The sequence below is a fragment of the Pseudochaenichthys georgianus genome, chromosome 15 (assembly GCF_902827115.2).
Source record: "Pseudochaenichthys georgianus chromosome 15, fPseGeo1.2, whole genome shotgun sequence".
Classification (NCBI taxonomy): Eukaryota; Metazoa; Chordata; class Actinopteri; order Perciformes; family Channichthyidae; genus Pseudochaenichthys; species Pseudochaenichthys georgianus.
In genome coordinates this window covers 15,704,972-15,777,060 of record NC_047517.1, presented here as the reverse complement: position 1 = coordinate 15,777,060, position 72,089 = coordinate 15,704,972, and the positions used below count along the sequence as shown (strand labels likewise).

Here is a 72,089-nt window from a genome sequence, read left to right as displayed (position 1 = left end):
ATTCACTCAGCACTTTAGTGAACAGTTTTGCACTTTATTAGCGGGATTTGCACAGTACAGTTAAACATTGCCTATTTGCACATGTTATACTATTTATTGATGTAGTGTGTATTAAATGATTCAATCGTGATGTCGTCTGGCAGACGCTGGTCAGGCTCTCAGCTCCACCTGGAAAGAAAGGGGAGTTATAGCAAGAGCGCCAAAGTGTTGGTTTGTGTAGATTGACAGCGGTTGAGATTATGTGCAAAGGATATGTTTAGCGTGTAAAAGTCATGATATAAGGTGCATTAATGGTACAAGTTACTCCTATAACAGTCAACATCATAACACTCACCTCCGCCTGCTCTCCCGTCTCCGGTCCCAAGGTCCGTCATCGTAAAGGGTCCCCGGGGAAACAGCGGATCCTTTTTATTGTTACGGCTGGTGAACCAAGGGACAGGTTTGAGGAACTGTCTGAGATGATGAAAGCACTCATGCAGTCTCAGACGCAGCAGGAGACAAACTGGCAAAGGCTTCAAGCCCAGGTATCTGAGATGAGAGCGGGGCCGCCAACAGAGCAAGGCAGTGATGAGGAGTGGCCCAGAAGAAGAGGGGACTTCGGTGATGATCTGGAGCAGACGTCTTCATCCAGGCGAAGGTCGCCAAGACGTCAGAGAGAACCACCGCTTCACCGCGAGCCAAAGTTGTGGCCACTGGGGCCAGATGACGACATTGAACAGTTCCTCACCACCTTCGAACGCATGGCCCAGGTCTGTCGTTGGGACCAAGAAGAGTGGGCTGTCCGATTGGTTCCCCTGCTGACTGGTAAAGCATGCAGTGCGTACGTGCTAAAGGACATTAGAGACTCTGAGGACTACGAGCAAGTCAAAGCAGCAATCCTGGCCAAATACGAGATCACCGCTGACACCTATAGGCGGAGGTTTCGTGCCCTCGACATCCAACAGGACGAGACCCCACATGAGCTCTACGTCCGACTGAAGGACCTCTTCTGCAAGTGGGTTAGGTTTGAGATGTCCAGCATCAAAGACATTTGTGAGATACTCATCCTTGAACAGTTCCTCGGCATGGTAAACCCAGAGATGGACGTTTGGATCCGGGAACATGATCCTAAGTCTGCGGAGGAAGCGTCCCGCCTCGCTGAAGTATTTCATTCAGCAAGGAAAGAAAGCAAAAGCTTTGCGAACTGCCAGAACCGATACCCGTCGGGCAAAAGTAATGCTGATGGGGGTGAAAAGGGTAGTGGTTACACCTATGGTAGCAATAGCAGCGGCAAGCAAACCACGCCAAGTTGAATGACCTATGCTAAGAGGCAAGTTCAGCCAGAAGTAAGGTGCTGCCATTGTAATGAGTTTGGCCACACACGACCCACATGCCCAGTGGCTAGGCAGAGTAAGCCCTCTCTTCTTTGCACTGTTCCCAGACCCACCAGGCAACCAGTAGTTAGGCAGGAAAAAGCACGTATAGTTCCAGTACTCATCAATGGTCAGCGTGAGGAAGCACTGGTGGATAGTGGCAGTTTCCAGACAGATGTGAGGTCAAGTCTTGTTGGCAAGGATCAGTGGGCCCCTGATAAAGCTACCATCAGTTGCATCCACGGAGATGAAAAGCCTTACCCCACCACCGAGGTCTTTTTGACTGTCGGGGGGCAGACTTTCCTTCTTCCTGTGGCACTAGCACCCAAGCTGCCTTATTCAGTCATTTTAGGCCTGGATGTTCCAACGTTGCTAGATCTTGTGCAAGAACAGCCATCACCAAGTGCCCTATCAGTTCCTCCACCAGTCATTCCCTTAGAGTGTAGAAGTGCCCGGGAAGCCCGATCCCTTCGATGGGGAGTTCAAGGTAAACTCAGACACCCAGATTAGGATGTGTAATGTCGCCACAAGGGCGCAGATGGCAAAGGCGACCCTTGGTGAGCTACCATTTTATAATTCTGAGCTAAAGGCAGGTACAAACAAGCAGCGCCTGTCCAAAGCGCAGAAACGCAGGGACACATTTTTGGCTGCCCCTAAGGAAAGCATTGAGCTCCCTGTACCTAGTCACCCTCTAGACATTCAGTTTCCCCCCGATGTAGGTGAGCTTCAGAGGAAGGACCCTTCCCTTACCCAGTGGTTTGAGAAAGTGTCAGAGGTTGATGGTGTAAAAACAGCAGATGCAGGATTTAAGGAGGAGCAGTTTTTCCCCACGGACCTACCTGAACCAGGTCTATTGGATGTAACACATCTCCCATCGGTCCAGCAAGAGGAAATCAACGAGCTATTGGATCCAGAGCTTTTCACAGAGCAGCCTGGTTTCACCAATCTGGTCCAGCACAACATCTACCTCAAGGAGACTGCTCCCAGCCGAAAGAAAAGCTACCGTATCCCTGAGCGGTTGGTGCTGGCCCTGAAGAAGGAGATAAAGCTGATGTTAGAGCTGGGGATCATCGAAGTGTCAACCAGTGAGTGGTGCAGTCCAGTGGTGCTTGTACAAAAGAAAGATGGCTCCTTACGATTTTGCATTGACTTCAGATATCTTAACAGCATCTCAAAGTTTGACCCATACCCCATGCCAAGAATCGACGAGTTGTTAGAGAGGGTGGGACGAGCAAAGTTCATCACCACATTGGACCTCACCAAGGGGTACTGGCAGGTGGCACTGGCACCTGAGGCCAGGGGCGGACTGGGGGGAAAATGTGGCCCGGGGATTAATTGACAGACAGGCCCACTTAATGCGCGGCATGTATCGGCCGGCCGGCGACGAAAGTATGTCACTTAACAAAAAAACCCTATGCATTTTATGTTATTTTGGACAATTATTCATATAGTAATCACATTACCTGAGTTGCCTAGAGCAAAAATAGTTACAGCATATATTTAGTGATTTTAATGTTAACAGATCATTGATGCAATAACATTTTGACCCAATTTGCCTGACTTGACACATGGAATAAAACATGGGCGTAGGAAGCATCCTCAATGTGGGTGAGACAATTTAACAGGGGGTGTGGGCAGGTGGTGGACCTCACCTAGGGGGGTCCGGGGGCAAGCTCCCCTGGGAAGATTTTTTTTTAAATGTTGAAGTTAAATGCATCAATCTGGTCCATTTTGAGAGCAAAATTAGGGACTAAATCTATGGCAGTCAGTAGGGGCTTGGACTGTGAGCCGTAGGGTCGCCGGTTCAAGTCCCCGACTAGACCTATTTGGAGTGTGGACTTCTACTTGGAGAGGTCCCAGTTCACCTCCTGCCGTGGTGCCCTTGAGCAAGGCACCAGACATCCCCCTTCCCCCCTCACTCCCATTGCTCCGCGGGCGCTGTACAATAGCTGCCCACTGCTCCTAGTACTAGACTCCTGGTGCTAGGATGGGTTAAAAGCAGAGAACACATTTCACTGTGTGTGCTGTGTGCTCTGCATGTGTCACCATTAAAGAGGGTTTCATCTAGTGCTGAGTACCTGGACTCACATTCAGGTTCAGGTCCGGACTCAAGTCCAGAGGTTCAGGTTCAGGTCCGGACTTATAAGTCCGGACCTGAACCCATGGCTTGTGTCAAGTTGTATGAGTAACTAAAGTGAACTTATTGTGAGCTAATTATCAATTGAAAATTAACTCATAATAAACTCAAATTCAAACTCATCCGGTTTATTGCGCTCCCTTGCAACTTGTGTCTACATTTCTCTACAAAGTACAAATGTAAAAAAAAACACTTTTTGCCACTTAGTCTACAAATGACTTATGACCGCAACTACAGTGAACTACTACAAAGTTCAAACATGTATTTCATTTACCAAACTAAAGTAACCAAACAGTCCCTGAGCTGACTGAGCCTACATCCCTAAAACGTTGCTGAAAGGTAGAGTGTAGAGTAGACTATACGCATTACACTGTTACACACCTACTATACAGTATAGGCTACACTGTAGTGGCTGTACAGTCAGAGTTGCTTCCTTCTTCATTCTTCTTTCTTCTTCTTCTTCTTCTTCTTCTTCTTCTTCTTCTTCTTCTTCTTCTTCTTCTTCTTCCATATAAAACAGAACTGTAAACAGATTAACTTTTTCTTTCAACATTTATTTGAACAGCAAGTGGAGGCAAAAGTGACTGCACCCAAAACATTAAACCTGCTAGCTAACTAGCCTAAACTCAGTAACAGAATGTGGGCAACACGTTCTTCTCCACAGCCGCGCGACCTCTGAGTCAGACATCACTTCCCCCTTTTCTATCCTACGGGTACAGCCGTACAGCCACTCCCCCTGAACCCTGATGTAACAACATAATAAACTTTTTGGAGATGCAGCTTGGGATGTGAGGACATGGCTTAGAAAGGGCGTGTCGCCTTCTGTCCTGCCAGTGTTGGCAGGACATTAATTCAAATGTCGAACTCAGACTTCATTTTAAGGACATTTCGGCCAGGGGTGTATAGAGCTATATTTGAAACAGGAGTGTGTGCACCAGTCTGCCTTGATCTATGTATTCATGTCTGTGACTCTCACAGTATCTGCTGCCCGCAGCTGTTTTATAGAAGGAAAACCTCCTTCACTTCATGAAATCTCTGCAGCACCAGGAGGCAGCGGGAGGGTTAACTCAGCCTCTGAGAAGAGGAGCGCGCAGCGCCTTTCACGCAGCGCCTTTCACGCAGCGCCTTTCACTACCTTCAGAATCATTAGAAAGGCTAAAGAGCGGTCTGGCTGATGTGTTTTAACCACACACACACACACACACACACACACACACACACACACACACACACACACACACACACACACACACACACACACACACACACACACACACACACACACACACACACACACACACACACACACACACACACACACACACACACACACACACACACACCACACACACACACACACACCACACACACACACACACACACACACACACACACACACACACACACACCGCAGGCTTTTGTTCCTCCATGTTACGTTGTTATTGTTTCACTGAGCGGACCCGCACATTTTTTTCAAACGCTCCCCTTTTTGGTCCATCTGCGCGGTTTTGTGTGCTGTGATGAATTGGCTGTACCTTTTAGTAATGAATATTAAATGTTGTGAGGAAATCTTTCCACCAATAAGTAATCCAAAATGTATTCACTTCAGGTTTACGAAAGTAACTCTAATCAGATTACTCGTTTTTCAAATGTAACGCGAGCTGAATACAGTTACTTGATTTTTGTATTCTGATTACGTAACACCGTTACATGTATTCCGTTACAACCCAACCCTGCCCACACCCCACTAGGCTGGGCCGGAACACTTACAAATGTGGGCCAGTAGGATTTAGGAAAAAAAAAAAGATTTTTTTTTTTTGTTTATATAATATTTTTTTTTTTTTTGGCCCTCCGGCCCACACACAGCACCGGCCCACCGGGGAAACTCCCGGTATTCCCAATGGCCAGTCCGCCCCTGCCTGAGGCCAAGCTGCTGACGGCCTTTACTACCCCGTTTGGACTGTTCCAGTTCCGGGTAATGCCCTTTGGACTGCATGGTGCCCCTGTGACCTTCCAGAGGCTCATGGACCAAGTACTGCGGGAGTTTGCAACATTTTCCGCAGCTTACTTGGACGATGTTGTGATCTTCAGCCAAACCTGGGAAGAACACAGGGATCACCTACAACAGGTCCTCCATGCGATCCAAGCTGCTGGACTGACCATCAACCCCCGTAAATGCGCCTTTGCCAAGGAAGAGGCGGAGTACCTGGGCTACGTCATTGGGGGAGGTGTCATCCGCCCACAGCTGAGTAAGATCGAAGCAATTACCTCCTACCCCGTGCCAACCACAAAGAAGAAGGTAAAGTCCTTCTTGGGGTTAGTCAATTGGTATCGGAAGTTCATCCCTCAGCTGTCAGAAAGAGCAGTTGTGTTGACCAACCTCACCAAGGCCTCGGTGCCAGCCAAAGTCCGCTGGAACGAGGACTGACAGAGCTTTCAAGGACCTGAAGCAAGCCATTACCACTGAGTCAGTCCTTCACTCACCAGACTTTAATCAGCTATTCACCGTTCAGACAGATGCCTCAGGGGTAGGCCTTGGAGCGGTATTGCTGCAGTGAGTGGATGGGGAGCTGAAACCGGTGGTTTTCCTCAGTCGGAAGCTGTTGGACAGGGAGACAAGGTACTCGACCATTGAAAAGGAGTGCCTGGCGATGAAGTGGGCCATCGACTCCCTGAGGTACTACCTTCTCGGACGGCAGTTCATACTGGAGACAGACCATCATGCACTTCAATGGCTTCACAAGATGAAGGACGCAAACATGCTTATCGCGGGGTGGTACCTTGCCTTGCAGCTGTATAACTTTACGGTCAGGTACCGGCCGGGGAAGTCAAACCTGGTAGCTGACTGGTTGTCCCGAAGCCAAAACGGTTAGGACACTGTGCTTCCTGGGAAGAGGGGGAAGGAAATGTGATGAAGGTAACTTCGTCACTATGGACTGACGGCTTCGGGCCGGGTAATCTTGCACATGTGGGTTTGCACAGGACAAATGTCACTCAGCACTTTAGTGAACAGTTTTGCACTTTATTAGCGGGATTTGCACAGTACAGTTAAACATTGCCTATTTGCACATGTTATACTATTTATTGATGTAGTGTGTATTAAATGATTCAACCGTATTAAATTGTGATGTCGTCTGGCAGACGCTGGTCAGGCTCTCGGCTCCACCTGGAAAGAAAGGGGAGTTATAGCGAGAGCGCCAAAGTGTTGGTTTGTGTAGATTGACAGCGGTTGAGATTATGTGCAAAGGATATGTTTAGCGTGTAAAAGTCATGATATAAGATGCATTAATGGTACAAGTTACTCCTATAACAGTCAACATCATAACACTCACCTCCGCCTGCTCTCCCGTCTCCGGTCCCAAGGTCCGTCATCGTAAAGGGTCCCCGGGGAAACAGCGGATCCTTTTTATCGTTCCGGATGGGGTTAAAGGAGCAGGTTGGAGGCAGGGGTGATTTGTTATGTACATTTGGCTTGTTAGTTTATAACGGTTTTTCTTTGCATACAGTAATTAAATATAATGTAAGTAAAGGATGTTTGTCATTCTCCACTAAATGTTTATTGTGAATAACTACGGTCCTTATCTGAGCTGACCATCTCTGCACATGCCACCCCTTTGGGATGGTACGGTCCAATGGGTGGGGCTATAAAGGGTGGCATGTTGGGCTCATTTGAAAAAGAATAGTGTGGGAGACAGTCATTGGGGGATATTGATGTGGTCAACCATGTACAAAAGATGAATAAATACCCACACCGGGTTGTATCAAGACGTTCTGCCTCTGTCTCCTTACTTGGTCGGGCCGCTCACTTGTCAGCATCACACAGCCCCTAGTAGACCCTCCCCCACACACACAACAACACAGACTATAACACCCCTTGCTGTTAAATACCAACCAACTATGTGCAATATATATATATATATATATATCCCGTTAATAACTATGCAATATATACCTGGCTGCTAAATCCTAAGAACTGTTACAGGATGTGTATTTTGTAAATTGTGTAACTTTTTTTAATTATATTTTATACTATATCATAACTTTTTTTTTTTTTACTTTAATACTTTTTAATGCATGTAACACAAGTAACATTATGTAACATTAAGATGTCTGGCTATTTTTCTGTTGTAACAATGTAAATGTCCCCTCTGTGGGACTAATAAAGATATTCTGATTCTGAAATGTAGATATCACAGGCACTAGGTGAAATAATATAACTGAACTTATGAGGCTCATAAAACAAGGAGTGGTTTACGATATTCTATTGACATGTGAAAACACTCTTCTTCGGAAAATTCTCTTCACACTTTAAGGCCAAAGCAGCATCTCCAAGAGGAGATTTTGCTGCAAGAGTTTGTTTTCAGTCCAATATTACTATGCCATGACACATATTTTATCGTTTTAAAGAGAAGGCCTTGGATTGTTCTTGCTCTTTTCTGTCAACCTGTATCCTTGTCCAAAAAGCAACTCAAAAACAACTATTTGAATTCAGGATGCACACCTTCTTCTCTCTCCAGGATTTTTCATTTGAGTTTCTTGCTGGTTGCAAAATAATCTTCTACTGGAAGTAGAGAAGTCTATACAATAAATCCATTCTCGGTGTTTTTGAAAATGTCCACATCTTACTTTTATTAATTTCATTATTTAGCATGATTGGCTTAACTATTTTAATTGACTGACAGCCCTACTTATAATACATAATTATATTTTTGTATGAATAAAAATGTGTGCTTACAAAGAGGCTTGTGACCTTTGACTCATAAAATTAAATATTGGCATTGTGTAACTGTAAAGACCTTAAAGCACAACATTTGTTATGCTTATAAAGTCATAAAGTGGGACAAGTTAATCGCATTTTACGACAAAATCACATGTGACCTTAACGGAATCACATGTGAACTTAACGGAATCACATGTGACCCTAATGGAATCACATGTGACCTTAACAGAATCACATGTGACCCTAACATAATCACATATGACCCTAATGGAATGACATCTTCACAGTTGAAAGTAGAATCGGTGACATCATCACGTGACATCACAGGTGGCTTAGATCTTGGCATAGCAAGAGCTTTGGGTTCCAGTCAACTCATTCAGTTGTTCAGTTCAGAGTGGTGAGTGGTACATATTCAGTCAGAGCAAACAAGCTTTACAGTTTTCTAGACCAAACACGTATCACGTAAACACACAGACTTTTATCCCTACGCACAACACAAGTCCACAGACAGTGCCATGGAGGGAACAAAGTCAGACCAGAGCAACATGGAGACATCCGACAGCCAGAGCGATGAGAGTCTCCTGCAGTTTGACGCAGAGACCGTCAAACTGCTGGTGATGAGAGGAGATGAACTCCTTGATTGTGTGACAATCTGGGAGGAAAGATACGGCACTCTGGAGGAGGAGATGGAAACTAAAGAGGCTCAACACAAGCAGCAGCTGCAGGAGAACCTGGTGACCATAAACCTGCTGAAGAGAAGAGAGGAAGAACTCCTTCAGAGCCAGGACAAGTCCACCAAGGACCTGGCTGAGATACAACAGAGCTGGGAGAGTGAGAAACAAGGCATGAAGCATGTAGTGGACGAGAAGAACTACCAGGCCGCGAGAAACCACACCTTGGAGACGGAAAAACAAAAGATGGAGTTGAAATTGAAACAGGTGATGAAGCACAACACTAACCAGACCTGTAAGATCAAAGCCATGGAGAAGGAAGTCCAAAAGTTGGTGGACCGGTTGGAAAAGCAGGGAGAAAAGATCTCCGAAGAGCAACAATTGATGGAGAGCAAACTAAAAGAGGTGACTCAGGAAAAGGACGACCTGGCCAAGAAGAACCTGAGCTGTGAGACGGAGCTCAAACAGGTGGAGGCCAAACTAAAACAGGTGGAGGAGGAGAACGAGCATCTGGCAAAGAGCAACAAAAGCTGGGAGACGGATGTCAAACAGCTGAAAGAGCAGATGAGAGAGAAGGAGGACAAGTTCTCCAAAGACCTGGCAGAAGAACACCTGAGCTGCGAAACCAAGGTTCATTTCATGGAAACCAAATTTCAAGAGGAAGAGAAGAAGAAGGACAACCTGGTTCTGAAAATGCTGATCGAGAAGACAGTGGTTCAGGCAAAATTTGAAAAGGCCAAGGAATCCATCCATACCCTGATCGAGGAAAACAAGAGCTGGGAGATCGATGTGAAACAGAAGGACATGAGAGTCCAGCAGCTGGAGAACGACCTGGATGAGCAAGAGAAAAAGTTCTCTGAAGATTTGGCCGAAAAACACCAGAGCTGGGCGACTCAGCTGGAACAGGTGGAGGCTAAATGCAAACGGGTGCAGAAGCAAAAGAATCATTTGGCCAAGATCAAAAAAAGCCGGGAGACGGATGTCAAGCAGCTCGAAGACCAGATGAGAGAGAAGGAGCAACAGTTCTCCGAAGACCTGGCCGAAGAACACCTGAGCTGCGAAACCAAGGTTCATTTCATGGAAACCAAATTTCAAGAGGAAGAGAAGAAGAAGGACAACCTGGTTCTGAAAATGCTGATCGAGAAGACAGTGGTTCAGGCAAAATTTGAAAAGGCCAAGGAATCCATCCATACCCTGATCGAGGAAAACAAGAGCTGGGAGATCGATGTGAAACAGAAGGACATGAGAGTCCAGCAGCTGGAGAACGACCTGGATGAGCAAGAGAAAAAGTTCTCTGAAGATTTGGCCGAAAAACACCAGAGCTGGGCGACTCAGCTGGAACAGGTGGAGGCTAAATGCAAACGGGTGCAGAAGCAAAAGAATCATTTGGCCAAGATCAAAAAAAGCCGGGAGACGGATGTCAAGCACCTCGAAGACCAGATGAGAGAGAAGGAGCAACAGTTCTCCGAAGACCTGGCCGAAAAACACCAGAGCTGCGAAACCAAGGTTCATTTCATGGAAACCAAATTTCAAGAGGAAGAGAAGAAGATGGAGGACGAAAAGACACTTCTGGAGGACCTGTGTCTTCACATGAAGAATAAGAGCAGAGGATTCTTCGCTCACAGGAGGGCGACTGAGGAAAAGGACGTCATTTTGCAGAAAATGCTACGCAAGATGCAAGAGAAGGAGAAAGCAAAGCGGGAGAAAGAGGAGAAGGAGGAGGCTGGACGTCAGTAGCTGCCTTTTCCTCTCTTCTTTCTCTCCTCAATTTCCCCTCACCTCCTTCCTCCTACCTCACCCCTTACTGCCTTCCCCTTTTCATACTCAGGGTTTTCTCCTGGAGCTCAGGTTTTCCTACAATCTGTATAATAGATGTAAAAAAACTCACTATTAAGTCCCCCCCCCATTTCCCTCACCTCTTTCTTCCTACCTCACCCCCTCCCTTCCTTCCTTCCCATTTTCATATTTAGTGTTTTTTAGTTGTGTTTAGACTTGATTTTAAAATAAAATGTTAATTAAATGTATTATTTGTATGCCTCACTGTGTAAACATATACAGTATATATTCATTACTTTATGACATTTAGGTTACTAAAGTACCGGTATCTGTTCTATTTGTGATTTAAACAACTTTGAATTGAATAAATACAACAACAACAATAGAATACTTTGTGTACAGATTGTTCTTGGTGTTTCTACTTTTGGGTTCAATTACATTGTTTTGTTTTTGTTGTTTTTCAAAAATGTGAGGATTTCATAAGTATATTCAAAGCTCAGGGTTTAAATGTGAACGTTATTTAATGTAGTGGTTCTCAAAATTTTCAATAATGTACCCCCTTTGAAAAAGATATTCCGCCAAGTCCCCCTGATCAGCGCAAACACAATGTGTTAGGGACAACAAGCCTATAAAGAGGTCCAGCACAGCGCTGCACCATCGTGTCTGATTTATTAAAACAACAACAGTAACTGAGAAACACTTAAATGCTACATTTCAAATGTTTACAATCCGTCACTAAATTCATGGCAAACCAATTTTAACATCATGCAATAACACTAAGACGACATTAGTTGCTTTGAACTGATCTTTTTAATAAGTTGTTCTAACAACGTAGTGAAACATGGGCTTGAGTTTCACTGAGGAGCTTTGTCATTCTGACAGCGAGGCACTTGCAGCTATTACACTTTGCGTTTTGAAATATGTGTAACTCTGCTCAAACTTCCTTACTTTTCCTAAAATGTGTATATTTATTTATTTTGGGGCGTGGGGAATGAAGAGAGAAAAAGATATGAGCATGTTATGAGCATGGGATTTTGACCCCTCATATAAACATATGCATAATGCTGCGCTATACTTTTGCGGCCACACGCCGTTGCCAAGCAACGCTTATTGTTTAGGTCCTTTGATAAGCAGGCAGTCATATCATTAGCTAGAACTAGCTAGATCTGATAGATTTGGACATAAATGGACCGTTGAGCGGAGCAAAATACACTAATGCTGCGTTCACACCGGACGCGATGCGAATATTCGCTTCGCTCTAAACGCTCCTATCGCATCGCTCTAGTTTCACCGCAGCTGCCAACTGTGTTTACTCGCATCATTCAAACAAGACGCGCTGGCTCGGGAGCTACAACTACAACAAGATGAACATATTTGACCGTGATTAAATTGTAATACACGTTTCTAAATGATGCCGAAGTAACAACATACTGATACCGGTTAGTAAAAACCATGAATTAATGCTTTGACAAGTCTGCAGAGAGTCTACTGAAGATAAAAACATGGACGAGTTTTTCCAAATCCTGCTGTGACATTAGTCTTTTAATCCTAGATATGTTCTTTAGGTGATAGTAGGCTGATTTAGTAACTGTTTTAATGTGACTGTTGAAACTCAGGTCAGAGTCCATGACTACACCTAGATTTCTGGCTCTATCTGTTGTTTTGAACATTGCACACTGAAGCTCAGCGCTAACTTTTATACGTTCTGACTTGGCTCCAAAAACCATTACCTCAGTTTTATCTTTGTTTAATTGGAGAAAGTTCTGACACATCCAGTCATTGATTTGTTCAATGCACTTACTCAGTGTTTGAATTGTAGCATAGTCTCCTGGTGAAATGGTTACGTAAATGTGTGTGTCATCTGCATAGCTATGGTAACTTATTTTGTTGTTCTTCATTATCTGAGCCAGTGGTAGCATGTAGACGTTAAAGAGAAGAGGCCCCAAGATTACAAATATTACACACCAGAAAACACAGAAATATCCATGAAATAAACATACAGTAGGCTATAAACAATTAAAGGGATAATTATATATTAAAACAATCCCACCACCACAGGTATCTACAGGAGAAGAGGGAATTCTCTCCACAAAATGTGAATGCCCACGTGGAGAATGGAAATGCAGTCATGCGGCTGCATTAGCCATCTTTGCCATCCACAATTTCAGCTGCACTGACACCCCGTCAGTGGAAGAAGCCAAAGGCAGCTAAACGTACGCATTCAGTGGAGGAGCTATTTCCTCCAACCAATAAGTCATTCAACCCGCTGACAAGAGAGCCCACCTCCGAAGATCGTGACTGGCTGAGGGACAGACTCGGGGCAGGTTCTCAGGAATGTCTTGGCTTCTCTCCCCCGAGCCATGAAGAGGAACACTACAGCTTGGAAACACTTACTGTTCCTGAAATTCTCAAATCTGTTGGGCATCAGGGACCTGAGGCAATTGTGGCAAGCATGGCACTGTCTGAGGAGCAACAGAGGGCAATTCAGGTGGCTACCACTGGTCAGCGAACCAACCCAAACTGGCATTTGTTCAGGAAAGGAAGGTTGACTGCCAGCAACTTTGGAGCTGTCCTGAGGTCAAAGCGTGTGACTGCTTCCCTTAGTGCCAGGGTGCTAGGGCAACAACAGGCCCTTGATGGTGTTTTGTCTGTACAGTGGGGGACTATGAATGAATGTGAGGGCGTCAGGGCATTCACCACTGCAACCCAGATGCAGGTCCATGAGTCAGGTTTGTGGCTCTCCCAATCAGGAGTGTTGGGGGCATCTCCAGATGGTCTGGTAGGGTCTTCTGCTGTGCTGGAGGTAAAGTGTCCCTACGGAGCCAGGGAAATAACAATTAGTGAAGCATTGCAAATCAAGGGCTTCTGTGTCAGTAAGGAAGGAGTAACATTCAGCCTGCGTGAGGAGCATCCTTACTGGCACCAAGTGCAAGGTCAGCTTCACCTCACTGCAAGAAAGAAGAAGAAATAAAAAAAATTGTGAATCATTTTAATTTTAATTTACTCGCCTTTGCAATGTTGTGGTTGTTAGAGTGTTAGGTTTCCTGTCAGCTTGTCTGTTGGGAAGATAGAAAATATTAGTTTCATGGAAGTCACACCGTCACATATAAGAGCATTAAGACATACAGTACATAGGTTAAAACAAAAATATCTAAAGATATAACCTTGCACTTTGTCTCGTGAACATTTTCACTATTTTGACATTTTTATCGATGAAAATTAAACTAAAGAAATAAATGGTAGATTAATCCATATTGAAAATAGGTGTCAGCTGCTACAGTAATTATAATAGTTATATTTCTTAATTAATTAAGATATTACTGTATTGATCCCAATTTGGGAAATGTTTGTGTTGCAGCAGCATAACAAGAAAAACAAAATATAAGTTATTATATATACAAAAGTATGTTAGGGATGGAATATTAAATTGAATATAAATGTAAAATGTACATGTGATTTTACGTCCAAGAGAAGCTATGGAGCAGAGTTCTCTGCCAGCCAGAGGTGATTTGTTATTAGTTCAATATGTCAAACTGATTTCCCTGACTACAATCTTTAGTTACATGGTGAAACGTTATCCTGCTTGTACTAATTAGACTTATCATATAAGCCACACAGGTTTTAATAGGATGTCTTTTCAGCAGCGCCATCTCTAAAACGGCGATACAGTCACTACCCATCATTTACATTTCACCGTGACATGGACACAAATGTAACGTCAGCTTACCTCATGGCACGAATCCAGACTCTCCTTTGGAAAACATTGGCCGGGAAACGATAGAACGAGCACGTTTCATGCAAAGACCTGTGGCTGCAACCCGGTGTTCTGGTTTAACTGGTTCCCCGATCAACTGGTTGACAGATGTGGAGGCGTGGCCTTCGACTGAAATACACATTTCGATCGCTTCTTCTGTCGTCTACATAAATCTTTTGGTATATTTGGCTGGATAGGAACACTTTGATGCACATTCAGTACCAGTGTGTGAGGTTGTGGTTACGATGGCGATATCCGGACGCGAACAGCGAGGACTACAAAAAGAAAAACGAGTTGACATGGGCATGTCTGTTCAAAACATTGCGAGCTCCAATAAATCATTTAAACCAGCTATTGTTGGCAGACTTATTACTGAATATCGTTCTTAATGTGATACCAAGTCCATCTGAGACCCGTGTACACCTTCAGACAGCCTCCAAGTGAAGCACACGTTGTTTACTCACAGTTTGAAAGCAGCGTGGAGAAGTCTTCAGCTGTGTTAAGCTGTGATCCGCTCGAATAAATCCTTAAAACCAGCTATTGTTGCCCGAATTATCACTGAATATCGTTCCTAATGTGATACCATACCAAGTCCATCTGAGACATGTGTACACCTTCAGACAGCCTCCCAGTGAAGCGCACGTTGTTTACTCAGAGTTTGAAAGCAGCGTGGAGAAGTCTTCAGCTGTGTTAAACTGTGATCCGCTCGAATAAATCCTTAAAACCAGCTATTGTTGCCCGAATTATCACTGAATATCGTTCCTAATGTGATACCATACCAAGTCCATCTGAGACATGTGTACACCTTCAGACAGCCTCCCAGTGAAGCGCACGTTGTTTACTCAGAGTTTGAAAGCAGCGTGGAGAAGTCTTCAACTGTGTTAAGCTGTGATCCGCTCGAATAAATCCTTAAAACCAGCTATTGTTGCCCGAATTATCACTGAATATCGTTCCTAATGTGATACCAAGTCCATCTGAGACATGTGTACACCTTCAGACAGCCTCCCAGTGAAGCGCACGTTGTTTACTCAGAGTTTGAAAGCAGCGTGGAGAAGTCTTCAGCTGTGTTAAACTGTGACCCTCTCAGGTAAACTGTGATTCGCCCAGGGAAAATGGGATCCGCCCAGATTAAACTGTGTTACATCTTCTGTGGCTATCTACCAGCGATCATGTTTAATATGAAAGACACACACATACATCCCTTATAAAAACGGCATTCTGCAGCACTCATCCAGATAACATGTGACTGTTAACTCGTTTTGCAAAGATAGCAGCAGAAATGTCATTGCTGCATGTGCAGGGATATTAGACTTTAAAATGCTGATGGGTCGGCAAACAATATTAGGAATCTTCTATTCCAACTACATAATATTTAGTGTCCATCGACATGAAAATAACAAAAAGGTTCATGCTGGACTCAAACCCGAGTCCCAACAGCAAAAGTCACTCCAGCCCTGCAGGTTATGAGTGCACCACGGATCAACACGATACTTCCCAGAGAATCAAAAATAAAATAACAGTGTTCAAAACACTCACGTCAATTACATTACATGACATTGCATTTACCTGACACGTTTATCTAAAGCGACTTACAATAAGTGCATAAGACCAAGAAGATACAAACTTGAAGAAAACATAATCATAAAGTACATCAGGTTTCATAGAGCCAAAACATTTAAAGTGCTACTCAACTGGCTTTAGATAAGCCATTCCTTTATTAGTATATAAGTGCTTTGTTAATAATTCTAACGTCAATAAATCCTTTACAAACTATTCTTGTTGTCAGTCTTACATTTGTATCATATATCGTTATTAATATGATGTCGAGTCGATTTGATACCCGTTTATACTTGTATAAACAAGGATATCTGATCTCGGTGGGTCATAACGTGCAGGGCTGGAGTGACTTTTGCTGTTGGGACTCGGGTTTGAGTCCAGCATGAACTTTTTTGTTATTTTCATGTCGATGGACACTGAATATTATGTAGTTGGAATAGAAGATTCCTAATATTGTTTGCCGACCCATCAGCATTTTAAAGTCTAAATATCCCTGCACATGCAGCAATGACATTTCTGCTGCTATCTTTGCAAAACGAGTTAACAGTCACATGTTATCTGGATGAGTGCTGCAGAATGCCGTTTTTATAAGGGATGTATGTGTGTGTCTTTCATATTAAACATGATCGCTGGTAGATAGCCACAGAAGATGTAACACAGTTTAATCTGGGCGGATCCCATTTTCCCTGGGCGAATCACAGTTTACCTGAGAGGGTCACAGTTTAACACAGCTGAAGACTTCTCCACGCTGCTTTCAAACTCTGAGTAAACAACGTGCGCTTCACTGGGAGGCTGTCTGAAGGTGTACACATGTCTCAGATGGACTTGGTATCACATTAGGAACGATATTCAGTGATAATTCGGGCAACAATAGCTGGTTTTAAGGATTTATTCGAGCGGATCACAGCTTAACACAGTTGAAGACTTCTCCACGCTGCTTTCAAACTCTGAGTAAACAACGTGCGCTTCACTGGGAGGCTGTCTGAAGGTGTACACAGGTCTCAGATGGACTTGGTATCACATTAGGAACGATATTCAGTGATAATTCGGGCAACAATAGCTGGTTTTAAGGATTTATTCGAGCGGATCACAGCTTAACACAGCTGAAGACTTCTCCACGCTGCTTTCAAACTCTGAGTAAACAACGTGCGCTTCACTGGGAGGCTGTCTGAAGGTGTACACAGGTCTCAGATGGACTTGGTATCACATTAGGAACGATATTCAGTGATAATTCGGGCAACAATAGCTGGTTTTAAGGATTTATTCGAGCGGATCACAGCTTAACACAGCTGAAGACTTCTCCACGCTGCTTTCAAACTGTGAGTAAACAACGTGTGCTTCACTTGGAGGCTGTCTGAAGGTGTACACAGGTCTCAGATGGACTTGGTATCACATTAAGAACGATATTCAGTAATAAGTCTGCCAACAATAGCTGGTTTAAATGATTTATTGGAGCTCGCAATGTTTTGAACAGACATGCCCATGTCAACTCGTTTTTCTTTTTGTAGTCCTCGCTGTTCGCGTCCGGATATCGCCATCGTAACCACAACCTCACCCACTGGTACTGAATGTGCATCAAAGTGTTCCTATCCAGCCAAATATACCAAAAGATGTATGTAGACGACAGAAGAAGCGATCGAAATGTGTATTTCAGTCGAATGCCACGCCTCCACATCTGTCAACCAGTTGATCGGGGAACCAGTTAAACCGGAACACCGGAGCAAAGCAACAAACCATTGCGTAGCTAACTAGTAGCGCTAGCTTTAGCTAACGTTAGCTAACGAAACGAACTGCCTAGTAAAATTGGAAAACACTGGTAATTAATTATTCTATAATTTGTAAAACTACGGTGTTAAAAACGACAATTTCAAAAATACAGATTCTAATGGTCAGATATAGATATACAGATACTAAAGATACTACAGATACTAATGATAGGCAGGTACTTGCTTTCAAGCAGAACACAGGGGGAAACACATTTAGCGGGAGTGTTTACGTGTTAGGCGTAATGACGTACAACGGCCTCGACAATTTCTGTAGTCCTATTCAGCCACTCGGTAACAATCATCGTTTTTCAGGCACGTAAACTCTTCAAAAATCACCAGTGGGGTCACTGCTGATGTATTTAATGTCGTAGAACAACACGTGATTTATCTCTTAAATTTGTGTTAACCACAGACCTTATTTCGAGCTATTTTCCAAAACCCTATGGAGAAAATGCATTGCTTTTTGACGAAGGAACCGAAAGTGCTAAAAATGCTAACTTACTTCCGGGTTTTACGACGCGTCACTGCGGTTCAGTTATTGGAGAACCTCTCCAACAAACTACCCTCCTGAAAATTTCCATCAACAATGACAGGGAATCAATTTGTTCATTAGATGTAGATTGCAAGCTATTAGCTTGTCACTTTCTGCTCCTCTCACTCTGTTTCCTTATTCCAAACACTGTGGCTGTTGGCGCAGGCGGGATTAAGGAAGAAAGAGGAGTGAAGAAAAGATGGGAGAGGAAGAGGGACAATGACAGGTTGACGGATACCACAGTGCTGGGGCATTGAGTCCATCCAGTCCTCTGTCAAGGGCCCATGAGACTCTGCTTGATGAGGTTTCTTTCAAATGTGGGATGCCAGAGCAGTGGAAAATAAATTGGGCGATTGTAAATAGGCTTATGTGGTAGGAGGAAAGTGACACGCAGAGAAGGAGAAACAGCAGGGGGCATTTTGTTCCACTCTTGAAAAATGAGTCAAACTCTCCTTCCTCACCTCTTTATTTCTGGCCAACCTGTCAGCTCCACTGTTATCCGATGGCTTCACTGGTGGAGGCAGGGATGGGAGAGGAGAGAAAAACAGACGTAGAACGTTCCATTCACAGGCAAACCTTTGCTTCAGAGGGAAAAACGTGTTAGTGCCTCTTTTCAATTTGAATAGAAGCGTTTTCCCTCCTTTGTTTAAAAAAAGAGGGCTTCAGCAGTGGAAGTGAGACACAAATAAAAAAGAAGTCTGGAGAGTAGAGTCTTCCAGCCTCCCCTGTGTCTCTTTCAGAGCACTTGAACGGCTGAACCAATGCAGGAGACAGCTTGAAGCAGTGGGGGACGAGCTGCAGGGGGGCCAGCCTTCAGTCTCTCTGCGTAGCTGTGGACAGATCTGTAAATCTGTAGAAAAGTTATGAACTTCTGTTATTCCCAAATCTGGAACATTGCTTGTATCATCAAAGAACTCCCATATTATTCTCTTTGAAACGTGCTTCCTTTTTACTTTAATGTAACCTACAGGACATATAACTAGAATTAAACTGCATCAAACGGAAACACCATTACATTAAGCACATACATACAGACTCATTTTACATACAAAAATAAAGATTGTGTTGTGCATTTCCATTTAGCCAAACACACACGGCAATATATTTGAGATAAGATCATCATTGTATTTGTGTCCCTGGATATGCGGGGATGCATTCCCGTAAGAAATACATGTTTAACACACCATGTTGTTGTAAAAAGATTTCATTATACAAAAGTAGTTATAGTGGGCTTACCAAAGTGTCATTGAGCAAGACACAACCCTGACAATTGAGTTAACTTGTCTGAGGGTGATTGCTGAATGTCCCCTCCCTCATGCAGCATCTCAGTGGTGGAAACACAATTACTTTGCCTTATAACAATTTTGAGTATTTCCATCTATTGCCACTCTATACTTCAATACATTTCAAAAGAAAGTATTGCACTGCAGTACATTTATATGAGTTACTTATTAGATGGCAGATAAAGTATTACACTTAAAAACATTGGTTATTCACAAGATGTTACATTTTATATATATTATTATATCACCTGAAAGCTGTTTGTGTGTCTGCATGGGTTGTTATCTCTATTTTAACATGCAAAAACATTGTCTCTCTTTTTTAAGGGTCTCACTTTAAAATAGCAAAACATGCATCCCTTTTTTTCAAATGAGTGCAAGAGACCTTTCCTAATTCTTGAAATGTGTATGTATTTTGTAATAATGATGTATACAACCATGCCTTTTTGTTGGGCAGTTTGCTTTATAATGTTTCATATTTAGACACTAAAAGTTCATTTAGCTGATTATTCTTTCTTTCTTTTACATTCATTTTCTTGAATTGAATATAATGTGTGGTCGTTTTACTTGAGAAAATGATTTGATCACTTCTTCCAACACTGCAGCATCTCCAAACTTTGTGCGTCTAACCACAGTGTGTGTGTGTGTGTGTGTGTGTGTGTGTGTGTGTGTGTGTGTGTGTGTGTGTGTGTGTGTGTGTGTGTGTGTGTGTGTGTGTGTGTGTGTGTATGTGTGTATCCTCCTGCAGATCCTGTCCCGGCCACATAGGGGCGTAGTTACACGGGCGGACAGCAGGAGTGCAGCGGCTCTGAGGCCGGCAGCGTTGCAGTTTAATGGGCGGAGGAAGGCAGGGCCCAAAGGCACTGCGGCCAGGAAGCAGCTCGAATTACACTGGGGGTGCTTGGGGGGGAATGACACCCACTGAAGTGAAGGAGGAGGGCAGTGTGTGGAGACGTAAGGAGGAGAAAAAACCCTAGTAAACCTGACAAAGCGCCTGAGAAACAGTGCGAGGACTGACGGCGGAAGGAGAGAAAGAGACGCAAAGACGCTCATTTCACCAGGGGAACGCACACTGATGGATTTTATGACATTTTGCATCGGACAACTACCCTGTCGTACCTTTTAAAACCTCGGTCCACCTCCGTAGTAGCTGCAAACTTTCTTTTTAGTTGACAAGTGCGCTGCTCGGGAACACTGGGCATGTTCTGCGCCCTGGAAGAAACTTGGTGACGGGGAGGAAAGTTTCTGGAGGACAGCGGTATGGTTTTCCGAGCTGTTTACGAAGGATAACGCGTGTGAACTCGGATTTCTTTGCATGGCATTGGACTACGCTGCCAGTCGGGGTTGGAATATATCCTCTGATCTGAGTAGATACCGGCTGTTTGTGGAATAGTAAGCTGAAAAAGGCAGCGCCTCGCAGATTTTGTTTGGTGCATTGTGGAGTTGGAGACATTCCTCCCTCCGGATTCAGCTCATGCTCTCTCCTCCCTTATCTGTGCATGCCAAAACAGAGATCTCCTCGATTTTATTCCTCCATGGTAAGTATTTTCTGTTTACGTGTGAAGCTTCCTCACTATCTCTTCTGTCAAGATATCGGCTGTCATGACAAATTGTAGAAATGCCTGTGGCTACTATGTTTCCCTTTGCTGCTGCACGACAACATACAACTTCACTTTTGTTGAATTTAAAGATTTTTCTCACCATTAATTCCCTTATGAGACTTTATTTAGTGTGCACACATCTACACAAAGTTTATTTGAGATACATTCACATGCAACACAAATATTACAATGTGCATTGTTTATGTATTTAAAATGAAATCAGTGACCCTTGTTTATTTTAGAAACGAGGCACTTCAGGCACCTTGCATCATCACGTTAGGGCCCATTAACAAGTGTCCTGGTTATTTATTACTTTGCTTAATTTTCTACATTGTATTTATGGTGCCAATTATCCCGTGACCGCAGTTGTTTTTCACTGCTTGGTGCCGGAGCCCTAAATCACTGAACAGCTCCAAATGAGCACCCATTGTAGAGAAAGCCAACTGATTTGAATTTCAATAGGAATTCAATCAGTGCCAAGAAATGTCATTCAAAGCCCGGTTTAAAGGAAAGCTGTGGTCATGTATGGAGCCTTCATGTGCCCAAAATGTCATGTCGTCAGCAACGTGCTTCTTTTTTTCTTTTAATGAGAAGCACATTATATCAACTTTTTAAACCTAATTAGTTTATGTGTTTCTTATCTTTCTATGTATTTATTATTTTACCACCCATTTCGCTGTGTGGCTATATTTGAAAGCTGCAGAATCATCCAGTACTTTTGTTATTGTGCTCTTCTAGAGGCTTTTAAAATATGTATGGGTAAATCTGATTTCTATTCATCTTGCTAAAGTTCCCAGACAGCTCGATTGTTGCACTGATTGATTTACAATTCATTAATAATGCATAGGTACGCCTAAGCTGTAACTATGCAGAATTCATTACAAAATCAAACCGCTGCATACCTCTAATAATGTTAAATGGTTGGATACATTCATGGATTCACCCTGACATGATGTGCGCAGGAGTCCGTGTCGCGCGTGTGCTCCCTGCGGTGTGAATGAAAGACAAATCAGGTTTTCAGATCGTCTCAAAAAGTCAAACTACATGTGTCCTTGTGGTCAAAACCGATCGATACGTCCAGCTGGAGCAGAAGGAGCGCAGGGAAGCGTGACTTCTCCAAACCTCCAGAGACACTTCAGCACGGTGGAACCGCAGATGTCTGGCTAAACAGATTGCTGTGTGTGTCTGTGTACAATACTGCAATATTGCATTTCAATTAAAGCTATACTGGTTTCATAATCAAGTCAAGCAAATGCAATAAGAGCCTCTTGCGAATACAATTAACACGCGGGCAGCGGCGCGGGCAACAGGTTTGGTGCATCTGTTGCAGCTAAATGAACCATTGGCTATGCTGTCCATTTTGTGCCAGGATATTTTCAAATCATATTTCCTTGCCTCATCCGTTAAGAACATAATGTATTATTCATTTGGAGGGAAGAAAAAATAAGCAGTTTGGTTAAATAAGGAGAAAAAACTTCAGATTTGTGGTAAATCACATATTGATACAGTTAAAAAAAGTCTGATCCTTGATTTATATTGCAAAGTATTGTGAGTCAGTGAGACTTTGCTTCTCTAAAACACATTTAAATGCATATAATTATACATGTGAAGCGGAGATATATGCAGGTAGGTCATGTGTTGACTGCTGGTGCCTCATTAGTCTGGTATGTCTGACTGTAGCATGGCTTGTTCGACAGCATTTTGAAGCACTCTATGTTGCTTTCTGTGGCTTCATTTTTCTGTGTCACTTTGTCAACAATAGTTGGAAAAATAGTGCTAAACAAGATCTTAGAAACCCTTGCAATGTTATGTTTAACACATGTTCTGTTTCCCCTCTCAGCCCAGGTGATTGGGTGAATTCCGCTGAGTGACAGGCCGACCCGGCAGCAGTTGATGGTTGGGCGGACTCCCTCAGATGGGATCAGTGTCCAGGGGGAGGTGGAGAAGGGGAGTATGGGGAGCGCTTGCCCCCACTAACGGGATGGCCTCGTGGGCCTGGCTGCTGGCCGCTGTCCTGCTGTCCCTGCTGACCGTCAGCGTGGCCCGGCCGCCCCTAACCGCCACCAAGGAAGAAGAGGCCACTCTGGAACCTGAAGGTAGGCAGCGGGGGGAGGGGGGGGGGAACAAAACAGAAAAGGAGAGTGTGGGAGGTGGAGCAGGGAGGAGGGGGGAAACATTTGTTTGGGTTGTTTTTAGAGAGCATGGTGTAAGTCTGTCAAGTTTGTTTTCCCCCTTGAAACCTGACTTCAGAGTTTTGAGATATCCTGAGAAATTCCTTCCCTTATCTGATTTAAACATCGATGCTAAAAAATCCACAATTAGCGTCAAGCTAAATGAGTGGTATTTGGATTTCTACAGTTTCATCCATTTAAAGTAACAAAACAACATGTTTCCACTGTCACTTAAACATTTACAGTTAGTATGGGACATTTCTGGAATTTTCTTGGGCCATTCTTCCCCCTTCAAACTTCACAAAAAGTCACAAGTACAAAGAGAAAAGTATTTCTGTAAGATTTCGCGGGACATTACAAATAAATAAACCAAAGGAAAAAACAACTAACCCCAGCATGGCAAGCCTGTTGTTTTCCTCAGCGTGCGGTGTGTCATTCACACATTTTTGTTTGATTTCTGTGGCTGATGTCTATGCTAGTTCAGGGTGTGCATGAGTGTTAAAGGCAGGTTTGTGACCATGCGTGGGAGGACAAGGGAGAGCTGTGAAGGAGGGTGGGGAGTGTTTATGCTGGCATTTCTCTCATGCCCTGCTGGCCTGGAACGAAGCAAAAAGAGCAAGGGAAAGGGAGACATTAGTAGAGGTCTCTGGTATGTTTCTCTGAGTTTGTGTAATATTTGGAAGTCTTTTATGGTATAACCTTTTGAAACCCCGTTTTGTGAGAGCGTTTTCTTTCTCTTTTGAACCTTCTCTATTTTTCTTGTCCAGTCTGGTCAGAGACTAGCTAATTAGAGTTGTTGTGATGGATGGTAACTTACATTCCAAAGCCTTTTGTTCCCGGGCTTTAATCAGCATGCTAATTGTAAGTTGGGCCAACAACAGAGCATCACTTTTCTTAAGCTACACCCCCCCTATCTCTCACACACACACACACACACACACACACACACACACACACACACACACACACACACACACACACACACACACACACACACACACACACACACACACACACACACACACACACACACACACACACACACACACACACACACACACACACACACACACACACACACACACACACACACACACACACACACACACACACACCACACACACACACACACACACACACACACACACACACACTGTGCCTCGTCTTACCCTTTGCCCTAGAGGTCAGGTACTGTCCTACTTACCTTGATGATAGGCCGCAGAGGCTCCGGCTGGTGTTTTGTTGTGCTGTCGCAGACTGTTTGGCTCCGAGCCGGCTCATTCAGAGCCCCACATGGCCTGGACGTTACGCTGCATGGCCACAGAGAGGACGGAGAAAGTTAGAGAGTTATACAATCCTCCAGGAAAGGTCTAAGAGGATTTGTGCATATTTGACTTCTCCTTTAGATGGAGAGATTGGGTTGCGGTGAAGTCATGTGACTGGAGATTAAGTGGCTAGACCTGGGGGTCACATGACGAGGGATCAACGGGGCACAGAGAACCTGGCCGGCTTATCTGATCCTGAGTTAGTTTCCCGGCTGCACATGGCAAACATAGATGCATTTTATGATTGAATCAATGCGTCACCGGTTTTCCTGTGGTCTCCTTCCTGGTGCTGGTGTCACCTGTAGGGAGACAGATGGGCTGTCCCGCCTCTTCCCTTTTTGCCCCGCAGCGTGGGTCCAACCGCTGCATGTGTGTGGGAGCAGCAATTGCTTCAGATTCATCAGATCGCATATCAATGCTGTCTCTTCAGAGCCCACGCCTGCTCCCCTGGTGGCCCTGCATGTTTGTTGACCTGTGGCTGCTTAAGAGTAGAAGTCAAGCGAGCGCTGGTTAAGATCTCCACAACAGACCTATTGTTGTCCCTCCAGTGTGTTTACCTTGTCCAGGCTCTCTGTGTGATTAAAATACTCTGACTGAGCTGAATAACAATGGTACCAAACACAGCAGGTGTGTGTCTTTTCCGTTGGTATTCTCTGCCCTCCGGTCTGTTCTGGCCTCTCTTTGCATATAAAGCGGAATAAATGTGGCACATTGGAATAAAAATGTGTGTGAGTGCGGAAGACAAAAGTCTGGCTTTACTTTCGTGCTCTCCCTGCCAAACTCTGTTCTGCAGCAAACACTTCAAAAGATAGTGCTTTAATAAATAAAGGCCACATTATGTTTCAAGGATGAGTCTCTAAAGCTCAAACAGAAGCATCAAAAGGGTGGATGTTAGTCAGTAAAGTGTTCTTAATGTTTTGTTGGCACAGTAGGAACATCTCTTCTCTATTTATTTGCTGCATGATTTATACTCTTAAGCAAGTTTGCAGTCAGCTGCGTTTAACACTACATCAACTGCCTTTATTGCATTAAAAGCCATCATAATTATAGACTGTTATTAGTTGTATGGGAAGGTGGGAATGTGAGGCTTATTATCTGTAACACTGTGCTATCTACACAGTAGTAGTGCGGTAGTCAAATAATAAAAGAGTCAGCTGGCCGGTTAATGACACAGTGTGTGTGTGTGTGTGTGTCCGTGTGTGTGACTGTGGCAATGGCAATGGTAGTGAACTCTAAACAAACGCAGTGTGTCGGCCGCTGGTGTGACCAGGAGGGGGTAGGGGGAGTTGGGCTGAATATACGGCCTTCCCACAATGACTTTTATTAGCCTGCCGTTGGCCGCTGTTAATCTTGAAGGTTTGAGTGTGTTGGTGGTTGTGTGTGTGTTCTGTTATTTGCCTTGGCAGAAAGTACCCTGTCACTCAACCGCTCCATCTCACACCTGTTTGATAAGAGGCTGGGAAGAGCTGCGATCTGTGCCAGCCTGTGTCTCCGGTCCCAGTGGAGGACGAGTGTGGAGAGGGTGCGGGACTATGGAGGACAACACTAAACATCGATAAAGACACAAAATGTCCTTCAAGGGGCCCTTGTTGTGCCTTCTATGGTTCTTTACCCTGTCTTGTAGTGTATTATATATGTTTGTGTGCATGTTAATGGTCTGCAAAGGCTCAATCACAAAGCTCCTCCTATTGACAAAGTACACATTTGAAACCAGAAATTGGAGCATAATAAGGCCCCTTTAAAAAGTAGGGATTTTAACCTGATAATCGTGCACCTACTGAACTGTTTTTGGAGTACTTGTAGTGCTTAAGATGATCACTTCTGGATTTTTTTTTGTGCAAGGCACTACACCTCCTGCCTGCTCACTCTTCTGGAAAAAAGTGCTACTTATAATGTAAATGTGTAAAGCTAAAACTCTTGTTAAACTTCTCCAATATGAGGATGTGCTGTTTTATATCATTGGACTGTTGCATTGAACCAAATGAGACATGTTCAGATGGTACCTTAAGTCTTGATAGGAAAAGATAATCGGAACATTTGTCCATAAAAACACAGAAAACATGTTAATCTCTAGAAGTCAGAGCAGAGAGAAGCTCTACTCTGAGGGTCAGTCGAGGTTTGACCTAAGAAGATCTTTTCGAGATAAGGGGGTGGCCCGTGGGTTAAAGGGGTCGGGTGGGGTTCAGGGAATGCCTTGATGAGGGGTGAAAGGCTGGGCTTAGCAGAGGGGCTGTTGCCATGGACGCCAGCAGGAGCCAGTTCATGGAGCTGCTCCTTTGTCATAATAAAAAAAGCTAAGGAGGGATTTGAATGTGAAAAGACACTGACATCAGAAAAGAGGGGAGAGACAAAAAGAGGGCAGAAAAGTCCTGGGATTTGACTACGTGAGGAGGATACAGAGGAAAAGAGGAGGGATAAGAAGGGCAGCAGAGATAATGTGATTTGGCAGTGTGTGTGTGTGTGTGTGTGTGTGTGTGTGTGTGTGTGTGTGTGTGTGTGTGTGTGTGTGTGTGTGTGTGTGTGTGTGTGTGTGTGTGTGTGTGTGTGTGTGTGTGTGTGTGTGTGTGTGTGTGTGTGTGTGTGTGTGTGTGTGTGTGTGTGTGTGTGTGTGTGTGTGTGTGTGTGTGTGTGTGTGTGTGTGTGTGTGTGTGTGTGTGTGACTCTGATACGGGAGTCATTACATTAAGCCCACCTATCCCATTGAGCAGAACACGACAGGGAGGAGATGGGAGAATAGATCTGCGGGCCAATGTTCTTTTCCTTCAAAGTAAATGTATAAGATCATATTCTTCACTTGTAAACATTGCCCTCCAAACAGTCTCGCTTAGCTCTGATGGAAGGACAGCGAGATGAGGGTGGGAATTGCTGCATTTTGCTGCAAAGACTAATTATGGTCAGCCAAAATGGTGGGAACGAAAAGAGTGGACAGCCTGATTCTATCACACCTGACTTGTATTAGCTGTCGTGCTGAAAAGAAAGAGAGATGAAATGGAGGTGTGCTTCAGGAGAAGAGAGGCAAGATGATAGCGCTGATGGAGGGAGGGGAGAGGAAAAAGCTGTTAGATAGAAATCGAGCAAAAGCGTGATCGTGTGAGTGTGTGTGTGGGAGATAGAGTCTCCAGCCCCCCCCCCCCCCCCCCCCCCCCTCCTGAGGCGGATGAAACTTCTGCAGAGATGACAAATCTGCAGTGAAGTGTTTCAACTCTTCAACTCAGCATGCGTCCCTGGACCCTTGTAAACTTTCTTCAAGAGCAGGGAAGGTGTGTGTGTGATACATGCATGTATTAGTGCTATTTCCCCAGAGCGTGTGCAAAGGATTCTCAAGCATCACTCGCTGTGCCTTACAGGTTCCCATGAACAATCGGGCATGCTGAAGGTGTCAACAGGTTGGGGAAGGGTCAGGGTTAGGTCAGCAGGGTCAGCGGGGGGTAGAAGAGGGTGGGAAGGGGCGACAGAGAGGGCAAAGCTGAAAGGAAGGTGAAGGAGGGAAGCAGCAACAACAACAAGAGGAGGAGGAGGAGGAGGGGGACAGATGGACACAGCAGTGATAAGAAAATGATGAAATGACACGTGCATGCTTTCTTAAATCAGACGCACCATTTGGAGAGATTCCTTCCAGTGTGCTTGTTTCACCTCCTTGTGTCTGTATCATCTTCTATGGAGCAGCCACCCTTTCTCTTCGATGTGCTGACAGACAGACAGTGCAGCCCCTTCATGTGTGTGTTTCTGTGTGTTCCTGGTTGCTACCACGGCCCCTTTGTTTCCCGGTAGTTACGACATTTCTACATTTCTGAGATCCTAAATTAAACCGCATAAGGGAAGCCAGTAATAACGTTAAAGTAAAAGGCAGTGGCCCCCGGTGTGGAAAACCACGTCGTAAAAAAAAAGGTAACAGGAGACAGCTCCCCATCAATCAGCGCAGGAGCTCCACCTTTTATCAGACCACACACTCAGTCCTGGGTGGGGAGGGAGGGGTATTTCCGGATCGAAGGAAAGAGGAAGAGAGAAAGAAAAAAAGACAATACAGGAACTGTACCTGTGTATGTCTACTTGCCCAGGGGGGACGTTTAGAGGCTCGCGCACATGCCTCGACCGCTGGCGGAATGACTTTCCCTTCCTGTCGAGGCTGGAGTGTGTGTATACTTTACATTTAACACACACATAGGGCAGGGTAGGTGTGGAATGTTGTTGAAAAGTTGCATTGAGGTACAGGAAAGGCTGCGAGTGCCACCGCCTCTATAATTACACGTATCAGCCTTCAGTCAAACACTTCATATGCCTTCATCACTGGATTTTCCATTGTTGCTACTTTCCCCTAGCTTGAAATCTTTTTAATCCCTCTTTTTCTCTTTCAGAAGAAAAAACACAAACACGTAGTTCTTGGCATTTTTATACTGCAGTAAAAAGAGCATGGAATTTCTTTATTTTCCACTGTGGATGGTTGCAAAGGCTTTGGGAAGACCGAATGTTCACATTTATGCATTAAAGTGTGTGTGTCTTAAAGTCTGCAACAGACTCAAGGTAACTGGTATCGGCTTCGGTATACATTTCCCCCTTTTGCTTAACATTCAGTCACAGTCGAGATTTAAAATCCGTCCTGATGTAGAAGTGCAGGCTCAGCTACAGACATTCAGGATTCCCTTTGATATATTGGACATTCACCTCGGCCTCTCCGTGAAGTTGTACAAGTCTGAGGACACGGTGTACACACATGCTCACAGGCGGACTTGGATTTTGTCCCAGAAGTGAAGGTTTTATGCACGTTGGAGTCGACAGGAGTTTCTTGCTCGCTGCCTTGGCGGATCCAGTGGTTGTAGATCCTCCATGGCCATGTTACGGAAGAGAAGGGAGAGATGGAGATAGAAAACAGAGAGTCAGACTCCAGCCAGGTCAAGGTTTTGTAGGTTATGCGCAGAGTCAAAACCAAACGTATCGGCAAATTAGAGAGTGCCTCTCCTCCTTCCCCTTTTCTCCCTTCCCCTGCCTTACACTCGCTTCCGCCCCAGAGCTTTCTGGCTGCGTTCTCTTCCGACAGGCAGACATGGTGGAGTTTTATTACTTTTTTTTTTAGGCTGCATATATTTGCACTGCTTCTCGTCACACAGAGACACCGGCTGCTTGGCATCTCGGCTAAAAGGAATGGGTGGTGTCGGTGGTGGGTAGGGGGGGCTGTCTGTCAACACAGTAATGTCCAATTCTCACCTGCTCGCAAAGCATCGATTGTTTTTCCTTCGCTCTACACACGCTACTTCAGCCGTAACTGCATGCTCTGAATCTATATACGCCAATCACACTGACTGCACACCTGATAACAGAACAGTGGTATTTTCTAATGGGTCCATTCCAAATGACTGACTGGGAGATTGTGGTAAAGACATGTTGGTGTTACGGTTTAAACAAAGAAAATGGGCCTCCTCTTTCTGTATTGCTCCTCCTGCATAAGTTGATTGAAGTGCATCCATTGGGGTTTATGTGGTGTTTTTGTTTCTTACACTATGGCTTGTTTCTTTCCTTTCCCACCTCTCTTTCCTCCTTTTTGTGCACCCTCTTCCTCCTCCAATCTATCCATCCTCCTCCTCCCCCCCTCCATTCGCTCTGCAGAGGCCTCGAACAAATACCAAATTTCTAAGCCCACGGTGTGCTCAGTGCACCCGGGGGACTTGCTGAAGCTGAGCTGCCCTCTGCCGCAGACGGGGACCATCACCTGGACCAAAGATGGCAGCTCTCTGGGCATCAACAATCGCACGGTGATAGAGCAGGAGGTGCTGCAGATCCGTGACGCCACGGCCAAGGACTCGGGCCTGTACACCTGCACCAGCGTGGGCAAAGACACGGTCTGCTTCATAGTAAATGTCACAGGTGAGTCAGGGAGAAGCCAGGTCAGGATGGGTCAGGGACTTTGGAGTCGGACTGAGCTTGGATGAGTCCAGGAAGTGGCCATGGAGCAGGGAGCGTGCATTTTGGTCTCGTGTGTATGTGCAAATACAGCAGCATACAAACTGATTGGCCAAACAAGATCCCCACTTTAGCAGTGTCTTGTCCACGTGCCAATTTGCGACTGCATGAACATTTGTGCATGCGATACTATACGTGTGTACATGCGGGTTGCGAAGGCTGGCAGTAACCGTGGTTACTCTGTGCAGATGCCATCTCGTCGGGGGATGATGAGGACGATACAGAACGATCGGAGGACACTGGGGCGGACGGAGAGCAGTTAAGTAAGTATGGGAGAAATGCAAAAGAGGGATGAAAGAGTAAACGATGCGCTACCTTTCCCCACTAACTCGCATAGAGGAGGCGCACATGAGCAAGGCACACAAAGCGACAGTAGAAGCCAGTGCACTAATCTGGTCGTGTTTACTCTCTGTATGTGAAATGTTGTTTATACCTTAACTGAGCTCTCTTTAAGGACCTTCTCTAAGTAAAAATAGAAAATGTATGACCTAATTCTAGTGGAAATAACCACAGCTTACTTCATACAGTAGTATTTGAGAAATTAGGGGCATACTTTAGGACACATTAAAGCAGATAAGGTGCAGTTACACAGTGTACACTTTCCTGTGCGTACTTTATATGGTCAGCATGGTGTTTTCATGTATGATGATTCAGAATGCTACATTAAAGTACTGTTTGGATAAGACTTCAGTTAAACCAGCTGAAACGTATGATACATTGGCTACTATTTGGAAACCTGTATTTTTCATGAAAAAATAGCAGACGTTTCTGTTTTCTGCCTCTCAAATATGAAAACTTCCTGCTTTACTGTGTTTCATATCATATTAAAGTAACTATCTTTGGGCTTTGGACCAACACAACTATACATTTTATGATGCCTCCTAGGAACTTTAAACGGGAAATAACCCTTTTCACTATTTAGTTTTATTGATCACATGATTGCATAATCCATAGAGTGGTGCAGTGACGCGTCCTAAAACCCAGAAGTAAGCTGCGCATGAGATCGATATATTTATGATTACAAAATTATAAAAGTAGGGTAGACATGTGGATATTATCCGGCTGAACAAAACGTGCATTTATCTAACCGGTTCGTTTTCCACAGACCTTATTTCCAGCTATTTTCCAAAATCCTATGGAGAAATCCCACTGCTTTGTTGTCGAGGGAACCCATGCGCAGCTTACTTCCGGGTTTCAGGATGCGTCACTGCACCCCTCTATAAATCTATACAATTATTAGCAGATAAAAAAAATATCGTTAGTTCCCGCCTAACTTCTGGAATGCTGATTGGGATAGTCAAACACTAACAAAGACTTAATCCCTTAGTGAAATAATCTATTCAACTCTGACAGTCTTTATTAGCACAGTTCAGATTCTGATTAAGGCAGAGGAGGAAGTGGATGGTGTCTATTCTTCTGCAGACAGCTGTTAGCAAAGCCGAAACTCCTGTCAGCTCTGCCTCGCACCCATATCTTTGCTATTCTATATCTCAGCATTCCTGTCTATGCTTAAACTCTGAGATTTCCAGAGTCCGCGTTGGATGGTGTGTGTGTCTCTCCAGGGAATACTGACATTCCTGACATTCCTCAGCTAGTGTCCCACAGGTAGTTTGGCCTCATGGAGCCAGTCAGTCAGCTGGGCTCATCCATTATGAAAGACAACCCATCTGGACTCAGTTACCCACCTGATGTGTGTGTGTGTGTGTGTGTGTGTGTGTGTGTGTGTGTGTGTGTGTGTGTGTGTGTGTGTGTGTGTGTGTGTGTGTGTGTGTGTGTGTGTGTGTGTGTGTGTGTGTGTGTGTGTGTGTGTGTGTGTGGTGTGTGTGTGTGTGTGTGTGTGTGTGTGTGTGTGTGTGTGTGTGTGTGTGTGTGTGTGTGTGTGTGTGTGTGTGTGTGTGTGTGTGTGTGTGTGTTGTGGTGTGTGTGTGTGTGTGTGTGTGTGTGTGTGTGTGTGTGTGTGTGTGTGTGTGTGTGTGTGTGTGTGAGAAAGTTTTACCCAAGTTTGTGTTGGTGAGTACCTGGGGTAGTAGTGTGGTAATGAAGCCATGTGCACACATACACTCTCTGTAGTAAAGCTGAGGGCTTCCACATCTTGTCAAAATTCTGCACACGCACTGCGTCTCTCTGTGAGTCCTCCTCCTCTACTTTTGGGCTGACTGTAATTGCCTGAAATCCATTAAATATGGGGAGAGAGAGAAACTCGGCAAGAGGGAAAAAAAATGGGGGAAAGGGAAAAGATCCAGCCATTCTGCTGGTAATAAGCAGTTTGAAAACAAAGGGAAAGCTGTTCTGGCAAAACAGTTGCATTTTCTCGCCGTGTGTGTTTTTTAAAATTCAAAACCGAGATTATTATTAAGAGGAAGGGGAGGAGAAGAAAAAAGGAGGTGGGGGGGTTGTTGTTGGATCAGTACCAGCACTTCTCTGAGCTGAGGAGCCCAGGACTGGAGCGAGGGAGGAGTGTAGGCGTGGGAGGGAATGAGAGCGGAGAGTGAGGGGTGTAGCTTTATATTCCTGGCTTTCCTTTTTTCGTCCTGGAACTCTTAGAATGGGTTGGGCATCGGGCCGCTGCAAAACAGAGCATTTTCATTTGACTTTGTATAGAAGATTGAACAACAGAGTGTGTGTCCACGGTTGCATTAGGTAGTGTTATTGAAGGAGATATGGAAGAGCTTTTATAGGGATCAGTGAGGGGGTTTTGGGGTTAGAGTAGGGTAGCTAATGTCAGGCTGAGGTTAAAGAGCCACGTGGAGCCTTGCTTTCCCATGGTTGTAACAAAGTCTCCCACTGACAAATTAAAGTTAAAGCTGCACAGCAGGATTTCCATGGAAGACCAAATCTATCTCACAAGCATAGTTACAGATAATACTGAAACATAATGCATGCAGCGTAAGCTGTTATTATACTGTTAATGAATATGTATGAGATCTTGACTGATGTCCTGTTAAGGCTGCTGAAGTGAAACAACCCAATCTTTAAAAAAAACATTTGAATGTTATGGCCCCTGATATTTTTTGGGGAAAACCCATATTATTAAGTTTATGTTAAAGACATTATTTTACGAAGATGATGGCATCATTTTTGGAGTAGATCGTAAACATTTTGTAAGGTTTCAAACGCTTTTTATTGCACTGAACACCCATGTACTCACTCAGACTTACACAGAGGGTAACAGGGTAATTTATGAACATGCAAAAGGTTTGCCAAAGTTTGAACAATTATGGCTATTTCTCAACAGTGATTTCAGCATTTCTGTATTTCGTCTAAGCTCAAATTGCTTGTTTATGATGGGTGGGACTCAATTGGAAAATGTTGATGTCACATATTTCTGGAAACCAAGCAGGACTTCGAGGAGTATACTTGAAAATATTGTTTTTTGTTGGAGGAGGAAATTCACCTATTTATTTTTCTAAGTATAAACTTTGGATTAACAAAACATACACATAGTTTGTTGATTTCCAAACATTGGCCACAAATTGCTTTGTTGAGCTTGTGTAGATGCACTATAAATATGAGGCTGCCACTGAAAAATTCACTGTTGCAATACCGCTTCGGGTCGGTGATGGATTGAGCTCTCCGGAAGAACAACAAAAAGTCTTGACTCACAGAGCAGGATTTCGATAACCTCAGCTCACCCCGGGCCAGCTTAGAATAAAAAGCCGCGTGTGGGGATCCGGATGCACGGGGCTTTGGGGGGATCCTGGAGTCCGCAGCAGTTGGGCCAGTGAGAGTTTGGCTTCATCTGGAGAGAGGTCTGGGGGTCGTCTCGTTTGAAGTGCTGCCCCTCCGGACCGAGAGCATGGGAAACAGCACCGCTCACCTTTCATGTCCCAACCTCGTCGTCCGACCCCGGCTGGCAGTTTGGGGTCAGAGGTCGCTTTAGGAGAGACAGCCTCGCAATGGGCCGGTCTCCACCTAATCTGTCTGTGTCTGACCGGACGGAGTGATGACAGGGAGAGCGAATGGAGAGAAATGGAAGTGGGGGCCGAGAGGTGAAGATGCAGGAAGTGAGGCGCAGATAGTGAGAGTGAGAAGGAGGAAGAAGAAAGAGCAATGACTAATTATAGTTGGAGCACTTATTCAGGAAGGAAGAGCCCTGTTTGCTGACTTTACTCTCCAAGTATGTGCGACTTGTCCGGTGCTGCGTGCCAGAGAAAATGATGGGAGGTGTCAGATAGTATGCAGATTGGAGAGAGAGCGGAGGAACATTTTCTCCTGGGACATAAACTCAAGTTGGAGCCGGGTCATACACATGTCAGTAGTGGCCTTATCAGTGGGTATTCCCTCTGCCATATGAATAGGAAGTGACGGTGTAAAAGGCCGTTTTGGTTGTTATTTTAGTTTTTCTTCCCCTCTGAGTCCCATCTGCTTAGGCAATCACGCTCCCAGGTGCAGAGAAAAAGGGAGGGCGGGGGGGGCTTGGAGGGAAACTCCAGCTGACTGAGAGCCAGGAATTGGGAGAATATAGGGATCCAGAGATTGGACAGAACACGAGTAAGGTGACAGATTTCAGTCGGAGGATTGGTTGATAATATCTGAGTGGAGAACTCTGAAATCCTTCTTTAAACGTGACTTTCGTTTCCCCCCTGATGGCACATAATGATTGTCGAAAGGTGATAAGCCCCGTCGTCCATATCCAGCCAAGCGACAGGCAGATAAACAGGCGAGCTATGCTAATTGGAGGAATTGGAGGGAGTAAAAAAAGCCTGTAAGTGGAATGAGATGAAATTGAATGTGATGGTCTAGTTACCCTCTTGGAAACGCCCAGCCACATTCCCCCCTCAGAGCTGATGTTTTCCCCCCCTCTGCAACACCCCGCCGAGCCTACAGGGAAAGTGTGTGTTTTTATTTAACTGTGAGAGTGTGGAGCTCTGGGTTGTGTTATATCAGACAGCGTTGCCAAGTAAAGGGGGGGGGGGGGGGGGGGGGGGGGGGGGGGGGGGGGGGGGGGGGGGGTCTCTGGGAGTGTTAGGAATGGTTCAGGTTTGGCTCCTCTGCAGTCACGCTTCCATGTACATCTGCATGAGCCAGTCCAAGGCCCTGCAGCCAAAACTGTTAAAGCTGAAGACATGATTAATGAAATCTCACCCTGACTGAACACCAACTGTTCTCTGGTCGCAGGCGCTCCGTATTGGACCTCGTCAGCAAAGATGGAGAAGAAGCTGCATGCGGTGCCAGCTGCCAACACAGTCAAGTTCCGCTGTGCTGCAGGAGGCCACCCCAAGCCTAAGCTGCGCTGGCTCAAAAACAGCAGGCCTTTCCGCCAAGAGGACCGCATGGGAGGGTATAAGGTAAGATAAACAGTAATACATCGTACTTCTTTATTACAACTCACTGCCTTCTCCTGCTTATTTTTCTTGCCTTGCTGCACTTTTTTGAATGTATTTACAACTGGGCACGTCGAGTCTCCTACTTCCACTATCTTTCTCCGGCTGTCCTTTCACCCCTTTTCCACCCTTCACTGGAGAGACGGGAGGAGACAGAGGAAGCGAGGGCAGGGTTTCTGGTGTGAAATTGAAATTGCTCATCCGTGCGCCTCCTCTCGCCAGGATACTATGCAGAGGCTCTCACTGTAACTCGAAATGGTTCTTTACCCCCAACAATTAGAAACTTAAGCCCGGGGCTTAAGGGTTAAATGCCCCCAGACAGTAACGTATAGAGGAGGTAGGTAGCGTCAGGGTTGAACTGAATTGAGAATGCTGAGGTAACTCAATCAGGGAGAACAGGTCCCACTGGCTTTGGCCGTAGTATGTGATTCTATTGTTATGAAACGGGATTTACAAACACTAGTGCGTAGATGGTTAAAGTTAAACTGAAGGAGCTTGATGCAGTCACACTCTCTGTTTGTAACATTCTGCGTTAAAAGACTTCAAATCAAAACTATAAATAAACTCCCATGCATTGCCTAATTTATGGAGGGAGGGCCATCTGGAGGAACATGATAATGACATGATGTCAGTAGTCCACATACATGAGTACGACTCTCTATACTGTGGTTCCTTGTGAAGTTTTCACCCTAGTCCTGTTTTGGAAAATAAAGCAAGTTGATTTATTTGTGCTGAAAATACCTGATTCTTTATGTCATGGGAAAGTTAAGCTAGTGCACGTTTTATTTCCTCTTTGTATAAAAAAAGCCTGAAAATCAGCTACAACCCGTCCTAATGTGATGAAGTCTATTTGGATTGCATTTTATTTGTTTCGTTCTTAAATCTCCCTTTTTATCTTTCTAAGCGAATAGCATTTGAGTGAAAATGCTATAACCATATTTATAGTATGCATTTACAGTTCAGTCAGGCAGATATTACATTAATTTAAGACAAGATCCAGTGATGCTGAACACGCCTGAGGTTCCTGGTTAATGACTGACGCTTTATGAGGAAACACATCCCCCTGCCAGGAGAGTCTACAGCACATTATGATGATGTAGCTTCTCATTGGCTTTCAGCGTACACATTACAAGCGTAGACACAAAACAGGCCACTGCGTGACGGAAATGATACAGTCAGGCTGTCGGATACACTGTGGGCAGATTGTTTCTCGCTTTTTGTCAACACATGTTGGACAAAAGCTATACCTGAGCCCAGCCCTGTGGCATAATCTCTCCTTTGTGTGAAATGTAGGCCTCTACAAGCAGCGGCTACAGTCTCCGTTCAGCGGGCAGACGGAAACGCTATTGTTAGCTCACACCTGTGGATTCAATACAGGAGTCAAACTTTTTTTTCTCCAAATAATAATGAATGTGTGAATGAATGAGAAAACTGTGTTTCAGACTACAACGGTGGGGTTTACCACCAAAGAAAACAGGGCCAGACAGAAGGACGTGTTGGGGTCTTTGATAGGTGTTTTCGTTGACAAAAGAAAATGGTATCTTACCTTTTTTCGCTACTTATCAGAAATCCAAAAAATAATCAGACACTAATAATGTGTAAGAAATAAGGGTATTATTTCCGGTTGACCAATATTGCAGGTATTCAAATAAATAAAAAAGTCCCTAAGGAGGAATCAGCCTGTCATCAGCCTCACTATTGTTTTCCAACTCCCGTCTTTCACTCTTCTGAATAAATCCCCTCATTTTTTTCATCCTTCTCATTTTGAATGTCACCTGCATTTTTGTGTGTGTATTTATTATGTGTATCAATGAGTGTGTGAGTGTAACAAGAAACCCCTGCCTCTCGTTCCCAGGTGCGTAGCCAGCACTGGACCCTGATCATGGAGAGCGTGGTGCCGTCGGACAAGGGCAACTACACCTGCCTGGTGGAGAACGAGTACGGAGCCATCAACCACACCTACACCCTGGACGTAGTGGGTCAGTACTGCACACACGCATACACTCAAACTTGGAGTACTGTGAGACTAATGAAGGCAAGATGGAGGGATGGTGGGAGGGGAGGCAAGCAGAAATAGTTTTTGCTGTGTGTGTGTGTGTGTGTGTGTGTGTGTGTGTGTGTGTGTGTGTGTGTGTGTGTGTGTGTGTGTGTGTGTGTGTGTGTGTGTGTGTGTGTGTGTGTGTGTGTGTGTGTGTGTGTGTGTGTGTGTGTGTGTGTGTGTGTGTGTGTGTGTGTGTGTGTGTGTGTGTGTGTGTGTGTGTGTGTGTGTGTGTGTGTGTGTGTGTGTGTGTGTGTGTGTGTGTGTGTGTGTGTGTGTGTGTGTGTGTGTGTGTGTGTGTGTGTGTGTGTGCTGTTTGATCACTCTGGATGCAGGTGCAGGTCAATAAATGCTGCCAAGTGTGTGGATTATGATGTGGTTATTATTATATGATATTAAAAATTATATATTTTTACAATTGATTCTGGGAAATCCCAATTTTATGATTGTATTATGTGTTTACGATGTCCAATTAGCTTATATGTATTAGGTAGGCTCATTGATGCACCGACTTTGTGTTGTTTTGCTCTTTTTGCTTATCACGCATCCTCACAGACTAATACAAATGTCATCTCTTCACCAACAACAAAAACAATATTTTACTGGAACTACTTTTAATTGAAGAAATATATCCTCGGAAAATTGTTGACAGTCCTTAGCAACGAGGAAATAGTTTCTGGGAAAAAGCACATTGTTTTCCAGTATTCTAAATACAATTGTTCATGCTTTGAGCACCACAGCCTTGGATAACAAAACAACAACTAGTATATTGCTCAATACCACAAAATGGAAGTAGAAAGATATGTTAATTGTGGTATTTTTGGATGAACAGACCCTTAAAAGGGGCCCTATTTTGCTTATCTTGTTTGGGTTTCCATTTCCTGCAGTGTGTTATATATGTGTTTGTGCATTTAAAGGTGGGGTAGGTAAGTTTGAGAAACCGGCTCGAGATCGCTAGAATTTGAAAATACACAACCGGAGAAAATCTGCCACTTCCTCACAGAGCCCCTCCTCCAACACACACGAACGCACACATGACCAATGAGGGCACGAGATAAGTTTGTGCCCCGATGGAAGGCTGACAGGCAGGTAGGCCATCCAGTTATTTTAGCCGGGCTGGCTAAAATGATTGGTCGTGCTTTTTACAGTGCTACGGCTTCCACAGATGAATTTTTTTAATGGATTTTTTGTCAAAGCACTGAAGATATTCATTGCTATTGAGATGTTAAGAGCATTCCATGGAATATAACCAAAAGTATATCTCGAGCCGGTTTCTCAAACGTACCTACCCCACCTTTAAGTCTGCAAAGGCTAACATCCCAAAGTTCACACCAGGGCGAGTTTCTCTCCTACATACTTCCCCCCCTGCCTGAAGCGCCTCCATTGTTTTTAAAATGTTGTTTTTCAATGTATTGAACATGTTAAATGTTGTAGTCATTTCCATGAAATAATGACATGGCACTGTAACACTCAAGCTTCTATTGGCTAGTGCTCCAAAACATTGTACGTGTACGGCTAAGGGGCGGGACATCTCTAAGCGGTTGACAATTCAAAACAGAGCCGACCAGCTAACCAATCAGAGCACACCAGGCTCTGGTTTCAGACAGAGGGTGAAAAGAAATGCTGCAGCACAGGCAGTATGAGAAAAATAAAGACCTTTTTTGAACATTAACGCATGGAGACATGTCACAGTCGATGCACAAAATACAAATATGAACCTGACAACGAGTATAATAGGGCCCCTTTAATGTTGGCTGAGGTATGATGAGGACGTAAAGCGTTTGCTGATGATCCTCGTCAGGACAATGTGCTACCCTCAGCACAATACAGCGAGTTCAGACCCAACTCAGTCAACCCCTCACTGTGACCTTTGGAGCGCAGAAAGAGTGTTTTTCTGCTCAGTTTGCAGAATCGATGGAAAGCGGGGACAACAAGCGGAGTGGGATAACGCTAGTAAATCCATGTGTGCTTGTGAAAGAGAGGACCGTAACTTTTCCCTGAATTGATGCTCCTGATCTTTTGGCCTCAATCGAACCACAATACAAGCGATCAGTACCCATTGAAGTTTATCTGACACAATGGATCTTCTAAAGGCTGGTCAATAATCAGTAGATAAACCTGCAACTGTTTGGTCACTCTATATCTGTGTCTGTATGTAGAATTATTCTCCTACATTCACCTCTTTCCTGGAGAGACGTGCTGTAATTACACACTTCTGTTTTGATTTGCGTATCCATGGTAATAAGGAGTATTATTTTCATTATATCAGATCGAGATTGAATACCTGAGGGTTCTACGAGCGTAAGGGCATAGAAACACATGAAGGTCCACGCACATGCTCCCCAACTCCGGCCCCCTGCTCTGCTCCCCTCTGCATTTAGCTAAAGCTCTCCTTCAGACTGCATATTTCTGTTTTTGTTCGGTTTTATTGCACCGCAGTAAACCCCCTCCACGTCTGGCTCCACAGGCGCTGCCCCCTGCAACTTCTTGCTTCATGTTCTCCATTATAGCGGGGTGGGCAGAGGGAGGAGAGCGGGAGAAAGAGGAAAGGAGGGGAAACAGAGCCAGAAACGGTGCTCTTATCAGTCTTTTATTTGACCCAAATGACCTGCAGGATCAGCTATTAAAACCAAGAGGAACCAGTCATTTCTGGTTCAAACTGGCCTCTGGAGAAAGGGGCACAGTCAACACAGCTCAGTGACCACGCAGCACTTTGTTGGTAGCCCCATGCCATCCTGTGCCATGCCGTGCTCACTTCCTGTGCCCGTACCCCGTCCTGAACCTTAATGCCCTGTGTGCCAAGCCACCAGGTTACCCGGAGTTCACCGGTCTCGCATGGCACACCAAGGAATGCCCCTTGCCCGTCTCCTCGCACTTCTTTTTTGCCTCCCTCCCATTGTGGCTGCCATCAAATATCTCTCCACTAATGACTTAATTGATTAATGTATTCAGTTTTAAAATGGGTCACTACACATTGGTCACTGCAAAACATAAAACAGCACAGCGCAGTCTGCACTTTCATTTGATTTGATGCCTGCAGTGATGGAAAAAGTACTCAGATTTTTCACAAAAAATATAAAAACAACACCATTTCATAATCTAAAAACTACAGAATTATCAGCAACAAAAGCTCAGCTTCAAAATAAACATATGGATTAAAATGATCCCAAGGAGAGATGTATTATTAAAGGTATCAGATTGTTAATATACAGAAAGTCCCAAATTAGCGCTTGGGCCCTCAAAAAGGGAGGGTCCAAATAAATCTGAGATGTGGTGATGATTAATGGGAGATTCTTAGAAATATCATGAAACCATAAAAGTTCTGATAAATGTGGTGGACTAAATGGTACAATATTTTCCTCTTGACCTAGGAAGGACGTTTTTACATAGCAAGAAAGTACATTAAAAGTATACCAAAATATATTACTTGAGTAAATATACTTTGCTACATTCCACATGGATACAGGCAAAACCACCGTAGCTGTTTGTCTAGGCATTCCCTCATTTTCTGCTACAGACATTTTTTAAATCCTTAAAAGCTATTTCATATTTTTCCCATCATCCTTTGTGTATTTCCCCGCCTAACTGTAGCCTCCTTGTGTGAGGTTAACAGACCATACAGAAGCTTCTCTGCCCACACACATGAACACACCACACGATATACCCTTTATCTAATTTCAACTTTTATTGTTTTGGGGTTTCTCCATAATCATGATGTGGCCATTTTATCGCACTACAAACTGATTCTGTCCTTTAGTCTGAGGTGTATGCAGCTCTGAATGCTCCTGCTAATATTTAGGTCAAATATAATACAAGTTAAAATGCATGTCTACTCCTCTACATGTGTTTTTCCATCATGCCAGAAACGTTTGGCTCTTTGCTGACAGACTGATTTAAGTCCATCACCTCTCTTTGCACGGGAAAGATCAGGAGGGTGAAGAGGCCTGTGAAATATGGAGAATGAGAGAAAAGGGAGGGGGGGGGAGAGACAATAAACAGGGCGGGCCCTAGGAAAGTGCAGGAAGGGGGAGGGAGACGGGGGAGGGATTGAGAAGGGGTGGGAATCATCTGACAGACTTCAGAAAGATGGAGCAGAGAGACGGACATATGGAAGAAGTCTCTGCCTGCTTGTTTCTGCACTCTCCATCTGTGGATCTCTCCCATCACCCACCCTCCTCACTCTCCATTTCAGCCCTCCTTCTTTTAAACCCAGCCTCTAAACTCCTTCACACAGCCTCACCCTCTGACCATCCCCCCCTGACCCACCCCCGACCTTCTACACACTCGGCGCACCTACCTTAAGGCTTTGTTTTGAAAAGGCTCTGCAGCGCCCCAGGCTTAGTGATGTCATTTTGTGTGTGTGTGTGTGTGTGTGTGTGTGTGTGTGTGTGTGTGTGTGTGTGTGTGTGTGTGTGTGTGTGTGTGTGTGTGTGTGTGTGTGTGTGTGTGTGTGTGTGTGTGTGTGTGTGTGTGTGTGTGTGTGTGTGTGTGTGTGTGTGTGTGTGTGTGTGTGTGTGTGTGTGTGTGTGTGTGTGTGTGTGTGTGTGTGGTGTGTGTGTGTGTGTGTGTGTGAGAGAGAGATGGCAGGGGGTGGTTGCTGTCAGTGTGGGGGTTGGTGGGCTCCTCAGTATGGTTGTGAGTGCCGGGTAGTGTTTTGAAAGGGGGCATTGTTCAATAGGTCTCGCTCTGTTTGGATTCGCAGGCCAAATGTGTGCGTGTTAAAGAATGCAGATCGCTGGGTTGCTACCAAGGTGTTTCACTTTCCAAGAATGACACGTCGTTTTTCTTAACCCTCGACTCATGTGCAACAAAGTCCTCCTGCAGCTGAGTTCTTTATCTATTAGTGATACTACATGAGTCTGTGCCTCTTTGTTTTTTTGCAAAGTCTTAAAATGCAGAGGAGATAAGAGAGAGGCAGCCAGTCAGGATCATGCTGTCAGGGCTGATGGGAAACATTTACACTCGTAGTACGTGAAGTTCTGCTTTTGCAAAGATAAACTAGACTTCATGTTTCTTAAAGGGAAATAACACCTTTTTAAGTTTAGACACAGCCTTAGTCTACACTTCCCGTGAAAAGTATTTTGTGTGTTTTAATTACTGTTAAATTATCTATTAACGTATTCAGAACCTTTGCCTTTAAACAAGCATTAGGGCTCCCATAATGTTGAAATGTCACAATAGATATTAAAGTTTGAGTATCATTAAAGTCATTCCCAGGCTGCAATGACATGCATAGAAGCTATGAGCTTAAGTATGACCCGGAAACACAAACCATGCAGAGAAGACAGGGCTTTTTTGAGAAGGGATAGGCACTAAAACTGAGCGTTTCATAGAGAGGGTAAATAAAGTCATGTTCAGACAGACAGACAACATTAAAGCAAGTAAAAAGGTTGGAGAAATCTAAAATACTAATGTGAACAATGAAAATTAATATTGGTGAACCAGTTTTAATCAACCATGTCCCCCCTTACTAACAGAACGGTCCCCTCATCGACCGATCCTCCAGGCGGGTCTCCCGGCCAACACCACAGTAAACGTCGGGGAGGACGCCCGTTTCGTCTGTAAGGTCTACAGCGACGCCCAGCCTCACATCCAGTGGCTCAAACACATCACTCAGAACGGTAGTCGCTACGGCCCCGACGGACACCCATACGTCCGAGTGTTGAAGGTACATTCCCGCACTTCCTCTTTTAGATTTGATTCTTTTGATTATAGTTCCTCCTTTTTGCTTTGCTGGTGTATTGCCAGATGTTGCAGGTGTTGTTGATACCAAGCCATAACAGGTCTAATAATTTCTCCCTTATTAAAGTGATAGGTGTTTTCCATGCTGGCTATGGTGGTGATTCCAGAAATACAGTATCTGTAGTCACGATGTCTGATTTGACAAGTATGTGTGTGTGGATTGCAGCGTTCAGGCATTAACAGTTCCGACGTGGAGATGCTCACCCTCACCAACGTGACGGAGGCGGACGCTGGAGAGTATATCTGTAAAGTCTCCAATTATATAGGCGAGGCCAACCAGTCGGGCTGGCTCACAGTCGTCCCAGGTAACCTTCGAGACCTGACTACCCACCTTCCTCCCCCCCCCCCCGCTCCCGGTGTGGTTTCCTGGGCTCTGTCCCTGACCTGCTGTGCTGTGGTGGTCCTTCTGGTGGTCCTTCTGGTGGTCTCTTGGTGCTCCTGGGGCTCACACCCCCTTTCTCTCCCCCTAATGGTACATCCTTGTGTTTCAGCTGCTCCTTCCACTGCGGGGATTGGTGCAGTCATGGAAGCACTGGTGCCTACCTAGACACTGACATTGTCACAGCTAGCATGTGACGTTCACATTCTGTCTCTTACAAGCTGTGTCAAGATGGTGTACGGTGGTGCAATACAGTGCTCTCCATGCTAGTTGTGTTTGTGTTGTTGCATGTGTCCAATCCAGTTATGGATTAGACTTCTATTAGCAGGTCTTATTGGTGACGGGGGTCTTTTTGGTTGTTTTGTTTTTGGTGTATTTTCTATTTTGGTGGGATCTATCTGTTTCTGTGTTTATGAACCCTCCTCCTCCTCCTCCTCCTCCTCCTCCTCCTCACCCCCACAGCCTTTGCTCTAGATGGGACCTCGCAGATGGAAGCCATCCAGCTCCTCTTATTTCTCTTTTGGTGTTTTGGGTCTGATTTTTTTTTTTTCTCTCCTCCCCATTTCCTCTTTCCTTCCTCCCCCCCCCCCCAACCCCCTCTGCTCTGATCTTCTTCCCGCTCTTTCTTCTTTGACACCTCCCCATTTCCCTCCTCTTCTTCTCCCCAGACTGCAGGTGTTAACACCACAGATAAGGAGATAGAAGTTCTCTACTTGCCCAATGTAACATTTGGAGATGCTGGGGAGTATACGTGCTTGGCGGGTAATTCTATTGGGATCTCCTTTCACACTGCTTGGTTGACGGTGCTTCCAGGTATATACACTCGTGTACTGTCCTCTCTTTTCCTTCTCTCAGCCTGTTTGTTTATGTCATTACAATGACCTCTGCGGAAGGCAAGTCCCTCCCCCGGAGTCCGAGGCGTACAGCTCAAATATTAGATTACTGCCATGAACCTGCACGGTCAACATCCGAGACAATGAAACGTAAGAGCAGGGAGCATATATTCAAAAATATTATCTGGATTGGCGAGCTGTTGAAAGCTCAGAGCAGATAAGAAGGTAGTTTGCAGACAACTTATTATAACTCTGAGACGGAAGTGGGGCTCCCAGAGCGGCTCGAGTGTCTCCGGACTCCAAAAGGAGGGGAGGGTGTGTTGCCCGCCTTCTCTCTTCCTTCTATCTCTCCTATGCACCTTGGGAAAAGTCTTTCAGTGCCACATTTTTGTTCTGCATGCAAGATGTGTGAAGTGTTTATTTGTATGCCTTAAAAGCATTCTTCAACTCTTCCCTGGCTCTGATAATTAGCTTCTTTAAAGATCCTTATTTCATCTTGAAATAAAGATCGAAAGGTAAAGCTCAACACTCGCTCAAAGTTGGCTTGGCTTTCTCAATTATCAAGGCCAACCCTCTCCGGCTCGACACAGGGAATGACTCATGCGTGTGCATATTTGTGGGTTCTCGTTTATCAACTTGTTTTATCCTATTTTTGCCCCTTGCTGTCTGTCAGGCCTGTAATTATGCATACCAAAGGATCACATACATACAACTTAGTGTCTGCAAGTTCATTTCAGGCTAAGTTGAAAACATGTTCTGCTCAAGTTGTAGCCGAAAGCAGTCCGGGCATAAAATGAGATCGATGAGACTCCCTTAATGTCTTAAGCAGACACCAGTTTTGTTTTGTCTGTAAACAATACAGCGTAATGATCACAGGCTAGCCATTTCCTGTAGGACTAATATATCATATGTATTGCCCTTGATTTGCTCTATCTGCACTGATGGCGCCTTCGAGGCTACGGCTTCTGTGTGTGCGCTGTGGCTTTTGGACCAGCAGATACAAAGCAGACAGGAAAAAAGGTTCCTAATGAAGCTTCACCTCCAGCTGGCTTCTTGGTTGGTTGGTTGGCTGTGCTGCACAAGAGCCTTGTTTGTGGTCTGTGTATTATGGAACAGTCCATTTCTACAGCACACACACAGACGCACGCAAACCCGACCCATTTCCTCGACAGGAAGTTGAGGCCATATACAACCACGAAGGACACCGCTGTCCCTTGTTTGCGATCTGAAGTGAAGCGCGTATTGTTCCGGCGGCTGTGGGTGTGTGTTTGTGCTTGCGTGTCTCCAACATTAGCGCAGACATATGCAGGCCTGGTTGTGCTGAGTCAACATTGTAAATCTGTTAAAGCCCTCAATGTTGGTTTGAAAAAACAGTGTGTGTGCCGTTACTCAGGGAAGAAGTGCGAGAGAAGGATTCTTAAAAATCATTTCTGTTTAGTTTGCCTGCCGATTGTGATTACATTAACGCATGAGTCATCCCCGAGCATCTGTCTCTGTGTTTGCTGTCTGATATCCATGTGTGTCTGTTCAAATAGAGAAAGTGTCGTGTGTGTGTGTGTGTGTGTGTGTGTGTGTGTGTGTGTGTGTGTGTGTGTGTGTGTGTGTGTGTGTGTGTGTGTGTGTGTGTGTGTGTGTGTGTGTGTGTGTGTGTGTGTGTGTGTGTGTGTGTGTGTGTGTGTGTGTGTGTGTGTGTGTGTGTGTGTGTGTGTGTGTGTGTGTGTGTGTGTGTGTGTGTGTGTGTGTGTGTGTGTGTGTGTGTGTGTGTGTGTGTGTGTGTGTGTGTGTGTGTGTGTGTGTGTGTGTGAGAGACTTGCTATATATTTCTTCCCCTGACCTCCGTCTCACTGCTCACCTTTTATTTTTTCTCAGCCCTTGAGAAAACCCCAGGGCCCCTTTCCCCAGACTATGTGGAGATCGCCATATACTGCGCGGGCGTCTTCCTCATCGCCTGCATGGTGGGCATCGTGGTGGTGTGCCGCATGAGGAACACTGCAAAGAAACCCGACTTTGGGAACCAACCGGCCGTCCACAAACTGAGCAAGCAGATGCCCTTGCGCCGCCAGGTAACAGAAAGTAGATAAAGAGTTCTAAAGGCATTTAACACCCCTAGAGGAGAAAATCACACACTGCAAAAATACAATGTCAGATAACATAATAATATCATAATTAGGATTATTAGAAAGGAGGCTAATGCTGCAAAAGCATAATAAAATATACTATGGAAATAATAACAATTATTTTGTATGCAAAACAATCGGAAACTCAAAACTCTTGTGGTATTTATACAATCTACCTCCAGCCTAATTTAGAAGGTATGCATTTCTGAGCAAGTTAGCACTGCTGCCATTTTTAGATTTTTTTCCCTCTGTGCGAGCCATGCTTTTCCCTGAAGGGAAACGAAAAAATGTACGCTCCAAAAGGTACAAAAAGTGTTGGATTACATTCTATCGAGAGACTGATTCCCGTGTCAAGGTAAGTTTAGGGCGGAGAGAGCAGAGAAGAGCCCTGGGATGGAAGAGTGAAGAGGCCGAATGATCCACACACATTCATCAATACTATATATTTGTTAATCTGCCCTACTTATCAACTTTCCTTGAAAATCCAGTCAATCATGCACTTTCACATTACCTCTGACTCCTCTAGTGATGCCTTAGAGCTTTAGCTGACGTATGAACCCAGACTCCGGTGATCAGCCAATCCTTCTACTCCTACAGGTGTCCACAGACTCCAGCTCTTCCATGAACTCCAGTACGCCACTGGTACGCATCAAAACACGGCGGGGCTCTGCGCACGACGACCCGATCCCGGAGTATGATCTTCCCGAGGATCCGCGCTGGGAGTTTTCCAGGGACAGGTGAGGGCCGTCCTTTTCATAGTGTGCGTGTCTGCCTAGTTACTCCGATTAGCTCCGAAATGGTATGAGTTTTGACGTGAGTCACTCTTCACCCTTCCACTAAGTTTCACGATAAAGGGCCCAGCAGTGTTTCCGTCATCTTGCTGAAAAACAGACACAGAATTCAGCAAACAAATAAACCTTTGGATGTTTATATTATTTTCGGAATGGAAAATAGATTGAGTGATTCTGCTAGTTTCATCAAGATGAATGTTTGGCCATGTAAACAGTCATTATGACCGAGTCCTAATTGCAAGTTTTACATAGTTTCAAAAAGGAAAATATGTAATTATGTAAACTCATCCCCTGCAGAAAGCATTAAAAAGCCTTTAAAATGCAAATCTGCTTTAGAGTGCCACTTTTTCTGAAAGAGGGAATGCATTCTAACACAATCAGGATTCAAAGCCTGCATATAGTGCCTGTTCGACACCGCATGACAACTCTCAGTGCTGAACTCACCCTTTTGTGATTGTCCTCGACGCTAATACAACTATTTTTGGCTAGCATAGTGCATTACAGTAGCCGATAACAACAAGATTACAACATAATAAGCATCTGTGTGATTGTATCTGGGCTGCTTAATGATCAGATAACTATTGTTGTAGGTGAAAAGGGCCATTAACACTGATACGCAGCATGCAATATGACTAAGTGCAGATGCATGCTCGTGGTGTCTGAGATAAAGGCTGTTGTAGTAAAACGACCTGAACTTGGCACCTTGGCATAATGCCTCATCATCGCAACTGCTGCTGCTGCTGCTGCTGCTGCTGCTGCTGCTGCTGCTGCTGTGTCACACTCTCACTCACACACATGCTTCTGATGCTAAGGAATGAAGCGGTGCTAATTACTGGTTAGCACTAGCAGCTCTCATCTGCGTGTTTGGGCTAGGAGGGTTTGCGCTGTCTCATACCAGAGGAATTAGCACCACCAAGGTTTCCATTCGTCACGGTTGCAGCGGAACACGAAGGCCTGCCTCTTGTTTAAATGGTTGTAGAAATCATCTTGGATCATAAATTCTACCATCACTTACCAGTAAAAGAAAATCTGATTTCAAACTCTCTCTGCAGCAGAATGGCTTTCTAGGGGAAAAGTTTAGATTTGAATTGATGAGTCCACCGAATGGGTTGTTTTGTCTGGGCTGAATAAACCTCTGTGCGCCTCTCTGTTTGGGTCTTTATTCCTCGCCTGTCATCCCAGGGCCTGAGGGATCATGTTGGGGTTGCAAAACGCTGAGGAATGCGAACGTTTGCTGTTTGGATGGAGGAAAAATAACATTGATTATGTGTGGCTGGATGCACAGAATGGTTGCCATTGAGCGTGGCGAGTGTGTGGACAGATAGGGGATTGTGTTACTACGGCACGGCGCAGACCTCAGGCCCTGGGCTCTGCGGCATGCAGTGTGAGTGTTTACATAGCCAGGACACTGGGCCTTGAGGGGTGGGGCTACACATGTCAATCAAATTAGATTGCATAAGCCACACTGCTAGTTCAGGGGTCAGATAGGTGCTTTGGCTCTCATGGAGAGTTGAGAAAGAGCATGTGTGGGAGAGTATATATTACGGACTACATTTATAAAAGCAGCCAAAATAGTGAAATGTCAGTTAAAAAACATTTATTTCGATTTTTTTACTCATTCAATATTTAAATATCCTAAATTCATTCAATTTTGTCTGTTGATCTCAGGACCGCGGGTGCAATATTTAGGAAAGTAATATGCATTTTTAACGCGAATGTAGATTGTAACTTACTTCATTAACTTTTCAGCCTTCATTGACAATAGAAATTGTGAGACATTAACAATGAATAGTACTTAAATCTCCATCTACTATAGCAGTCAGGCCCTCCTGTGGGGCAACACAAAGCCAGCTTTCCATCAGTCACAGGCTAATGTGTCAGGGCTAAGCTAAGCCCTGTGTAATGGCTTGTAAAGAGTGTATATTGGAACATGTCAAGGCAGGGTAAACAGTTTAGAAATGAGTTGCTTTATCAGGTGATTATCACTGCCATGTCTGCCTTCCTACCTACTGCCCTGGCACAGGCTGCAGTCACCACGCCAATAAAGCACTCACACAGACACAATCTGATTGAAACAGAGAGAGTGAACTAGTAAAAAACACATACAGGGTGAGGTTGAGAAACTGGCTCGGTGCCTGGTTACAATACCTCTCCCTCTCTATCTAACGGAGGGAATCGATGCCACAGTCAAGTCAAGTTGATGAGTTTTTGTTGCAGCATCTAAACAGCTCCCCGTCTTGTTTTTTGTGCCCTATTTCCCGTCTGGCGAAAGCAGGTTGACCCTGGGCAAACCCCTCGGTGAAGGCTGCTTTGGTCAAGTGGTGATGGCCGAAGCTCTGGGCATCGATAAGGACAAACCCAAGGACGCTGTAACGGTCGCTGTCAAGATGCTGAAAGGTAAGTGGCGCCACACAATCACAGAGAGGTTGTAATGGCAAACGTCTGGCTTAAAACCAGACGTACACTGCTTCATTATGTCTTGTGGGGCAACGTGAGTGCTCCAGTGAGGGTTCAGTGGAAGTGCAAGGCGGGGCCTGGGGCTGTCATTAGTATTCGTTATTGGTCGTTGTTGAGTGACGGCTAAGGGAAGGCAGCGTTGTGTAGGTAAGGGTTAGGGGCGGTCACATACCTGACCCCAGAGCAGCAGCTGGCTGGAGCTCAGTCAGCACCCACACAAAGAGGCAAGTCACACCAGCACTGCTAAGATTAATGAAAGCAGCACGGGGGGGGTTGGAGTTAGGGGGGCAGTTAGTTCAGGTACAACAGCAGGTTATTGGACCAACCTTGACAATGGGAATCTGCTTTCTAGGTAAGGTAATGGTGCGGAGGAATGCAGGCAATGCTATTTGACTGTCTGGATACCTGGCTCAATCCCTCCCATGAAAAAGGAGCCTCCACAGAAAATAGTGCTCCAGATTGAACGTCTTTAATTCCTCCTCCTCCCTGAAAGGAGGCCTCTGTGGTGTGTGAGGAGCGTCTCTCTCTCCGCAGTAACTTAAGCCCATATTGTCTGTCAGCCGCACTTAATCAGAAGCACCTAGAACACACGGGGAAGATACAGAGAGGAGAGGTTAAAGGGCAGACAGGGCTAAGCTGTGTTTGTTTGATGAGTTTCCCCTGACAACGTTCAATCCAAATTCTTCTGTCCTTAGATGACGCCACTGAGAAAGACCTATCTGACCTGGTGTCAGAGATGGAGATGATGAAGATGATTGGCAAGCATAAGAACATCATTAATCTATTGGGAGCCTGCACCCAAGACGGTGAGTAGGACGGGACCCGACATAACGCACATTACGATTTTATTCCACAAGTAATGCTTCAGCTTCAGCTTTGTGAACCTTTTGTGTCATTTTATATGAAAAGTTTGCAACACACTTCAAACAAATTCATAATATGTGTCATCAGACACCCTTGAAGCGGTTTGTATCTGATATAGAAAGGTTTTAATTGGATGTGAAGTGTGGATAAAGCTGAGCACTCCAAGAATTTTTCTTCTCTCAAAGCTACTTTTGAAGATCAGTGGAGCCACGATTGTTTGAAGAATCTAAAATAAATACTATGCTGAGGAATGCCACTAAGGGTTATTGTCCTTATCGATGAAACTGATGATTATTTTCTCGCAATATTAATTGGCCTCAAATGTCAGAAAAAAGAAGAATCCCAGTTTGTTTTCCCTTCAAAGGGATGTCTTTATATGCTTTTGCTTTCTCAGTCTGAAGATATTGAGTTTAATATGATATAACACAGAAAATCCAAAAATCTTATCTTAATATTTGAGAGGCTTAGAACTGATTATTCTTACATTTCTGCATGAAACAATACTTTTCAATCAATCAATTACCGAACTAGTTAGTATTTAATAATCTATTGCGAATACATTATTTGACTAAGCATTTCAGATTCACTATGCCCATTTTCACCCAACATGTTTTCAGTCACTGCAAGGTTGATTTAACTAGTTTTGGAGATGGGAATCTAGGCCATTTGGAAGTCATTTTCCTTAAGTTCTTTTCAAACTGAATTATCCCAGAATCCTGCATCAAGTCTGAACATGTATTATAGTCCATTACAAATGATCTCAGTGTCACTTTTTCTCAAAGGGAATGATTTATGTTCAACAGCTAATGCAGGTCTTTCCTCCCCGCAGGCCCCCTCTATGTGATAGTGGAGTACGCGTCCAAAGGCAACCTGAGGGAGTACCTCCGATCCCGCCGGCCGCCCGGCATGGAGTACTCCTACGACATCACCCGGGTCTCAGACGAGCAGCTTACTTTTAAAGATCTGGTGTCCTGCACTTATCAGGTGGCACGGGGCATGGAGTACTTGGCATCACAGAAGGTAAGGATGCACACACACACACGGAAAGTTCTCACAACAGTCCGCTGCTGGCAGATCTTAGTTCACATAGCATTTGATGAATTGTATCCAGGAGGGTTTTCCGTGCGTCACTGTGGGAATATCCTAAAAACACTTCTCTGACCCCCTGCCCAATCCCCGCATTGTCTCTCAATCCACGACAAAAGCCCCTCTGTGTGGAAGAGCTGCGAGGATTTCACAATGGGGGTACGGCCATGTTGGGCCAAACGCAGCCTCACGCTCCCTCTCACTGTTGGAATGTGACAGCGTACTGTCTCCCATGCACACACACATGTACATGCGTGCACATGCGCGCTGGTGCACATAAACAACGTGGACCATATATGTGCTGAAGCATGCGAGGAATCCTTTCTTATCCAGACATGTTGGTGCAGTCATCGTGGCGTCATGTTAGTGCTACCTCAGGAGATTTCTGGATGATTACACACACCACAAACATCTGAATACCACTCGTATACACCTGTTTTTAAAGTTGCTTTATTTATGCAGTGAGGTAACTGTCTTATTCTTCTCTTCCCCCTCACTTTTTCCCCTCTTTTCCTCTCCTCCCCTCTTATTTCTCACTCTCTCCATCCCAGTGTATACACAGAGACCTGGCAGCCAGGAACGTCCTGGTCACGGAGAGCAACATCATGAAGATCGCCGACTTCGGCCTGGCCAGGGATGTCCACAACATCGACTATTATAAAAAGACGACCAATGTAAGTCCTCAACCTGCGCCGCCACCTATTGAGTGTGGAGTGGAATGTTTTTGATAGCCGCAGTGTGAGATTTGGTCCACTTGTCTTCTCTCTTTTCTCTAAATCCCTCCCTTTCCCTCATCTTTCTATTCCGCTCATTCCCCTCGGCTGGTGTCTTGGCAGAAGCAGCAGGTTCCCAGGCAGCCTCTGAATGTAGTGCTTCTGGAGATTCTGCCCTGTTTATCCCTCAGTCTCTTGTTCCTTCAGTCCCATAGACACTTATACAATTAGCCAAAAAAGAGAGACAGAGTGAGAGGGGAGCGGCTTAAACGTAATTGACATTTCCATAGTGGCCCAGTGGTGTCTTTCTTTCCCACCGCAGAGCAGCGCTGCCTTCACATCCTCATCGAGTATGCACGGGTGGCTTTTCATCGCATGCAGAGAGCTAGCTGACAACAATAACAATGTGCGACGATGACGATGGTGATGATGATTAGAACAATGGCGGCTGCGACAATGATGATCGCTTGTGTTAAACTATTCAAGACAGAGCCATCATTGTAGGGAATTCTTTTTAATTTCTAATCATGGTTACGTCACTATGATAGGAACACCACTGTCATATAAGTGCAATGTAATGTAGAGAAGCTACAAAAGTGACACACATACTATACATTTCTTTATAATCGTTTCGTACTATTTTTCACTTCCTGCATATTTTTTGCAGCATTTGAAAAATTTACTTTTATACGGATTTATTTATGTGATATCCCTCCATTTAGTGTTTCAGAGTCTCTGATGAGATGATCCTTGCCATTAGCCGACCACGCAGCTATTGACGAAGGCCGCCTTGTCCGCTATGCTTAGCCTCCCAGCCAATGACAAGGAGATAAACTCCTCTTTATCTGTGACCCTGTTTATCTGCTCTCTTGCTCTAACAATGTAAACGTTCCTCTGGGAAACCCTCCTCCCAGACAGTCGCTCTCGTGCCGTATTCCCCAGGCTGCTTTCACGTATCGGCCTCTCCAGGAGTAATGAGATCTACTAGCGGGGAATGAATTCAAACATGCTTATCAGGCCAGGAATGAATAAACCCAGGGATAGGCTGTGTGTTGTGTTTGACCTCTCACCTGTTTGTGTCTCCAGGGTCGTCTCCCGGTAAAATGGATGGCTCCAGAGGCGCTATTTGACCGGGTCTACACACACCAGAGTGATGTGTAAGTATCTAACAAACTGTTTCATATCCCTTTTCCTTCATCAGGAACTTTCCCCCAGAATTGGAAACCTTTTGCCACATTTTCCCTCCCCAAAACTCCCCGGTGGAAGTTAGTGCTTTTACTGGTGGAGGGATAGTACAGGGATGAACATGTTCTGATTGGTTGAGATATTGCGATTCACAAGACAGAAACAACTGCGATTTCTGAGCCAGGCTAACATATGTTAAAATGTCACTTTATTATGTTTTTCAAAACGTTTTTAGGCCAATCAGGATACCAATATGTAGTCAGTGTATTGAAAATAAATCCTGTTTGGACAGATCTTTTGGAAATGTGAGGAAGAAAACAATGACATTTTTACATGTTAGCGGAGTAATGTGCCTAATCTTAATGTGTTGACCGGTTTGGATACAACAATAAGACTTAAGACTCTTGAAAAGTAGTTCACTTTTGGTGTCAACCCATATATGTCCCACAACTACAATTTCTCAATATTTAATGCACAGATGTTTGTCTGCAGTCTGAGTTTTTCTGATAGCCTGCAGTCATGATCAGAGAGGTTGTCTTTCAGGCAGTGTGTGAGGTGTTTTGGTGCAGCCCTGGTGAGTGTTAGGTGGGGGGGGGGCTGCCTATAGGGGGCCAGCGCTGTCCAGTCTGTGGCAAAAGTGAGGATTTCACGCTAGACTTGTAGCCAATGCCGTGTTACTAATCTGACCGGCTTCAAAGGCCCCTGGAAGGAGCCTGGAGCCCACCAGCGCCTCTTCCCCCTCTGACTCACCCCTCTCTGCTCTGGCTAAGCGCGGAAGTCTCCCCTCCTTTATGGGCCTCCACACAAGTCTAAACGCAACAATGCTGCAGTTCCTCAAACGGGGGGCCTCATCCTCCTCCTTTAGCCCCCTGCCATCCTCTCTCAACTCTCCTCTCCTCATTCAGCAACACTTTGAACATGTGGCTCATCATTTTGGAGCCGTTCCACGATCAAAATAATCTCCCCCGCCTCCCCTTTTCGCCCCGTCGTTCTTATTTTCATTCATCTGTTATGTGAATTGCTGACTGACCCGTCTCTGTGTTTTTTTAAAGTCTAACAGTACTCATTCTAAAAACAGAACAAAGGAAGAAGGTCCCTCTCTTTTTGGTGTTTGAGCCTCATGTGTTCTGACAGCGTTGTTTGAAGTTTCTGCTCCAGACACTGGCGGCAGAAAAGTGCATGTGGCAATTAGATGAATGCCGTGCATGCTGACCCCTGGGAAAGAAGATGTTGTGTGTGTGTGTGTCTATGAGTCATACACCAGTAGCACAATCACCACAGCGCTCATCCAGTTAAGCGCTTGGATAGAGGATCTCTCTACTGTCCTCGGTTGCTTGTGTATATGTGTGTATGTGCACATAAATAAGTTGTGTACATAGACATCATGCCCTTCATGTTTCATGGCGCAGCACCAATCAATAACTGGGGGGAGTGCAGGCGGCCGAATGGGGGGTGCAGGCATGAAGTGCCGACTGTAGTTCTTTCTATCAGCTCACAGCTAATTACGTTTCATCACTCACTTTTAGTAATTGGCTTTTTCTCATAACGCACGAAGGGGGAAGTAAGATGAGGAGAGACGTTTGGGAGGTAGTGTTCGGTGGGCACACACGCAAACATCCCAAGAAGCGCAGGCAATCCATAGGTGACATCAGATTAAATGAATACATGAATTCCAATGAAACTCGCCCCTTGCTGTTCAGACAAATGGGCCCAGGGGACTCAGCTCAGCACATGATGCCTTGTCTCAGCACTTAAGCCCAGAGACAAGGTATGATGGCCAGGCTTGGTGAAGGCAATGAGGGCGGTCTGACCCCTTACCCCTCACCAAATTAAAATAAAGAAAATATTGCTTCAGCTAGCTAGCTCCCACATTTGAGAGCCTTGCATTTTCAGATGTCGGTCAATTCCACTGGTGTGTGTTCATGCATTGACTGGTTTTCTGACATTTGTATTCATTTTGCAATCCGTCCATATTGAGATTGTACAACCTAACCGCACAAGGTATACATCAATGTAATGAGATTTAAATAAGATCAACAATGAAATCCATGCTTACACAGAGTCGCTTTATCTGTAGTTTATGCATTTAGGACTGGACTACAGAAGTGCACTCACACTAAAGAAAACTATGTATAGTACTCTCCTAACAATGTTGCAAAGTACAATACAATAAACATAATAGATAATTATAAATAAAGAAAGAAAATTGAAAGAGATAAAAAGTGTTTTTTTAAGAAAAACATGAGAAATTAAAAAAAATATATAATAAGCACTGAATAATACATGAATTAGTTGTATATATATACTATACTGGTTGTTTTAAGCTTTATAAGGCAACAATATAGATTAGGAGGAGTTTGAGCTGTTTACTTGAACCAGTGATATTCCAACAGCAGTATTTTGGACCTTTTAAAGGCAACAAAGGAGTCCTGGGTACCACCCGCGTACGGGGCATTTCAGTAATCAAGACATGGAAATGTAAATCATAGACAACCCTGTGTATCTTCAAAGGATAAGAAGTATCTGATTATTTAAAGAAACCTGACTGAACAACCTTCTCTACTCCCGTGGTAAGGCCGTACACCTGGTCAGTGAAAGTGTCCCGCAGCATGTGTATTTACATGTTTATTTAGTGGGTCAGGGTTGGCTGTGGTCGGATTGCACAGAGCAACATGTTGACATGCAACAAGAGACCGTTACAAAGTAGTAACAGAAAGGAGAGATGAGTGTGTCAACAACGAGTGGAGAGATACAACGCACTGATAGACTCAGGGCTGGCTGTGTAAACAGATGGAGGCGCTGATAAGCACCTCCTGCCCATGTCTTCCTGCTCGGACCACTAACACGGTCTGTAGCTACCTGCAAGCGGTCGCACAGATTAGGGTTTTAAGCGCGTCTGTGTTATCATACCGCCTTTGTGTGGACATGAACCAAGCTTGCTGCCAGTCCAAGAATGATTCATTTGAGACACCGTGGATCTCTAAAATAAACCCATAGTGAGACAGTGATTGGAATCAGCGGCGTGAAATCACCAGTATTTAACAACCAGGATGAGGAAGTAGTTAGTAGTTAGTATTCACCAGTCATCTTTGAGCCTTTATTTCCTGCCGTGGGTGGTCCACTGTTTGTTTTGGTGTGGTGTGACTGGACAATGCCAGCCTGTGTGACCGGCCAGCAGGGCACAAAGGCCATCATTGAGATCAGCAGCAGAGTGGCTCTGGGAGCGGGTCCGCGCCACAAGCCACCGGACGGCAGAAAGAGGGCATTGACACCACTGCGGTCACACTGTTGAAGTCGTTTCCAAACTTTGGTCAAGTGACTCTATGTAAATGATCTGTAGGTTAGAGGAAAGGGAAACTCATAAGGCCTTCATTTGATATAAAAGTAGATGGTCATTTGGAGATGGCAGGCATCCACCAAGGCTAAATGCCTCTTTGCGCTATGTTGTCAAAAATGAAAAATAATTTGTGGTCTAGCCTCTTCAAAAATAAAATGGGTTCTTTCTTGGGCCGTGCTACATCATTCCACGAAGTCTCGTAATAATCAGCTGACAAACAACCTGGACCTAAACATAACTTCCTTGGAGAACGAGTTATTGAACACTATTGCACATGCTGTTTTGTTGTAATTCTCCACTCATTCATAATATATATATTTATTTGTTCTGTCTTACAGCTGGTCATTTGGGGTGCTGATGTGGGAAATCTTCACCCTAGGGGGCTCTCCGTACCCTGGCATCCCCGTCGAAGAGCTCTTCAAGTTGCTCAAAGAGGGACATCGCATGGACAAGCCCGGCAACTGCACCAACGAGTTGTAAGTGTCTTACATTTGCTTTATATATCCCAAATCATCCACACACACAATTAGCTCTCGGACCCTGACTCTAAAGCCACCCCAGTCTCCATCAGATCCATGACTCCCGGGCTCTGTGCCCACTCTGTCGGGCCTCTGCACAGCTGTGACTGGCTGCTATCAGTGTCCTCATTCACAATAAGTCCTCTGCAGGCAGCGGACAATGGCACAGCTCTGTTATGATGCAACACTGAGAGGGTCGATGGAAAACAAAGTGCACAGGCCCAAAGGCATACACACTGAGAGGCATGTTTGTGATCAATAGCAGGCCATCAACACTGCCTTGATTTTAAAATGAGATAGATTGAGAGAAGACCTGTTGTTTTTATTAATAATTTGACATGGAGACCTAAGTTCAGAGGCATACATCTTTCAGAAAATTTGGAAATTTGCATGTGTTTTGACAGGCCTGCAACACCTCCAGTAATCCACTCTTCTCTATGAGTAAACTGTACCTTTGTTTTTCCCTCCCAGGTACATGATGATGAAAGACTGCTGGCATGCCATCTCATCCCATAGACCCACCTTCAAGCAGCTAGTAGAGGATCTGGATCGCATCCTCACCCTCAACTCCAACGAAGTGAGTGCTGCTCTCTCATCCTTCTTCACACTAAATCCATGAAGTTCCAGGATTCACGGTGGTCCCATCATGCTACACAAACTCTGACATTTCCTGGCCAATAGGAGTATGACATTTCATAACAATAATATGACATGATACATTCCTATGCACAGTTACAAGTTTCTCAGGCCAAAGTAAATCCCGTTTTTGCCAGTGCAGTGGAATTTTGATGAAAGCTTAAGCAGCATTAGCATCCTAGTGGCTGACTTAAGGCCTAAATGGTGAGCAAAGAAATGGCCGGTTGATTTGATCCAGGCCCAACATGGCCCAGTGCAGTTGGCCGATCATCACATTCATGCCTTGCTCCCCACAATAGCCGCCATTTCTTTCCATTCCCCTTCCTGTCTCATGTGATTTCCGAGTGCAGGCCTGAAAAGAGGCCGTCGATGGAAAGCTGTCGAGACTCGTCTGCTCTTGGAGCTGGAACTTTGTGAATTTATGCCAAAAAAGCCCAACTTTGAGTTTGAACTTTTGAAATGTAATAAAGCAGTCTTTTCTTGCCTTTTTGTACCCCTCCTTCTCTCCCTCTGCCCCAAACCGCTGGCAGATGTGGAGGTCTTTAGTAATGTGAGCCTTCTCGTGTTGAGCTGAGAAAATGGAAGCCAGCTCTCATTTTCTGAAAAACCCCAAGAACTCTTCCTCCTCACAACTAGTCCCACTAACAGCACTGAAAGTCAAGCAGAAGGGGGAAAAAAAGTTGCCTCAGCCGACATGAAAAGTCTAGAACAACTTCAGAGAACTGGTCCAAGTAAAACATTTATAACAGGATTTTTTGGGTTTAGATCTCTCTTTATTTTCAGTTTTGGGGTGTGCATTGTGTTCTGCCAGCTTCTTGTTCCTAGCCATCATAAAGTCTTTATGTCTGGTGTTTCAGATGTTAGATTTGTTTGAACTGAACTGATTGAACGCCTATCCACATAAAACCATTAGTAGTGGACCTAATCCACAGCTATGGAAGCTATCTTAAAAAGCTCCCCAGATTAGCCTGCAGTCCAACATTCAATTTAATACCTATTATTCTTGCAAATATTTTCATACAGTATCCAGTTCAAGATTTTTTTTTTCTTCTGTTCCATAAACCCTTCCAGGGTGATTTGGTATGGCTTGGATAAATATCCTGATGAAGGAAAGTCCCCGTCTTGTTGACTGCACTATATTTATGTTCTCCTTTTTGTTCTGGGTCTTTTGCCTCTCACTCCGCTCTGAGGCGTCTTTCCCCTTTTGCAACATATGAGCTTGTGTGTGAGTGTAAATCCTCTCCCTTAACCCTCTCTCTCTCTCCTGTCTGTGTCTCCAGGAGTATCTGGACCTGTGCGCCCCAGCAGAGCAGTATTCCCCCAGCTTCCCCGACACTCGCAGCTCCTGCTCCTCCGGTGACGACTCCGTGTTTTCCCACGATCCCTTACCGGACGAGCCTTGCCTCCCCAAATACCAGCACATCAACGGAAACGTCAAAACATGAGCCCCCCACCTATCCTTTCTACCCAAGTCTTACCCCTTGACATCCCAAAACACACGTTGCACATGTAGAAATCCTCCCATCTCCTGCCCCCCCATCACCCCCTGGCTCCCGGTGGACTAATGGACCCAGATGGGACTGGGCTGGTGGCAGCGCTGCTGTCACACACTCATACTGCCATGCACACACACACACACACACACACACACACACACACACACACACACACACACACACACACACACACACACACACACACACACACACACACACACACACACACACACACACACACACACACACACACACACACACACACACACACACTCACAGGAGGTCTTAAAGGACCCTACAGAAGCTCTTTTATATTGACTGAATGAATTGACGTTCCATGGGGACCCCCCTCCTCCTCTTACTTCATATAAACACACAGACTTCTCAGTGCTGTTCTCATGTTTGTGCCTGGAGGTTTCTACAATCGATGACGTTACTTGTTTGGTGATCCCATTCCAGAGGCTGGCATTCCAAGACTTTTATTTGCTCCTGGAGGAATGTATGAACTTTGAAACAAAAACAAGGGACTAGAAGAGGACGATAAATAGGAAATGGACTGCGAGACAGAGCTTCAACTAACAAAACAGAGGAATAGAAGGAGAGTACATATAGGAACGGCTCTCCTGTTTATTTTGTAATATTGATGCATTTCTTTTTTCAGTTCTCCTAAACCTTCCCAATTATTCTGGAGAGAAAAATACACAGTATAATGTATAGTGCTGGGTATATTTGTAAATATATTCAAAAATGTATAAATATATATTATATATTTACAATGAATTATTTTTTGTATGGACTCTGAAATAACCCCAACCCCTTCCTACCGTACTTTGAGTCTGACGCAGGCATTCTAACAGGTTATGTGTCCTATATTTCTCTTCACACTCACACATACAGACGAAGACAAACAATTTAATATACAAAAACACCTGTTTTACTCTGACTCAGTAACACAGTTGAGTATTGGCTTTCAGGGACTGAGGTAGCATGTTAATTTATTGACTTATGTTTTTTGAAATGATCAAAAAAGTCTGTAAAAAAAGAACAAAAAGCAACATGGCAGAAATTATGACATTAATGATGCAGATAATACATAAATAATCCATTACATTTATGGTAATTTAAAATGATCTTTCGGCAGTAACAGAAGAAGCTATTTTTAGTTGGTTTGAAAGATCCAGGGTTTGTAATTTTTATATATGAATGTGAATATTAAGTTAAATTTTTAAAAACTGTAAATTTTATAGTCAGCTAATCCCTTTCTTATGTAGATGTTGACGCCATTTCTATCCAGTCATTGTACTCTTTCTAATGCTTTGCTTTAGGAAACGAGATTTATTTCTGGATATTTATATATGATTGACAGAAAAAGATTTTGGAATACTAGCAATCCTTCCCTGACTTAGACACAATATAGACTCTAAATTTATTTGACAGAATTGAAAGCTGAAAAACAAAGTATTAAATAATTCAAGTGTTTTTTCTCTTTTTCTACTGGACCAACTTTAAGATGTTCTTTTGCAAGTGTTCATGCTACATTTGCGAAATAAAAGATGGAAACATATATTCTTGTCCTGATCTCTGACTTCGATGGGTGTTGAGTTTGGCTTCTGGCAAAAAAACGAGGGGTAAAGCTGAATTTGTTTATTGTTTCTAAGTTGGATGAATGAGTTATCATTCACTGCACATTCTTCTGAGCTAAATCTCCTTTTCTTAGTAGCTGATATGGGCCGAGATGATGGTGCTGTCATTACCAAGTACTCAGTGTTTTTCTTGGATGCTTCAAATCTTTACTTAATATGTGAGATGAGGGATTTTTCTACCATATTTGCAATTAATTTTGAGAAACTGGACAACTAAGCAGGGACTCAGTAAGTGGAAAGAATACATTTTTCAGTTGTTTTATTAGGCAAAACTGCTAAACTCGGCACAAGCAGAGAATACATGTGATTAAGCTAGGTACTGAATTCATGCCATTGACCAAAGCAAATTTGTTAACAAACAGGGAACTCATCTTTGTCATGTGTGTGGCCCTGTGTCTGGATCTATAGGACTTTGATCAGACAAAGAGTCTTTGTTAGCCTAACGGCGGCAGACTGATTAGCTGATTGATGTCCCGTTTTTCTCTTATCAGAACAGATTTAATTCAACATAGTGGGCAGTTGATTTATCTAATTTGATGTAAGTTAATCAAAGTTGATCTATGAACGAGGGCGATTGATAGTGGCAGCCGTGGATGTGGCAGTATGTTGTAATGGTGGATGCTTATCAACCAAGTAGCAAGAATGTTCTCACAGCATTTACATTTGTTAGACGCTTTCATCCAAAGCGACTTACATACATTCAGTACTGTGGACAATCCCCACAGGAGCAATTTGACCTGATTCCAAGTCCAGCACACTACCCACTGAGCCACAGTCTCCCATAGTATAGTACGACAAAGATAAAGCCAGCCATGGCTTTAGGCAGAGCTTGTGAAACCGCTGTATTTATTTTATTTATATTAATATTTATCATAAGCAAAACTCTTTTACATGCTTATAAATTCAGAGGCATAGAATACAAAAAGTATATACCACAATGCTAGCAGCTCTGTGAGCCTGCATCAAGTAGTGGGGCTTTGAGCTAAATGCTAATGTCAGCATCCGGACAAATGTGTTAGCATGTTAGCAGGTTGTTAGCACTTGTTTCATACAAGGGCAGCCGGAGAGGACGACCACTGCCTAAGCCTTTTCCTTTATTAAGAAAAGGCCTGTTTTCTCTTTTTTTTTCAAATTAAGTGTTGAAATATCACCAGTTATTGCATCCCGATATCAACATAAATATTGAGGGGGAATTAACCAAAGTTATTTGAATTAATCATCTGGAGACCATTATTGTCAATATTTGTTTGCAAATCTATCTAATACATGTTGATTGTAAGAAGATCGACCTGCTAGTGGCGCTATGTAAAAGTCAGGGCCATCAATTTTGAGACATTGACGGACCAAACCAACAAGCAGACGGACAAATAAACATTGAATACATGCATGCTGTGTTTTGCTAAATTGGTAGTTATATATAATCTGAAAATGTAAACATTTATTCTCATGGAATATTGACTCGGAAAATCTAGAATGAGAGCAACAATAGCTTTTGGCAAGGTGAGTAATTATTTACACAAAAGTGCGTTAACATAGATCTTGATCCCTCCATAACCAGGTTTGAACTTGTTCTGAATAAACACACACACACACACACACACACACACACACACACACACACACACACACACACACACACACACACACACACACACACACACACACACACACACACACACACACACACACACACACACACACACACACACACACACACACACACACACGTGCGCACACACACACACACACACACACACACACACACACACACACACACACACACACACACACACACACACACACACACACACACACACACACACACACACACACACACGTTCCAAGACTTCCTCCAATCGACGTGTTGCCTCACGTCTCCGGAAGCTGAAAAGGGATTGGAGGGAAGAATCTGCCAGAAAAACATTCCTGTTTTTCCATAGAATGAGGGGGGAGAAAGCAAGCACAGCCCTGGAGGATTGGAGGAGGATTGGAAAGAAAGAGTGGCAGGATACACCACAGCACCATACACCCTCATCAAAGGGGGGGTGGGGGGCGGAGAGAAAGGTCGGCCGGATATCCACACTTGCAATTGCACACTTTTATCAGAAAGACTGTCTATTGTACTGTAGGCTAATGGCACACACAGGCAGGCAGGGAGCAGGGAGGGGTCAACTCCATGGAGACCAAATAGAGGATTGGTTTGTTCCATCTTGACAAAATGCCCTCTGAGCTGCCATTGCATTTATGTTAGGTAAATATTATCTGATGCCAGTAAAGTGACGCAATGGGTATTTTTAAAGGAAAAGCAAGCTCTTTCAAGAGACACATTATCAGTTCTGTTTACATATTGATAATGATGTACGGGTAAATAAATAGTTGGGTTACCTACTGTATGACCTCAGTCATCAGTCGGTGACCATGTGAAAACAACTGGCAACTGATCTGGAACAGATAACTCACAGAAAAGCCTTTATTTGGGGCTTTCAAGCAACCACAGCATATTTTATAGCATGTATTGTTATACAAATATATTAGTCAAGCATTTGAACGCTATTCCTCTCTAGTACATTTTTAAATATATCTAGTGATGCATCTTTTTATATGGGAGTTTTATTTTACTCTTAGCAAGAAATTAACTCTTTCTATAATATGAAAGAATACATCATTCATAGCCCGATTTAGAAAACATATAATTTCTAAAATCATTGCGAAAATTGCCATTTGACTCTATTTCCTCTGGCGCTCTATAACAAAGTGAAATAATACTTTTGAATTTGACTTTAACCACTGTTTACTTTTCTTCTACATACAGTAACCGTATGCATATTTGCATATATTTCAAAGGAAAATGTATTTTTCGCATATTTAAACATACAATTTCAAAGAGCTTGTAATACAAAAAAATAAGGGTCTTGATTTTGGTAATCAACTTGGGATGTTTCATTGGGATATCAATTACTTGCAAAACACAAATACCTTTTTTATGCATACAAATTGTACTTTTAAATATATGATTACACTTGTCCTCCCACAGGTTGTATAACTTTTATTCTTATCAAAAACTATAACTTTTGTTTGTATTACAGGTTCTGCAATTGGAAAACGTTCTGATCTTTTCTCCCCCCCCCCTACACAAATGCCCCAAGGACTCATGGAGCCTTGACACTTTCTTGCCCTCGTCTGATAAACATGACCCCCTACGCTCAGCTAAAGCCCTAAATGAGTTTTCATTTGGAGGGGTTTTTACTCCATGGTTTCCTAATGCCCTCAAGATTAACCCAGTGACCCTCAAATATTAGCTTTGCTTGACTCTATGTAGACGGGGCAGTAGCTGGAGGACATGAGAAGAACACTTTTACTCCAGTGTATGTATTGAATTGACCGTGACATCCAAGTATCAGCGTTAGCAAAAGAAAGGTTTCTCAGAGGATAGAAGGACATCTGGCCCAGTGACAGACTGATTAAGGGTAGCCTGACATTTTGGTGGAAAAAGCCATTTTCTGATCCTGCTGTTTATTCCTGTCCTTCCTTGTCCTCCTCTGCGTCCTTGGTCCTAGCCCTGTCCTCCCTCGCCGAGCCATCTGGTGGGGCCTGGTGTGTTTGTACAAGGCTCGGTCCTCTGGAATGTCAACACGAGGCTTTGTGTGAAGCCAGAGGAGCCCACATCCACTGGAGATAAGACCACCAACCCCAGGGAGAGGTGGAGGGGCCGGAGGGTGGGAGGCTGGTGGGCGTAGTGAGAGGGTGACTTAAAGTTTAACAAAGCTGTTATCCTGAAAATAACTCCACCAGATTTGCCTAATAAGTGAGGAAACCTAAATCTAATTTCTGGGTGGAAAACATCTGTGCACCCACCTGGTTATTTTATATCCTGGATTTGAAGATTTCTCCTAACTCTTTGCCATTGACCAATGGGATCAGCATATGCATCTGTCAAGGCTGCGCTCCTCAACCTACCACTTGCATTGAGTAACAGATAATGAATGGTTCATCGCTAGGTCAGTGCTCATGAGAGGGAGGGGTCTACTCGTGTTTGATCAAGGGCTTGCTAGGCACCATGTCTGGTTCTGCATGGAAGGATAAACAAGGCGAGTGTGTGTGGGACTGTTGTGCATGTGTGAGCGACGATGTGTGTGGTTTTGTTGCCCCATGGGATCGTCTAAATATCCACTAATGGCGCAATTGTGTCTGAGCTGTTGTAATTTACAGATTCCACTTCCAGTGAGTTTATGTGCTGACTTGGCTGTGTCTTAAAGTCTGTGGTAACAACTCTTGGAGTGTAATCAGTGGGAAGAGAAGAGCTGAAACTAAATTGTTTACAGGGAGATAACAGGATGGGATTGCGAGAACTCAAGAACTGACATCTTTGAGCAGAGTTTAGTCTACTACGTTTGTCGACCAAGCAAGAGACAGGAAGTAAAGTGCTCTATTTGATAGTGTTTAGTCAGATTGAAGTAGGTTAAATATAGGCCCCCCTAGTACACACAGCTAGTGTTGATCTCTACACACAGAATTATAAGTTGCAAAATGATTTTTCGCTCTTAACTGGTGGGGTTTGTTACATTCGGCTTACGTGGCATATTTCACAGCTCTGGGTGTGTTCTATTAATGAGCTTAGTCATAATGCTCCCTGCCCAGTTATGCCAATCAACACTTGCCCCACCGCTCAGCTCTATTCCCCCGTGTCTTGTCTTGCAGTGCTGATGTCACTGGTGACACCGAAAGCTGTAAACTCTGACGCATGCTAATGATGTCCTGCCAAGGTGTCAAGCATGGGTTTTCCAACGGCAAGATTTTTTTTATTCACAGCCCAAACAAAATGCCTCATGTAGTTCATATTTATTTGGGCTTATGACGAGATTTGACACTGAGGTAAAGTTCTGTTTTATGAGAACTGGAGCTTAAAAGAGCCATTAAGTTGTGCACTTCTATAAAGTTAGAGACAGATTCAAAAAAAGAGCGGTCGAATGCGAGGAGGTCGACATATATCTAATATGTATTAAACCTAAAACTATAAGCTTCTACAGTTCCCACAATGCTACAGTTTCTACCGTGTCTGCCTCGAACATGTTTAACTGTTTCTAAAACCTTTTCTGAAATTATTGTTTGTGCATATAAGTATAATTTAAATGTTAACTAACTAACTTAAATGTTAACTAAGGTTGAAGGTTAACAAGTTACCCATTAAAGCACAAACAGTATCCACAAACCCTGAAAAATATACCCAATTGAAGCACTTGACTATTTATTTACATAAGACATGCACAAAATACATTATACAGCTTTTTTCTCAAGCTGAAAATTACTACATGTTATAGGGTTACATTTTGACATGGTGAATTATAGGAGTACCCCTTTATTTCAAGAATCAGCCAACTGCAGGGATTTATATTTAAATGTGTATGGTTTGGCATTTACTTCATTACTATTTGCCTTCAGGACAGTTGGTGGTTTTTTTCATTGCACAATTTATATTCAGTGGCTTATAGAGGTCATTTGTTTTTTGTTTTCTCTCTTGTCTTCCCTCGTGCTTTGCTGACAGCTGTGTTTGCAGGGACACCTGACAAAGCCAGAGTCACAGCAGAGAGTCTCTGCAGTTTATTTACATTATTACGTTTCTTGGAGTAACTGTATCACATGTTTAATGCGTCTGGAAAAAGTAGAAATGTGCATACAACTTGATCAGAGGCCAAGTTTAGAGACTGTAACTTTTCCCTCACCATTTCAGCTGTACTGATGGCAGTATATTACTGCCAGGGGGACAGACATGTGGCTGTTAGTGGTTGTAGACAGTTAAGAGTCTATTGCCTCCTCTGGCCCCTGTGTCAGGAGACAGACTGGATGAAGATATATGGCAATGTACACACAGGACAGTTAACCACTCCAGCACTACTGTCATGAGTAAACACCGGCCCAGGCCAATAAAAAGGACGCTTGTAAAAAAAAACAAGAGTGCCCATAAATGATGTCTAATTGAAACTGTGCATGAGGGCAGTTCATCAGGGTTATGGCTCCCAGGAGTCCACACACATACTGGGGAGGGGAGTAGGAACAGGAAGAGCAGGAAGTGGAAGAAGGGAGGTTAGGACTGATTGATTGAAAAGGGAAGATTATTTGGTCTCCAAAAGAGAAAGCAGAAGAGATAATTGTCAAATTAATGATTCAGAGCCAAACAAGTAATAATATTTAACTCTAGCCGTACAATAGAAGATGAATAATGTCCTGGTTACATACCATAACACAATGTTCTCTCAACATGTCAAGGTCCAAGCAACGTACTAAATTACATTTAACACCAGAGTTGAGGACTAAAGTAAATGCATACTAAGCGGCAAATGTTGGCGCCTACCTTTGACAGTTAGGCTGTTCACAATCTACATGACGAATGATCACCATGACAATGCTATGGTGACAGGCGGGATATAAATCTCATGAGAAATAAATCACCAAGACCCTCCTCCCCTCTTTATACCTGCATCACTCTTTCCAGCTAACAAGAAGTCTACTGTTTCTCTAAATGCCAACACTTCCCTCATCCCCCCCTTCTACTCAATTTGTCAATTTCAAATATGCTTTCAACGTTTTGTTGGTTTTTCTCTGCCTGTGTTTGCATCTCTACTTTCCCCACCTCACTCTTTTCTTCCTGATCAATCACACACACCCCTCCCTTATACCCCTCTCTAACTTGAATGGATGGAGTGATTGTGTGCTGCTGAAAGTTTGGGGGAAGGTAAAGGGAAACTTTTCTCTCTCTTTCTCATTCTGTACAGTAAGGAGGTTATTACATGAAAGTGTGCAGTGAGTGACATGTCTCTATACCCGCCTGCCTACACAGAAACAACAAGAGCCCTCTCTGTCCTGCCTGGGCAAGACGGGATAATTATAGCTCCCGACTTAATCACTTATACCTCAAAGCCTTTTAGTTCCACAGCTTCTTGCCTCTCTTTTTCTCTTTTCAGCTTTGCCGCCACCTGCAAATAGTAAGATGTTGCAACATTATGGATTATTACTTGTTTTTCCCTTCAGAGACAATGATGGGTGTGAGCAGGTTTGCGGTTTGAGATAGTTAGAACATGCACACGGAGGGGCAAACAGTTCAAGGTGTGCTGCGGGCTCACACTCAGACTCACTCTGAGTTCTGGGTTCACTTGCAGGTTAGCATTCATCTCCTCGAGGAGATGTTGTCCATTTCTCACTTTTTCCAGGAAAGCGTTTTGGTGTGACTGAGTAGAAGCTGCTGCAGTAAGCCTCACCCTGTGTCCTGGATGACACAGAACTGCTGGCCTTCAACCTCCACTGCACTCTAAACCTATATTCTGATATTATATAGACATGGTCTAAAAACGTATTAAGTGAGGCACTATCTTTCTGTGCTGCTGCTTCACCCTCTGTCTGAAACCAGAGCCCAGTCTGCTCTGATTGGTTAGCTGGCCGGCTCTGTTGTGATCAACAGCTTGCCTTAGAGTTGTCCCGCCCCTTAGCCTAGCACGTACAATGTGTTGGAGTGCTAGCCAATAGAAGCAAATTATGATTACGTAGTGATGTCACTATGTTACAGAAGTAAACAAAAGACTACAATCGAGGCGTTTCAGGCAGGGCGGCGGGGTGCTAAGGCTAACAACTTTGGGATGTTAGCCTTAGCAGACTATTTAAATGCGCAAAAACGCTATTAAAAAACTACAGTACAGGGATAACCCCCCCCCCCCCCCAAAAGCATAATAGGGCATAAAGGTGATTCTCCGTCTGTCCCGACTGGGAACAAATGAATCCTTGGGTTGAACCCTGGCCCATTTCTGCTGTGAATACACTCCCTCCCAGACTCCATGAGGTGGCTGGCCCCTGACTGAGCAGTGCAAGGGGGGGAGAGAAGGGCCCTGAAAAGGTGCTTTGTGCTGGTATAGAAGGGCCCGAGGCTTAAAGCCTGTCAGAGGTTGTGGTTCTAGGCCAGCAGCCAGGCCTTCAGGCCCTCTCTGGGGCTGGCAGGGACTGAACCACCATCTGGAGTGACGGGCCCCTCCTGAACTGCTCCGGGAGCTGCACAGAGCTAGGCTGAGCTGAGCTGGTTCGGCTAAGTCTCAGACTCACCACAGAGGGCTGCAAAAATAAACCATTGGTGCTTCGCTGAAATTCCTTGGCTCCGGAGACTTAACTCTGGAGATCATTCCCATGGGAGAGTCGCAGAGTGGCCGCACACTGAGATGTGGAGGACAGGACAAAACAACTTCTGCATAAACTTCTAAAACAAATGTTATCTGGCTTGTTGATGACTGCATCAGGTGATTATGATGACGATAATGATCTTTGAATTTAACTCAAAAACCTGCTCAAGTTGCATTCAGCTGCCTGCGTAGAATGCCTTGACAATTGATGAAAGAAAAGGAGAGAAAGGAATACATGGTGCGAGATGAGTCACTATCATCAAAAGTGATTAATTATGTTTATGTAAGTCTGTGCCGTGGCTGTCATCAGCGGAGGCAAGTGGGAATGATCAGCGCGGTGGTGCTGCAAACACAATTAAAGTAAGACGGCAGAGACAGACAGACTCCTGACTCACTTAGTTCTTTTGTGGGCTTTGTTTACATTTCAGATCCAGACGTATAGTGCAGGAGAAGTATGTCTGAAGACAGAAGTGGCCTGGCAGACAGACTCATAAAGACTCTGATTTGGGCTTTGGAGTGCATAGACTGTGGAGCTCAGTACTGCATGTCAGCCTCATTGCTCCACATGAGATGAAATCAAAGTTTTCCCCTTCAACTGGAAAGCGAGATAATTCATGGTACATTAAGTAAGAGGGAGACAAATGTGAACCATATTGTGTAGAGTGTTTCAGTGGGGCAAGTTTCTGTTCTACCCCATCCCCCAACTCCTGCAACAGAATACAATTCCTCTGGGTTTCCGGAGCTGGCCCAAGCCAAGCAAATGATGGACCAAAATCTTTTTATATGAACCTCTGTCACGCAGAAAACATTACTAAGCCCCATATCTAGCTCTCCTTCTCCTGGAACAGGTCTTTCTTTATCCCATTCCTCCAAGCGTGGCCATTGTATTGAATCCCAATCCCTTCCGAGAATTTGATGCAAAACAACAAACAAGTAAATCACATTGATAGGCCTGGGTCAACGATTAATCAATATGTTTAAAATATAACTCATCATAACCTCTCTGAGGCTTTGGAGATGAGTCACTAACATCCCAGCTATCACAAAGTATTGTGCCCATACAAAGTATTATGAAAGGACACTTTCAGCTGTAGTTTTGAATGATATTGTGCTCCACAAGTTAATTACTGAGAACTAAAAGCACAGCAACATCACTAACAAACTGACAAATACTCAAACCACCACGCCCTGCATTATTGTCTTTCTTAATCTAAATGGGACCATCATTTGCTAAATGTACATCCTGCTGTATGGGGCAAGACTTGAAGCTCAAGATTAAAACTATAAATTCAATAGAGAAAATGTTTACAACGGTTTCCCCTGTTCTTGTCCAACTGGACCTTGTTGTCACGGGGTTTTTGTTTCTCCAGTTCTCAGCAATGTTTTTAAAGACGATCTGCACTAAGATAATGAACCATCGTTAACACATAAAAAGCAGCAAAATTAAGTAATAGACTTTGACAACAGGATACTTGTCCTCCTCAACACCACTGCTTTTCCATTTATCAGTAATCTCCATAAGACCACCACAAGCCCCTATGTGCAGTCCGACTGTGTCCCCTAGCTTTCACCTCTAGGTTCAGCCTGGTGTGAACCACTCAAATGGCCCTGTTGTTTACAGTAGTGTTAAGTGTGTGCCCCTCCAGGATCAGTCAGAGCCATAATCCCCTCTTCATTCCCACTGAGGCCCAGAGTGTGTGTAAGTGGACATGGGTGATGGCAGACAAGGAACGGCTCACCAGCCCACCCATTCAAACCAGCCTGGCAGTTTCAAACACACATGGACAACACACATGTGAACACATATATTCACTTTCAGACAAACGCAAACACACGATGAGAGTGCAAATAATCGAGAAAGAAAGAGAGCAAATGAGAAGGGTTTTAGTTTAGTTTTTTAAACATATGACCCCCTTCTTTCTCTGTTCTCCCTGCGTTTTTATGTCATCTCACCTTGTAAAAAGGCTTTATGGTCTTCCCAGGCCTCATGGCCATGAGTGTGGTGAGGTGGATTGTGGGAGCTTTAGAACTCCTCCAGGAACAGCACTTAGTGCGAGTGACATTAGAGCATCTCCAGAGAGCTTTAGATGATAAAATGGGAAAACTCTTCAAGTTGATTTCCTCTCCTATTCCTGACTCTTTTTTTTATTTCCCCTCTTTCTAAAAGCAAGGCT

General features: G+C 44.2%; 2 protein-coding genes across 4 annotated transcripts; both read left to right on the top strand.

Moving 5' to 3' along the window:
• The first annotated feature begins 8,573 nt into the window (after nt 1-8,573).
• Nucleotides 8,574-10,904, top strand: LOC117460075 (golgin subfamily A member 6-like protein 22). Its single transcript, XM_034101299.2, has one exon. It carries the CDS (start codon nt 8,725-8,727, stop codon nt 10,615-10,617), a length of 1,893 nt encoding a protein of 630 aa, XP_033957190.1. The 5' UTR covers nt 8,574-8,724; the 3' UTR covers nt 10,618-10,904.
• Nucleotides 10,905-20,407: 9,503 nt separating this feature from the next.
• fgfr2 (fibroblast growth factor receptor 2) lies at nt 20,408-61,677 on the top strand. Of its 3 annotated transcripts, none has more exons than XM_071205733.1 (18): nt 20,408-21,083; nt 22,987-23,242; nt 30,244-30,501; nt 30,786-30,860; nt 35,716-35,885; nt 37,777-37,900; nt 43,437-43,627; nt 43,868-44,006; nt 46,783-46,976; nt 47,628-47,767; nt 50,097-50,218; nt 50,974-51,084; nt 51,972-52,162; nt 52,780-52,902; nt 54,028-54,098; nt 57,802-57,939; nt 58,453-58,558; nt 59,898-61,677. In XM_071205733.1, the coding sequence occupies exons 2-18, from the start codon at nt 23,062-23,064 to the stop codon at nt 60,060-60,062; spliced, it is 2,499 nt and encodes an 832-aa protein (XP_071061834.1). In that variant the 5' UTR covers nt 20,408-21,083; nt 22,987-23,061; the 3' UTR covers nt 60,063-61,677. The 3 variants fall into 3 exon arrangements, with proteins under 3 accessions (XP_071061834.1, XP_033956346.1, XP_033956345.1); XM_034100455.2 differs by lacking the exon at nt 43,868-44,006 and adding an exon at nt 44,749-44,893 and having other exon boundaries at nt 20,411-21,083; XM_034100454.2 differs by lacking the exon at nt 43,868-44,006 and adding an exon at nt 44,749-44,893 and having other exon boundaries at nt 20,412-21,083; nt 50,094-50,218.
• The last annotated feature ends 10,412 nt before the right edge of the window (nt 61,678-72,089 follow it).

Excerpts from the sequence above, each read along its gene's own strand:
- LOC117460075 (XM_034101299.2), top strand. The coding sequence starts at position 8,725 with ATGGAGGGAACAAAGTCAGACCAGAGCAACATGGAGACATCCGACAGC.
- fgfr2 (XM_034100454.2), top strand. The coding sequence starts at position 23,062 with ATGGGATCAGTGTCCAGGGGGAGGTGGAGAAGGGGAGTATGGGGAGCG. Across the intron at positions 23,243-30,243 it reads GGCCACTCTGGAACCTGAAG|AGGCCTCGAACAAATACCAA; the intron begins GTAGGCAGCGGG and ends TTCGCTCTGCAG. Across the intron at positions 58,559-59,897 it reads TCACCCTCAACTCCAACGAA|GAGTATCTGGACCTGTGCGC; the intron begins GTGAGTGCTGCT and ends CTGTGTCTCCAG.